Source organism: Alligator mississippiensis, chromosome 7, assembly GCF_030867095.1.
Source record: "Alligator mississippiensis isolate rAllMis1 chromosome 7, rAllMis1, whole genome shotgun sequence".
Classification (NCBI taxonomy): domain Eukaryota; kingdom Metazoa; phylum Chordata; order Crocodylia; family Alligatoridae; genus Alligator; species Alligator mississippiensis.
In genome coordinates this window covers 34,884,042-34,955,582 of record NC_081830.1, presented here as the reverse complement: position 1 = coordinate 34,955,582, position 71,541 = coordinate 34,884,042, and the positions used below count along the sequence as shown (strand labels likewise).

Below are 71,541 nucleotides of genomic sequence, written 5' to 3'. Positions count from 1 at the left end.
TTTAACCTACTTGGTCTCTCTTACTCTATCTTATGTCTACATCTTCTCCATGGTCTAAGAATGTGGACATAAGGTTACATTTATATCAATGTTTTTCATGTATACTAATGCACTGGTACCAAACATAAGTAAATAAGTAAAGTAACTACAGTCAGGTGGGGCAAACAAGTGAGGATGATACTAATTCCGTAATAGACATGAAGCCAAATCCAAATACACTATCCCATCAAGTATTGATAATAGCTGTGTTCTATTATGTCATGCCACTGTTAATAAATGTCTTCATCTACAGCTTAAGAAATGATATTATAAAAGTGACTTTAAGAAAAATGCTAGGTAAGTAGTCAGGGTACCCCCCCCCCCCCAAAAAAGTATCTCTTTTACTAAAGCGTTCATAAAAATAAAGTGCAATAAAGTAACATGATTATTCTTTCAGTGAGTTTTAAAAAAAATGTATATTATACTAAAAGCAAACTATGAAGAGCAGGAAAAGAAAAAGCATAATTGTATTCTAGAAATGTTCTTAATGCACAGTTAGTGGATGTTACAAGGATATTTAGGAAAGTTAGTGCACAGATCTGATTTACAATGGGCTTCCAGCAACTGGTGACAGACTTTCAAAGATATTTAGGTTCCTAACAGTTCATATAGGCTCTTATAGGGATTAATAAAAAACACTTGAGCATCTTAAATGCTTAAATCTGATTTGAATTTGAAGGGTGCTAGGTAAACTGGAAATCCTAGCATTCAAACCCCAGGCTTCAGGGAAGGACCAAAGACAAGACCCAGTCCTAGGATTGCCAACCCAAGAACTGGGGTTCCTGCCCTCCCTCCCCCCACTGATGATCTGCAAACGCTTTACTGAAAACTAAACTTTTTTCACTAACACATGTTTTTACTGTCAGTAAAAAATGTTGTTGGGTTGGCAACTCTACATGGTTTTATACTGTGCTGCCCCCCTGCCCAAGTGTCCCTTATTCACTCCCATACTTTGAAATTCCTAACTGCACCCTATACTGTTGCCCACATCCAAGACACGCCCCCCCCCCCCCCCAGTTTTACCTTCACTGGCCTTACCTTCCCATTACAGCATGGACTCCCACCCTCTGCTTCTCCCTCCACCATCCTCCCCTACCTCCTGCCCCAGTTCCATCCCTGTGTTGCTTGTCCTAGGCTGCAGGGCCCTGCATAGGTACTGCTGGCATTGGATTTATGACCCATATGCCTTGTTTCATGTGGACCCAAACCCTCAGACCAACCACTGCTTCTCCATTTGATAATAGGCAAGTTGTATTTATATACAGTGATAGAAAATAAAAACAATGCAAGCAAGGCAAACAAAAGTAACCCACCCAGTTCTATATCTACCAATCCTAGAGCTGTCATGTACTGGTCAAACTACATCTGACCAGTATGTAAGTTTAATCCTGAGGTTCTTTCTTGAATGTCAGATGTCAGCACCCTGGAGGTCGAGGGCTGAGACCCCCACCCCACTCCGGCGGGGTGGGTAAGATGGACTAGCGGTATGCCCTCTGTTCATGGTGGTCTTGGTTTCCCCTCTCAGGGCCCCTTGGCTGCTATGAAATCTCTCCTTTTGTATCCTTTTCCTCCTCTGATCACTCTTCATTCCTGGGCATTTTTGATTGGTTTCCCTGTGGTCGTTGTACTGTTCATGTTCTGTCCTGTCAGCATATTCCTTTGTTCCAGCAAACCCATCACATGCACACACTCTGATATTGAGCACTGTGGCCTAATAGTACCTTATCTCATGTTATGGAACAGTGTGTTACATGTATTCCTTTTCCCAGCCTGTGTATGCCTCCTTGTCTATTGGCCTCAGATTTGCTGTTTTCTGGTTCCAGACAGAGTAGGCCTTGAAGGTAACTTTGTCACAATCAAGCTTTTAGAAACGAATTAACCTATGCCATCCCCTAAACCATTGTTTGAAGGTGCATCTACTTTATCTACAAGCCAGCTCTCAAAAACAAACCTCTAAAAATCATTTTCTAGCCATTAGATACCTTCAGGATGAGCATTGAGAAGGCCCTGGGATATAACTAAAATGAATTATGGAGGCTCTAGCAGACCAGCAAACTCTGCAAGACAGTTTACTGCAGTACTCTAAGAAGAATTCCAATTTAGACACCAGGTAGTGCTGCTCTCCTCTCTCTGTCCAAAGATACTTGAATTCACATGGATCTTGAAATGAGTTGAGTCTTAAGGGTGGCTCATGGGTTTGTTTATGGACATCACAAGTAAGTGTTTTTAGGCCAGTTTTTATGGACCATCTATACATTTACAGTTGGCAACTCTGACCAATCCTTTCATGAATTAGAGCTGAGATTTTCATAGAATCCGATGGGAGTTAAATGCCCAAATCCTAATTAATTTTCATTCAGTAAGTCAGGAATATTTCCTGTTCTTGCCTATACCATCTGTGTAACTGTAAACAAGTCATTAGGGCCAAATTTTCAAAGCCATTTAGGAGAAATGGGTTCCTAATGTAGCAACTAAAGTAATACCCACAATGTTGATTGGACTCTATATCAGTTGGAAAGACAAACATTTTGAGGTATCCAGACCTTCAGAGAGATTGCAATCATCCCAAAGTTTAGTTTTTTAAAAAGGTAATGTTTTATCTAAAATAAACAAAATAAAATCTTCACAATGATTTGTTTATCATTTTCCTCAGAGCTTCTTTAACATCCTTGTTCCTCAAGCTGTATATGATGGGGTTAAACATTGGTGTCACTATAGTGTAGAGAAGACTTAGCCCTTTCTTAAAACCAGGAGACCAGTTGGATGATGGTGCAACATACATGATAATAAGTGTCCCATAGAATAGGGTGACAACAGTAAGGTGAGAGGAGCAAGTAGAAAAGGTCTTTTGCCTCCCACTGCTGGAGGGGATCCTCAGGACTGTAGAGAGGATGGATATATAAGATGCTGCTGTTAACAGAAATGGTATGAGAGTAACAATGAGGGCTATGAAGAATAAGACCTTGCCAATCCACTCAGTATCAGTGCAGGCCAGTTTCAACAGCAGTGCTGAGTCACAGAAAAAATGATCTACTACTTGGGAACCACAGAAAAGTACCTTGGAGACTAGGTATAAAACCACACCAATGCTTATAAAAGTGCCAAGCCATGTACCAATGGCAAGCTGGATACACACCAAGTGGTTCATGAGGATGGTGTAGTGAAGTGGGTAGCATATTGCTAAGTATCTATCATAAGCCATTTCTGCTAAAAGGAAACACTCTGTAGCTCCAAGGGACCCAAAAAAATAAGCCTGGAGTAAGCATCCATTGATGGAAAAGTGTTTCCCTTCCATCAAAAAGCCTGAGATCATAGCAGGGATGATGTTTGTTGTATAGCATGTCTCTAAGCAGGACAGGTTAGCCAAGAAGAAATACATGGGGGTGTGGAGCTGTGGCTCTGTCACAATTATTATTACAATGAGGATATTCCCAACCACTGTCAAAATGTAGATCATGGAAAATGCCATGGACAGAAGCAGGATCTGTGGTGGATGGAGGTTCCTGAATCCAAGCAGAGTGATCTCGAAGATTAGAGTCTTATTGGTTCTGCCTAAAGTTTCCATAAGCAGTGCCTACACAGAAGCAAATCATCCACACATTAAGTGATCAAAAGAATGTTAGAGAGGGGCACAACTCTAATGAGCAATTAGTGGATGGCATAGCATGTCTCTATGAATAGGTCTTTCCATGGTTTGAGACTGGAAATGTTTAAGGGGTCTGAGAGACTTAGGTGTTCAACACCCATTGAAAGTCAATGGTGCCTTAAGAGATGAATGTAAACTGATTTAGCTAAACTTTTGAAAGCTGTGTGTGCATATTTTTAAGAGTGGCTTCTTTGATCTTACTTTAAGTAAACTGGAAAGGACTTAAGATACAAAGAACATTCTCTTAATCAGAAATAAATGTATCTATACACATTTGTTAAGGTGGGATTTTTAAAAGGACCTAAGTAATTTAGAAGAATAATTTATCTTGACTTCCACTCAAAGTGTTTGTAAACCTAAGTAACCTGGAAAGCTCCACAGTAATAATTTCCCTCACCACCACTTTGCTTCTTTTTTTATACATGCTGAGGTCACCTTATAGAGAGACTTTGAAAACATCCTAAAGCAAATTAAATCACGATAAAAAACAACAATGAACAAACATTGAGGCTTTTAAAAAAAGTGAACAAAGGATGGTTTAAAAAAAAACAAACAAAAAAAAAAGGTTTTCATAAAAAATGCCTGTGCTTGTGGAATTTTTCTTAGATTTTTTTTTCAAGCTAAAATAACCCTTTTCAGTTTCTTGCAATGGGTAAATTAATCCCTCTTGTTTGTAAAAGGCAAACAATCAGTTTTGGTTCTTAATCCTCCATCCCGAGAAGTCATTTGTGGTGGTTTTTACCAAGTGGAATGGATATTTTAAGAAACCCAAAACTTTGTAGACAAACATGTCTAGATCCAATTTTATTTATTAAGCGTGTAAAAACAAACAACCCAGGTAATACAAAAAAAAGTAGCTAGTTCTTCATCTTACTCATTTTTTATGACTTAATCTAAATGCTAAGTTGATAGCATGTTAAAAAATTGGATGCATTAAGGCATTTTCAAGGGCTTGAACAGTGGGATGAAATCTGACTTGTGGTCTAAAACCCATTTAGGCACTATAGAGGTGGAATAAAATCTGGTCTATAAGGTCAGTGTCAGAAGAGATCATTAGACCACATAGTCTGCCCTACTGTATGTCATAAGCCATGCTTTTTCATGAAGCTGTCTCACTGTTGAGCTGAATGCTGATTTGCATTTGATTTAAGCATATATTCCAGTAAAACATTAGAAGAAACAGAAAACTTTTCTTTAAAGCAATGCAAAATCATCAAATGAAACTGCCATAAGATATGGCCTAAGCAAAGAATGTATTGGGGTCATTTCACTAGGAATAGACACTTATAAGAACAGTAAGAATACCCATAATGCTGGTGCTCACAATTAAACATTCATATGGAATATTAATCTTTCTGCTTCAGGATTACAGCTGTACAGAAAAAATCATTGACCAAAGTTGGAAAGAAACTTTGTAGGCATGATAATTCATAATATGAGGTTTCACGTGCTTTCCTGTTAAGCATCTGGGTAGAATATTCATAGGCACTCCTTGGAAATACTTGGAAGCTCAGTACCTACCTCCTTCAGACAGTATTACAAAAAATATATATTTTCTTTTTAACGAGATAGTTAGCCTGAAGGAAGGCAGAAGGCAGAGTAGAGTTGCACCGTATAGACTAGCTAAATCATAGATGCATACGTTTTTATGAGCCCAAGATCTCTTTATCAGGTACTGGTTAATGTTACACATAAGGATTTGTGCTTGCTTCTGTTTCATAGAACTTCCTTTTCTTGACACTAGATTCAGAAGACAGGTATAGACAGAAATAAACTGACAAACTGATTAAAATTAATGAAAATGTACATATTACCTTTATATTACACATATCCTGACTGGATAAAGGTGGACTTTCTTTCATGTACATCTCTTATCTAGTAATTAGTAACTTTCTTGAGCATAGGCAGGCATCCATTTCTTCAATTAACCTTCCTTCTCATTAATATTCTTACCATCTCTGAAAATATTAGTTAAAAATATTTCTCTACTCTAAGATTTTTTTAATGGTTTCTTTACAGAATAAAAAAGAACATTCATCTTCCTTTATAATTGCATTTTGGTTGTGTTAGCTCCATGCTATATATGAAAACACTAGGATATTGGTTGGGCATCAACAATGTTGATCTCACCTAATACCAACAAGACTCCCCTAGGCTAAGATTTTCAATGCCACCTGAGGACCCTGGACACCCTGAACATTAGAAATTAATAGGGTTTGGGGATCTAAATCCTCTAGGCAGCTTTCAAAATCTCTCTAGCAATACATCTCCACTGACAATTTGAAAATTATTCTAGTTTTGTAAAACATTATACAAGGGAGACTAAGAGTGAATGGAAACTTTGATATCATGATCAGTTAATTGGTGTGAAATTTCCAAAGGAAAATAGTTAAACTAGGCACCCTGCTCTCATTGGATTTCAGTGAAGCTGTGGGCCAGAATCCCTCAGGCACCTTCCATTATGGTCAGAAAAAGAGAAGGCTAGTCTAAAAAGCTCAGTAAGACCCATTCATTGAAATTGTTTTTACTGTTTCCTTTTATGGGTGGGTTTGGGTTTTTTGGGGGGTTTTGTAAATTACAGTCTTAGTTACCCGAAGTCAAGTTTTCAGTACAGCTGTGAACTGAAATAGAGCTGAAACCTCCCTAACACTCAGGTTGATGTTCAATCATTTGATAATCCCTACCACATCTCCCTGCAGCTCATCTGGAATACAGGAATGGTGTGAGACTACTGCTGCTGCCACCACCACCAGGAAGTGTTGTGATGGCTCCCCTCCCAATGCCCCCCACCTTCACTTCAAGAGATCTTCTCTCAAAAACTTATTCTAAGCTTGTTCTCCAAAGGCACTGCCATCCAGATCCCCCCACATCAGATCACCTCAGCAACACAACACTAGCTTCTCCAGCCATTGTATATCCAACTAAACCCTGGACACCTTCACCTAGCTCCGCACCCACTACCTAGCAAGTCTCCTACCTGGGATGTCCCAGGTACAGCATACCAGTTTCCCCTCAGCCACTCATAACATACTCACTCCTCCAAATACCTTCTTCCCTAGACACATAAGTCCCTTTAATCACCCCACCTCTTATCTCCCCTTTCTGGATGCCTTCAGCTAACTTCCTACCAACAGTACTCCACCTTAAGTTGCTCAAAGCCATCTCCATTTTAGATACCACAGCTCATGTCCCCTCCCCACCAAGAACACCTCTAGAGACATTTAGTCATACAGCAGCCAACTCCAGACAGTTTCTCATCAATCTTAATGTTGTGCCCAACTTCCCTTGATTTCCCTTTAGCCCTGTGTAACAGGTATCCGTTCTGGGCCGAGCAAAAATGTGACCCACCCACCTGTTCTTGAGGCAACCTCCCGCCTTCTCTCCTGCCACACCTTGCTGTTAATTAATTTATGTTAATTAGCAGGAGGCTGCCATTGTACTGCCCCGTTGCCAGGGGGCGCTATCTGCGGCTCCGTTTCTTCCCCTACACTGCAGTCCTCACCTCGCCAATGGAATAGCTGTTATGTCTCAGCCTTATCAGAATCAGGCCCCCTCTTTGGGCCTTCTCACGTGTTGCCCCCTCCTCTAGGGCTCACCACGCCCACTCTGGGCCTCCTCAACGGTGCCCCTCTCTGGGGCTCGCCACGCCCACTCTGGGGCTCCCTCTCTGGGGCCAGGGTCTATGTACCCTGTACACTGCACCCCTATGGGCACTGGGGTCCCCACACTACTGTGGGTCCCCTATGAGGCCTCCTCCAACCCCTAATAGCCTCACCCAAACCACTGGTGCTAACAACAACAAAGCAAAACATGAGCCCCTAGGCTATAACTTAAACATAAGCCCTCTGGCTATAACAACATTGCTCAACTCAGGTCAAACTGTACCTGCAGTTAGGCTTCTCCTCGCATCGTGGCATAGGGAACTCCTGGCTGCTGGCAAGGAACTCCCTCTGGCCTCCTGTCTGTATTTTATATAGGAGCCAGGCCCTGCCCCTTTCAGTCAGCTGACCTCCTGGTTGCCCTGGCAACCCCCAGCTGGGCTCCTTATTCCTTGCTAGGGCTCCTTCCCTGGCAGTTTTCCCCTCTCTAGGAACAGGGCACCTCCATGCTCTGTGACACCCTGGTACTTTGGAACAGGGTATGGCAATGAAACAGCAGTGAGCTATGTTATCTTGCTGAGGGAGCTGGGGCGGGGGAGAGGTGTCAAATGACCATATTCCTTTTAAACTATTTAAATTGGCCCAAACATGCTAAGGAGTGAAAAACATATAGTACTGTTGAATCAACAGTATGTGAGACCAGAACAAAAATATTGGTACCTTTTACTGGGATTTTCATCTTTCAAAAGTTTGAAGTACAGTAAGGTTGAGCATTTTCCCTCACAAACTATGATGCTATCATCTGTCTTAGATACCATGAGGGATAGGCCACTGACAGAACAGTCCTCTTGAATTCCTAAAATGAAAGACTCTCAGCTTTGTTAAAAACAGCACCTTCTGTATTCTACCCTTGACCTGAGGGCAGAGGGAGGTAGAAGGTGAATCCTGGGACAGCAGGTGAGACAGGGTGGATCCCCAAGATCTGGCTCTGAGATGGGAAGGAACCTCGGCCATGCTCTACTGAGCTGCGAGACTGCAGCTGAAAGGATGACACCGAGAGGCGTGGTGGGAGTGACGGGAGAGCTCCACCTGAGATAAGCATGCCACGGGAGAAGCGGGTGCTACTAGCAGGTTCCAGCAGATGCTGGGGATTTTTTCTTTCTTTCTCTTTAGTTAAATGGTAACTGAGATAAGTGGGACTATCAGTGGGTCTGCAGAGTGAGGGTGTCAGAGGGGCTACGATTCCACCCAAAACTCTTAAAGGGACAGTATTAAAGCTGCAGACTGCAGCTGGAGCCCAGCAAAAAGGGTGGTACAAATTGTCAGAGAAGCCACAGGTTGAAAGACTGAGAGAAGGGAATAAACCCCAGGATTAAAAACCCTAGAAAGGGCTCTTCTGTTTTTTTTAACTATTTAATTTACAATTCTGGGTGGGACACCTTGAGAGTAGGACACATCAGGCCCAACCATGACCACATGCAAAACTTACCTGATGCAGGTGGAAGTCAGAGGGTCTGTTTTCTTCTGGCTCAGAGAGACATGCACAGATAAAGCCTAGAATGAAAAAAAAATAAAGTTATCTCACTTAAAGTCTATGATTTCAGTTGGTGACGGAACATCTAGGACACGGGGTGTGGGGGAGGTTGGAGCCCTGGAAGAAATCCCAGCAGAAGTTGCCAGTGGCAAACTATGGTAGGACACAAAAAACACTTCATGACTAATAACGTCAAAGAAATTTAAAGATGTGGCAGGCGGGAGTCGGAACGTACCGTAGCGAAGCAGCACCGAGCAATAAGAGTAAGAAGTGATTAGACCAAGGAATATCCAAGATGGCTTAGATTTATGTTAGACCTGAGGTAACACCCTCACACAGCCCTTTTTTTAAAGAAAGGGCTTTCAAAAGCTCTGTCCCACCCAGAGATTTAAAAAGCTCCCTCAAGATGCCCTGAGTATGCTCTTAACAAGCCCACTAAATTTAGGCACCCAAAGGCACCACAATGTTATTTTGGTATATGGAAGGACCTTATTATGTTGATGAATTTAAATACTTCAATTTTGTAATCTGGTAGAGATTAGGATTCCACAAATCACACTGGCATTTTAGACTCCCAGGCCTCTGGTTCAGTGTTCCTCTCCATTTTCCACAGAGGATATCACAAATGACAGAAATTAGAAATGAAAAATCTTGCTGGGTCATTTGTTCATGTCCATCTGTACTTGTTAGCTGGTCCACTACAACTTGCTCTGGATTAGTAGCCAAATCCTGTTTATAGTGCAACACTCATTGGGAAAATACTTGGAAAGTACCCTCCGGAGCATAACGATACCGTGTGGGAACTCCTTAAAGCACAGCTGTCTCCTACAGCTGCCTTCTTCCAAGTCCTAACTAGGGAATGTTGTGACAGGGTATCAAGAAGTGGAAAAAACTTAGACCAGCCAGCATATTGCTCTCATCTGTTACTGAGTTTGAAGCAGGAACAGAGTAATTCAGAAGCTTGACAGACCATTATTTTGTGCCCTGAATACCATTGCACAAAAACTGGGAGCATTACATTTTCCTGTGTCTGGTGCACACTGGTCTTTAGGTTAAACTCTCAGTTGCTAACTAACCAGTGGTCCCCTTCACTGTATTTACCATTACCCTGTGCATAATCATTCTTTATACTGTATTTGCCTACCCCTCTTGTCAATAACACAGAAAGAGATTAAAAGCATAATTTATTCATAACCTTTCAAGAAAGATTTTCCTTTGAAGGGTTTTTCTTAGGGCAGATTTAACCTCTTGGTTTCTTAGGGTGTAGATTACAGGGTTCAGAACAGGAGTGATCACACTGTAGATAAGGATGATAGCCATGTCCCATTTAGGAGAATTTCCTGAAGAAGGAGGTACATAGGTCAAAATGGCTGCCCCATAGAAAAGAGACACCACTGTGAGGTGAGAAGCACAGGTGGAGAAGGCTTTTCTCCTGCTTTCCTGAGAATGTACCTTCACGAGGAGGAAGGAGATGATGTAGAGGTAAGAGAGGAATGTGAGGCAAAAGGGACCCACCACAATGCCTCCAGTGATAATGTTCAGAAGGCTCAGGTTGAGGTGGGTGCTACCACAAGCCAAGCTCAGCAGGGGCTTGATGTCACAGAAAAAATGGTGGATGTGATTGGGACCACAGAAGTCCAGTTGAGAGGTCATAACTGAGTGTATCAGGGCATGCAGGAAGCCAGTGGTCCAAGTAACTACTGCCAGCAGAAGGCAGGTTTTTTGGCTCATGACAAGCATGTAGCGTAGAGGGTTGCAGATAGCCACATAACGGTCATAAGCCATGACAGCCAACAGCACAGCCTCACTGCTGCCCAGGAAGTGGAAAAAATGGAGCTGAGCCAGGCAACCAGTGAAAGAAATGCCCCAGTCCCCTGAAATGAAGCCAGTCAGCATCTTGGGCACAGTGACTGAAGAATAGAAGATATCCAAGCAGGAGAGGTTGCCTAGGAAGAAGTACATGGGGGTGTGAAGTCGGGGTTCAGTTCTTGCCACTGTCACAATGACACCATTCCCCAGAAGACTGGCTATGTAGAGTAGTAGGAAGAGAGCAAAAAGAAAACACTGCAGTCCCTGGAGATCAGTTAGGCCCAAGAGGATAAACTCATTCACCACTGTCTGGTTTTGCATCACTGTGAAAGGAAGAAAAAAAAAGGAGAGTAATTTTTTCCAAATGAAAACTGGAGATCCAAACCATTTGGAAGTTCAGTAATTCACCCTAAATGGATATAATCTCATTGCATTATCTTTCCTACCTATCATATTAGCATCCACCCTACATACTCTTCTACCCTTCCATTGACTGCTGTGTGTTCACCTCTATCCAGCTATTTATTATCCAGCTCTTACCATGCATTTCCATCCGTCAATCTATAGAATCATATTTTCTTGCATATAATATGCCCCCAAATAAAATGCATAGCTTGTATTTGTGAGGTGGAATATAGAATAAAACTTTTTTTCAGAGCCATGTCTGATTATGTGACATACAATGAATCTTCCTGGAAACACAGAGTATCTAGGAAGCTCCCTGAAGACTGCCTCCTGAGATCCCACATTTCTTGGACACTATGTTCCCAGGAGATCTTATTCTGTCACCCAAGGTTAGGCCCCAGATTCTTGCAAGGTTAGCAGCAAGACTGTTAGTTCTTTACTGTAAGTAGCTCTTTATATTAGTTCATGTAAAGAAATCTTTCCATATTACAAGCCTGAGCAAGGTGTTACTAACAGATTACTTTCTGCCACAAGTACAAGCCTCAGGGTCACCCAATAACCATGGCTATGAGTGGATTAATGCAACACCCTAGTATTCTAACAACCATCTTCACACATGCCTGTCAGGTACAGTTACTCCAGGTGTTCTTCCTTTCCAGGTAAGAAAATATCTTCCCTGCTTAAAACACACACCACAATTTGGGGAGGAAGGGGACTGATTTTGGGGAGGAAAGATGCATGTTGCATATGAGAAATATAGTGTTGTAGAAGGATCCTAATCACCATGACTGCTTACTGGGAGCACAATGAAAGGCAAACATTTCAAAACAGCAAATACTTTTTCTAACCCAATGTCCGCAACACAGCAGGGAGTACCTGAGACTTCCGAAACAGTTAGGAATGTAAGTTAATTCAATTATTTGCCTCTCTCTACTAGGTCCTATAAAGGGTATAAAGGCAGGCCAGTATTGGTAGAATATTGCTCTAGATTCAGAAGTCTAAATTTAGGATTCTATCTTTATATGGACAGATGGCTGCCTTCAGGTGACCTAGGTAGCAACTGGTCATTTGAGTTAGGGATTCAAAGGTGGTCAAATGTGATCCTTACCATATTGCTCTCGTGTCCTCTTAGCTATAGAAGCTATAACATGTCTTTTAGCCCATTGTGTCCTCTAAGTTAATATATGTTAATGAAAGCCCCAATTTCTCAGTATGATTTCGTCTGTCTCTCTGGTGCATTTTTGAGGAAAATCTGAATGGCAAAGCTGCTCCTTACAAGTCCTCCACAGCTCTTAGAAAAACCTAGCCTGCATGAAGCCTGCTTTCAAGATTCTATCCAGACAAATAATTTTGGACAGGGAGTCTATGATACAGAGTAGATGTGTCTAAAAAGGGGCCGTATTCAATTAGATTCAGATTTTTCCTAAATCAGGGACAGTGATTCGATTTGTTGATTTGGATCTCTGTCCCAATTCAATTCAGCTGAATCTCAAACTGAAGATTCGATGCTGATTCAGTGAATCAATGATTTGGCCATAGACACAGCTTTAAATGTTTTTCCTATATACCTCAACATACCAGGCATGGCTCATGAATGCTGCAATGGTGGGGTGGATGGTGCATCCCACAGGAGTGTGGGGAGGCCCCCCGCGTGCTCAGCAGTGGACCCAGAAGTGGACCAGAAAAACTTCTGGTTCATTCCAGGTCTGCTTCCAAGCACAGGGGGACCCCCTTTTGCCCCCCCCCCCCCATCTTGGCAAACAGCTGTGGGGAGACCCTGGGTGCCCCCCCCAGATCCAGGAGGCACCAGTCGTGGAGTCGGGAAGCAGGGGCAGAGGGTCCCCCACACACTCCCCGGCAGACCTGGAAGTGGAATGGAAGTGCTTCTGATCCACTTCCGGGTCTGCTGCCGAGTGCACCGAGAACTACCTCCCCTCCCCCCACTCTCATAAAATGCTCCATTCGCCCCACTATCTCAGTGTTCATGAGCCACCTGGTACCTTGAGGTATATAGAAAAAACATTTAAAGCTGTGGCTATTTCCAAATCATCGAATCTCTCTGAATTTCTCTGAATCAATTCAGAGGGCTCCAATTCAATTCAGAAAGATTAAAGGGTCTCCTGATTCAATTCGGATTTGGAGCTTCAGCCTCCAAATCAGGTTGAATCAAATCAGCAACCGAAGCTTTGCACAGCCCTAATACAGAGCATGTTTTTGCTGCAGCACTGCAGGGATCCCACTGGAAATCAGAACTGAACTTCAGTTCCTTTCCAGCTTCTGACCTGCTGTGTGAATGTAGGCTTGATATTTTTTCTCCATAAGCTCTTCCATATGCTTCTGTATGCCCTCTCAAGCAGTCTTGTGTTTTTGTTATGGCAAGGGCTGTATTCCTGTATGTATAAGTAAATTGCCTACTGTCTTGAATTTCCAGCTGTGCTTGCGATCAGTAGGTGATTACATACTAGAAATACTCACCTGACTCTCTGTTGAGTGCCAAAGCCATTAAAACAGGAGGACCTTACAGAGAGAAAGAATGGAGTCTTTGATTCCTTTAGCCACATTGCATCACCTGAGGCAGCATTTTTTCCAGAAGCCACACACTAGGAACCTGCTATGGAGTGCCAAGAAAGCAGTCATTCTTGAGGAAATGAGTGATGCTTCAAAGTGCCCCACAGGTAAACCATTCCTACTACCTGCTTACAAAGGGAAAAATGTCCCTGGGCTGACTGAATTCTTGTTCCTAACTACTTGTTCCTAACAAGACAAGAGCTGTTGTGATGGTCACCAGCTTGATCACAACAAGAAGAGTGAACCAGAGACTTCAAAAGATAAGAGCCAAGATCAGAGCTAAAGCAAATGGTTTCTCTAGATTAGACACCAGTGGGAATCAAAAATACACGGGGACAACAAAATGTATCTGAAAGATTCTTTTGCCAGTATATGTTAACCTTTCTTTTCCAATATGTGCTGCAGTGGACTAACTGTGATTTATCAAACCATTCAAAATGTGAGCTCTTTAGCTACGGCTGTGTAGTTCAGTGGTTAATGGAATAGAAGGGCACTCAACAAAAATTATTGTTCTAGTTGTGGCTCTGATATTAGTTTGCGAATGTGATTTCTCAGGTAGCCTCAGTTTCCCTACCGGGGGGGGGGGGGGGTAGAGGGCAGGGAGGGGAATATTTACCAACTTCCCTGCTTTATAACTAGTTTTGAGATCAACTGAAGTGAAATGCTACATAAGACTTGAGTAGTACTGTAAACTCACAACATTTCTTAGGAGACCAGATGAATCCAGAGATAAATTAATTTTGAAAAAAAAGAAATACTTTTGCAGCAAAATGCCTCTTGGTAGCCATTACCAAGATTACTCACTAACCATACTGCTTAGTAAAAGCAAACCCTTGCAACTTTCTAGCCAGACACCTTCTTCTATATTAAAGCATAACCAACTGAAATATGTAGCCAGAGAAAGCATGGGGAAATTAATAAAATATAAAAATCTAAAGCAAAAATTAAGCCTATCTCAAAAAGCAGACTCACTCAGAACAAAGCACAGTGCAAAGGATTTGTGAAATCCACCATTTTTTTATGGAAGATACTAATTTATTGTGGTTGTTGGTAGCAAGAGAGAGATTAGATGGAAAGTATTATGCTACTTCTAATGCCATCGAGGCTAGAATAAGGTAATACAGGTTGGCAATATATATGCATATGCATTGCCATCCATGCATGGAGGATCACACGTCCAGGAATAGAATGCCAATCTTTGCCTAATTGGTATTTTTGGAACTTAGACAACCATGTAATTATCAGAAAACAACATCAATTGTGATGTGTTATTAATGTAATTATTAATGTAATATAATACTACATAATAATGATATATGTAATGTAATATATATGTACATAATCATATATGTAATGATATAATGATTAATGTAATAATACAGAATAATAATATATAATTTAATATAATAACACATAATAATACATAATAATAATTAATGTAATATTAATGCATTAATTATTAATATAATTATCAGAAAGCAACACTAATTGTAATGTGTAATTGTAATGCGAGAAATCAACACCAATTGTCCTACTTACATTTATAAATTCTGAAGACCATACTTCTAGCCCCTACCTGTTTCTGGCCAATCTTCCCTTGGGTAAAAAAAATTATAAATAAAAAGTAAAAATGATGGAAAGCAAAAGTCAAATGACTGGGAAAATGTCAGGGAGTTCTATCTTCTTAGACAGGAAGCAAGGGACAAATGTGGGTTGTTCTGAAATGCATGCAGGACCCTGCAACAAAGAATACTTTTTATCTGCTTCTCCCTATATTTAAATATTCAGGTTCTCATCTGAGAGGACCAATTTCCTTTGTTCTGAAAGCTCTTGAGAGCCAGAGCCCATGAACCCCTAGAGACTTCTTTGTATGTAAACAAAAAAGCCTTAGCTTCCTAAAAAAGCCTTAGCTCCCTAAAGAGATGATCATCATACAGACAGAGCTAGAAGATGAATAGAGTTATTACAGATCTCCAGTTTATTTTACTATTGTCTCATTGCTTCCTTTTGCTCATCCATCTCTTAGTATATCCCTTTGCAGTCTCCTGTGTGATATTTAAAATACAAGTTCTTTAGAGCAGGGACGATATTTTTGTTCTTGGTTTGTTCAGTGCCTAGCACTATGGGGTCCTGTTCAACAATTGGGGCCTTTAGATACTATTGCAATACAACAAATAAATAAACATATTAACACATATTAACTAGTAAGTAAAAACTTCTGTGATTTGTCTGTTCTTATTTATGTAATCAATTTAGTCCTGAACCAGAAGCCACTGAAGAAAATAGCAGAATTTTTTTACTGACTTCAGTGAATTTTTAATCAGGTCCCTTATCTGCTGGCCTAGAGCTTTCAGGAAGGAATATGGCTAGATATGTGTAACCCCTACCCCTGGGTTTTGAAGGGTTAAGCAGTAAGGGCCAGGTGTGCTCGAAACCCAGAAAAAACAGATCCAGGTAGCTGAGCTGAGCTATAGTTCCCAACCTGCGTTTGGAGCTGGCACAAAGTTGCTATCAGTCAATAGGAGAGGGAGTGGGCAGGGCTACCAAAAGCCCATGAAAAATTATAAAAGGGGATAATGGTTTGAACTACATCCTCCAATCTGCTTTGAGGGCTACAAGGAAGAGAGGTGGGAAAAAGCTGTTGCAATGTGGGGGCCTTTGTGCTCCAAGCCAGCTTGAAGGGACAAGGGGACATTTTGCTCCCCAATAGGCTCTAAGAACCATTGAAACAGGCCCCAGGCAGATTGTGGAGGAGCCTAGTCTGAATGCAGCTGGGAGAAGGATTGACTTCCCCACAGAGGAGAAGCAAAACAGAGAATAAAACTGACTGCTACTACAGAACTGGACCTGAGGGAGTTATATTTAAAAGGCTGCAGAAGTTAGTGTGGCCAACAGTACTGTAGCAAGGGAAGGGCGACAGCACAACCACCCTGGGCACTGAAGCGAAGGGGCGACAATAGGTGCTGCTCACCTGGGATGGAGCACGGGACAGAGCCATGAGCAGCTCATTTTGGGGGCTCAATGTTGCTTTGGAGACTGTGATTACAGTTCATTCTTCTTTCCTGATTATCATTAATTTTACTCTGTGGAGACTGAGACTGTCAAAAGGGACTTATTTGGAAACATAAATCTGGGATATTAATGGAGATTGGGATGCTAACTCTCATAGATCCCTTTGAAAACACTAGCCACAACTGCTTGAAACACCCCTTTTCTAGGTCTGATATTCAGTGTCATTTCCTACCCTGCTCCCAGCTGTCAAGAGGATGTGGACAGGTTCATAGGTTCATAGGTTTATTATATGTAAAACATGAAGAAATTTCTCTCACCTGTTCAGTTCTGGTAAAACTTATAAAACTACATCCAGTTTGGGGTGCCACCCTTCATGAGAAAAAGAACAAATTCTGGAGAAGCAAGGGAGAACAGCAAAAATAATTAGAGGATTAGAAAATGTGATCTAGGAGGAAAAGTTGAAAGAATTCAGTTTGCTTTCGTTTGGAGAAGACAGATTGAGGGGAGACATGATAACAGACTTCAGATAGGTAAAAGATTATCACAAAAAAGATAGAAACAGTCTTTCATATTCAAAAGAGATAGGACATGAAGTAAATCTGGTTTCAGGATAGATTATTTTAGTATTGAACTAGCTCTTTTGACAACTTCCAGTAGCGTGAAGATGGGTGGGCACTGCTTGAGTAGGGGTGACAGAAGAAACCAGGAGCCCTTCACCCTCCCCAACTCTACCTGAGCTTTCTGGCTTTAGCAAGCAGCAGGTTCAGGGCTGCCAACTGTCTGTAAATGTAAGAAAACTCCACAAAAACCAAGCCTAAAAATTCTTGCCTGTAGAGTCCATAAGAAAATTTTGCTTTCTGTAAAAACAGAAGTCACTGGAGATTCAATCAAGTTTGGTGGTCAGCAAGAATCTGGAGGTTCTATTGATGAGCAGATGAAGCACAACATTGCCACCTGGTGTCCTTTCAGGGATTTCTGGCTCTTGGGACTCGTGGTAGCTCCTGCCCCTCCTCCCCACACACCCCCCTGCCCACCCCTCAAGCAATATCCTCTTGCTGCTGCTATGTCTCCTTGGCCTTTATCCAGAAATAGATGCAGGATTTTGCAGAGGGGTGCAGGCTTCACCCCCCTGCTCCAAATGTCTTACCCCCCCACCCCACTAATGGGCAAACCATGCTACAGGAGCCTTTGAAAACTTTTTAAGTCTCAAAAGTAGGTAAGAACCTGCCCCTTCCCCTTCATCCTCATGCCCCCTCCACTCCCCTTCATATCCCTATACCACCTGCCACTGCTGCACTCTCTCCAATGATCAAGGGGCAGAGGAAGATTCAGAGCTGCTGCTGTCCACTGCAGACAGGCTGTGTGGGGTATGGATCATCTGGGGATAGCAACAGCAGCAATGACAGATGGGCGTGTTCCCCTTCCCAGCACCTGCTCCTTAGGGGACTAGGAAGAGAGGAGGAACCAGTGGGAATAAAGCTGGGGCTAAACTGGGGGGGCAGCATGGTGTGGAGTGTGTTTAGGGGTATCTGGGTTTGGGGGTAAGTAGGGAACCCCTGTGGGGAGGGGGGGGGCATTGTATAACCAGCTGCTGCAGTCAAGCAGGGTTGCCAACCCAGGAATTTTGTTTTATTGACCATTTACAAACTTTTTACTAATAAACAAATATTTTCATTATGTTTGGTGTTAAACTCCTACATTTGAATCTGAACCTTGTCCAGTGTTGACAGAAGGGTTTCATTTACATCATGTGAAATATAAGTCAGTTTAAAAAAATGGTTGTCAGGAAAAAGTTTGGAGATTTTTAGTAAAAAAACAAAATGTTTTGGGTTGGTAACCCTGGCAATAGTGGTGAAGCAGTGTGTGTTTCAGTGTAGGGCACTCTAGGAATTGTAGTTCTGTAGAGCAGCAGAGTTCATTGCTGATGTCAGAGATTTTACTTCATTTATCCATGGCAAAAAAATGAAGTGATATCTCTACCCAGCAGCACTGAACTTCTGCTGCCAAGTCTGCATACTGCCCACTGCCAAAGACTCTGGAGCCATAAGGTAATAGGGAAGAAGGAGGTAAGACTACCTTGAGTCTATTCCTGGCCAGTTGAGTCTCTGCCAACTTTTGTTATGTTAGTGCTAGTCTTATGGTACTTGGTGATTCTTTTAAAGCCTCAAAATCATATCCTATTCCACCTAATAGACACCAAAGTAGATTTAGTCACCCAAGTTTGATTTTATTCTACTTTGCTTGAGCCCAGGGGGAAACAAAAAACAAAAAACCTAATTCAAAAGGTAAGGAGGTCCTCCTCTTCCTGCTCATTGTTTTTATGACTTAGTCTTAAAGCTAATATGATGTTCCATTACAAAAGTAAACATCGGGTTTTTTTTCTCCCTCAGGAGCTCAAACATGGTAGACTGGATAATTTTTATGCACTTAAGCTCACTTAGATGACTAATAGATAGAACAGGTCCTTAAGTCCTGGACAAAAGCACATGCAAGTGATTCAGGATTAACCATAAACTGCTTTTCCATGGGGTTTAGGTAATGAAGCTATTTAAATACTTTAGAAAAGTAATATTTACAAATAAAATAATAATAAACTTAGGTTGCTTGCATATCATCTGCACAATATATTCTGAATTTATTTAATGAAGAAGTTGCAATATTGACTACATTTAGAAAAGCAGTCTAGTTTTTCTTGGTAAATTCAGGACAAAAAAGTTAAAATGATTACATGCATCATTTGAACAAATTAAATTATTCATCCAAGTTGGCATTTGCTGCCCTTGTATGTCCTTGATATGAATTTTACAGCTGTAGAATAATCAATGTTCTACTGTCACATACCATGACAATTCAGAACCCAGTGGAATATACTTGGGATATTTCTAGCCCTGTAGCAGGCTGTATTGAGAGACTGTATTAACAGTCTTCAAGATGACCTCATGCTGTCCCTTCCAGACCTACTTTACTATGATCCTACACAAAGTCAAAATTCTGAAGTATTATATCTTATTTATTGAATATTCACCACACAAAAGAAAATAGGGTTGAGAAGTGCAGGCATCACATGCCTCAGGAAAAAAAACCCACGCTGGATATTAAGAAGCAATATACATTACCAAAAAAATGCCAAAAAAAAAAAAAGAGAGAAAAAGTCCAAGTCTAAAATTGCTCCACTTTTGCTAGTGGTATAAGGATGATAAGATAATAGCCCTACATGTCTTGCTTACAGATGGACACACACATTTCTTTTCCTAGTAACCTTCCCTTTACAAAATGGAAAAACCCTCAGAGTAATATTGCAAACAAATTTCTTCTCTTCAAGGTAGCTATAAAATCTTGATTCTGTGCCATAAATTTCCATTTGACAGCTTTACTATATGAGCATTTATAAGCCAACACATCTGTCCATCTAGCTATGTATGTATATGCATATTGAAATGTGTGAATATGTATTCATTATACAAAATCTATCAACTCCAATTATTGATTCTATCCTTATCAGTAGTTATGTTTGTATGTATATATGTATCTATGACTTTGAGTTCTTCCTTACTTGTTACATTTAAATTTTAAAACTCCATAACACAGACACATAAAACTGGAAGAGGGGTTTAGGCCATTAAGTCTTGAATATACAGTATAGTAGCAAATGAGCTATTCATGGATGTGGGAAGATTTGCTGCCCTACATTAAACACAGGTGTTTTTGTTACGGGTTGGTAGATGAAGCCACAAGCTGCTTGATTTCCTCCAAAATCTTCTGTGCATTGTTAGTCACATTCATTTTTGCTACTTTGAGGAGCTCTTGGATGTCTTCCTTTGGGTAGGATGAAGTAAAGGTAGAATATTTCTTTCTGTAGTCAGCAATTTTACCTACAAATAAATAAAAAAATATGTGTGGATAAGTACAAGAGCAAGAAAAATATTATTTTAGCATTCAAGAAAGTGTTGGCCATTTTGGTGGATAAAGAAAGTGTCCTGATTATATTGGACTAATTTTCCAAAAGCAAATTAAAAAAAAAATCAAACAAACAAAATGATATGAAGGACTAAAATTTACATGCCCAAGTAGCCTGTACATATCTGCAAGCTGCCACTTTTAGCACTTACACAACTGGTTTGTATTTCCACTTGTGTTGGAATAGGAGTGTTCTGATATACAAATTAATGCTGGAAGTAAAAAGTGGGGCTGGTAATGGGCCCTCTCATCTTTTATCCCAAAGATAAGAACATTTGTCCACCGAGTGGAAAACAGAGTGTCAACCTATATCTCAGCAATCCACTTTGCCTACCACAACATGGGTTAGACATTAGAAAAAAGCACTCTCCAGTCCTCCTCATGAAGCTGGCCTACTGGACCATCAGAAGGAGATGTTGCATGGAGCTAAAGGTAGTAGGCAGAAGGTGGGGGCTTAGTGAAATAAATACCATTCTGATGACCAGGGACCTTCTGTTCTGGCCTAGCCCTAATGGATTTTCCGAACATGGTACTGGATAAACAGCAGTAGAATAGTTTATACCCCTACAGGGGACAGGCATCTAGAAGCTGGGCCTCCTGCTCTGTGGGCAGATGTTTAACTACTAGGCAAAAAGGTGGTATCAAGCTCCAACTAAACATGGATTTTTTGGTGCATACTGTTACACAGGTGCCTGGGAAGCCACGTGCCTGCACAGCCCATGCACAGCCCGTGCTGGGAGAGAAGACAAAGGGTAAATATTGCTACATAGAATCCAAGCTGTGCATAAATGTCAAAAACTGTGGTAATGTGACTATGAAGGTGTCTCATAGGTCCTCAAGTCTCCTGCTTTAGGCAAAGAAACTGCTCACTTCCTCTTAGACTATTTTTTTTTTTTTTTATATTTTTCTCATGGTAAGTCTCTTCCCCCTTTCTGAAAGTTCTGGTACAGGCAAGGCCGTCCCTGGGGAGGGACGATTCGGGGTGACCACTCCAGGCCCCACCTTTTGAGAGGCCCCATGGAGCTGGGCAGAGCGGCCGTGGAAACTCCACGCTGCCACTGCTTGGTTCATGTCCAGCCACTCACTACCCCCCTTCTTCTGCTGCTGCCACTGCTGATGGCGGTGGCAACTTCTTTGGGTCCAGGGCGTGTGGGATCAGAGTCGAAGCAGGGCCCTGCATGGGTTGATTTGCCCTGGGCCCCACACCCTGATCAGGTCAGCTTTGTGTACAGGCCTGTGCCTAAGATAGGGCATAGCCTGGATGAAAACTGCTTTGGTTGTTCATATCCATCTTGTGTTCCCATGTTCATCCCCACCAGTACTGCTCAGGATATAGCCTGTTAAAGTTAAAAGTGTTGAGGAGATGCTTTAAGAGATATAAAGTAAGTTACCAGAACAGTTGATGTTGTTGAAGAGTGGGAAGTGCATAACAGTAGGCACATTAACACCTGTGAAGATGTAGCAGTCAGATGGGTTATCAGTATCCTTCAGTTTTTCTTCATCGACTTTGGGAAAGGGGATCTTGTTTGCCTGGCAATATTTAACTGTTTTCTTGATGGTCTGTAAAAGAAGGAAAGGGCAACATTTTCCCTTAGGTTAGGTCTGAAAGAAAAGGCAATTTATCCCACACCTTCCTCTAAACACAGCCATAATCATTCTTACTAGATGTATTTGTTTAAAACTCTTTTTAATCATAACCTAATGTAGAAAAATGACAGTTTTCAATCAGGGGACCTCTAAAGGACCTGACTAAGTAGAGAAACCTCTGTAGAAGCCACAAACTCTCATACTGAAGTATTTTATTGTAAACATCTTTGTGTAACAACTAGGGGTGTGAGAAACAGGCCGTATTAAATTCAGAATTGGATTCATTCCAAATTGGGGACAGTGATTTGATTAGTTGATTCAGATCACTGTCCCTGATTCGGAGATTTGGCCACCGATTTGGGCTGAATCTCTGCCGAATTGAATCAGGGACCGAAGCTTCGCAGAGCCTTAGTAGGAACCCAGGCTCACATGCATAAAGAAACTCCGCCTGAGATTTTCTAAACTAACTGAAGGATTTAGAACCCCAACAAAATGAATAGGAAGCTATAATCAAAATGCTCTGGAGAAGTTTGAAGTTCTCAGACTGCTCCAAAGCAGGGGCTGGTTCTAGTCTCAGCACCAAAGTCTAGTTCCCCCTCATTTGAATCTTAGGGGGTGAAGTCACAGATATTAACAATCAGTTTGTTGTTGTGATAGTTGAAGTCATTAAGAGGATAAAATATCATGTGCACTTTATTACTGGGGACAGAATAGCCTGCTGTTTGCTTTGGTCTCTGGGTAACAGTGTTTATCAGAGTTAGGCTAATATTGCAGTTTATTGAGATTTTATTATTCAAACTGGTAGATGTCTGAGTAGGAGCTGCTCAAGGGACATCTCCATTAACTTGAGCCAATCCCTTATGAAAATAGCTCTTGGGTGGAGTTTTAGACAGTGTGTCCATGTTCAAAAATGCGATCCTTGCAGATTTGTCTTTGATGGGTTTGAGAATCTGGCACCCAGAATATGAGTCTGCTGATACTGACAAGTGAGGAAAAGAAGTTAGCTTCCCCTGTGTGGCAGGCCTAACATATAACATTTTTTTCTTTAATTTTGTCATTAAAATCAGGAAGTAACTCCTGCATACCCATGTAACATGCTTGTGAAATCAGAACTTGCTAGTTTTATACAAAGCAAACCTGAACATTATGGGATTTCCTCTGGATCTATGAATTCCCAAAGTAAATGCAGGGATGGGTTATCTTTGTTGGACTTGCTCATACCTTCTTACTCCAAACCCAAATGAACTCATAGCTCCTGTAAATTGTACTTATTACTTATTTTCAATGGATTATATATTATAGCATTTCTCAAACTCTGATTTGTAGAATACCTCCTGTGAATCCACTGAGATGCATCTCAATAACCATAAAACAAAACAAATCTTCAGGCCATGGGCCATGCCTCCTTTGTGTTTGTACAGTGCCCAGTATGATGACCCTGAAAGAAGCATCTAGGAGCCAGTAAGAGAAAAAGAATAGTTACCTCAAAAGGATCTCCAGAGCTGAAATCAAAGGAGAGGATCAATTTTACTTTCCTCTCTGGCCGAAGAGCCAGAGGATAGGCAGAGTTTATGGCAAGGCCGGCATCAATAAAGGAGGTGACTTTGTCTTTGACCATGTCAGTGGACTTAATATTAGCTGATAAAGTAAGAAGAATCTTAATTTTAATATTGAAAAGTTAGTCTCCACCTACACAATAGCAAATAAGCTTTATAAATGGGTTTCAAGAAGAATGTGTGCGTCCATTTCAAGTCCATTTCAGACTGCTGCTCAAAGTCCATTTCTAAGTCTCAGAGTCCCCAATTTAGGGAAGAAAAACATCACATAAAAATATGTGGCCAATCATATCATGACCAAAATAAAAAATGGAAGAATTGCTCAGAGCTATAGAATGACTAAATAGCTTTTGAATGAGCTAAAGGATAATCATGTGGTTCAACTGCTAAATTGAAAATCCAGGTTCAATAACTAGGCTTGGCACAAACTCATAATGAGACTCTGGGCAAGTCAATCTATTATTTTTTTCTGTCCTTCACTTCAAAAGGGTAACTGAATGAAATTCTTCACTGTGTTGTGAAGGGAAATTAGACTAGATAACCTCAAGGTCCCTTACTGTCTTAGAATCTATGGATGTGTCTACACGTAACTGTACGGTGATATTGCTGCGGCACCATGCTTTAGTACTTCCAAAGGGAAGTGTTTTGTGTGCCCTAATACGGGCACATGTGTAGATACTGAGACACTTACTGTGCAGTTAGTCAGCTGTGCAGTAAATGTCTCATGTAGACATGCCTGATGTCAAGTTAAACAATAAAGAGATAACAAATGTGACACATGTTTTAAATATATTTCCCCTTTTCCCATCCTTCACCCCATGCTGCCCTTCAGTGGCCATCACATAGTATAACTGTCCCTTTTCATTCTTGTCTGCCAGATTTATCAGTGGTAATCACTGTCAAAACACGCACCTGAAAAGGGAAGGTTCTAGTCTCAATGCACAATTTTCTATGATGACAAGTCAAGGCAAATAAACTGTTTTCCTTACGGCATTTGTAAAGGAAGTTGCTGGTGGTTCCCCATGTCCAGCTGAGTAGACACGCTGCTGTTTTTGTTGTCACCCGATGGGCATCCAAAACTGGAGCTAGGATTGGGCATTAGTAAAGAACACAATAAAAATCAGTAGAAAATTAATTACATACTGTCTCTTTGGCTTCTCCAGGAAATGGAGGAGTTCTTTGTCTTGGCTAGTAAGACATGCAGGTTGTATAGATGCAGGCTAGGTGATGGCTCTGTGTCTGCAGACACAGCCTTGTGCTGGGCTGATTGAACAGAGTTGAATTCATTCATGGAGTGCAGTTGGATTGGAACTGGTTTAGTAATCTAATTGTGAATTCCAGTGTAGACACTTAAATTGTGATGTAAATGAGGCTTTTTAGTATATGTCTATACTCCAGCAATTCAATCAAAACCCAAATATTATTTAAACAATATCAAAAGACCTGGGAACTGAATATCCAAATTCTTTAAGAGAGTTTAAAAATCTCAGTCCTTCCTTGTAATGAGGGACTGAGGTCAGAAACGTAGCATCAAGACACAAGACTTCCTCTTTTTCAGGAGAAAAAATAATGATTCTTTGACATAGATAATTTGTATAACATCCCCATTACAACAAAGTGTTGTTTGAAAGCATTTTAAAAAGTCAGCAATTTAGAAATGAAATGTTTGATTTTTCATTTTGCAGTGATGCTTCATTAATTTTAACTGCAATATTTTATTGTATTTAGTATTTATGGAAAGTATTGGTTTTTTAAGTTAGAAGCGGAACAGAATAGATTAATTTTACAGTAAACAAAGCATTCTATACAACCCAAATCCTTTTGTTTCATTTTGCAGAAAAATATTGATTTTTGTTTTTTATTCAGAGAAAGAAAAAAATCTAAATTTTGAGCAGCAACGCTATGAAATTATGTGAAACAAAATCATATGAGCAAATAGATATGAGCTTCCAACATAGCTTTGTCTCTTCCAAATTCGGTAGTGGATTTTATCTTGGTCCATATATGAAGTTTGGAATCCTTACCAGACTGGAAACAACTGAGGGCATACTCCAAATTATTTGTTGCTGTATCACATACTTCTTCCTCTCCCAGATAGGTTTCCTATACCACATATGCAGGCTGGGAAAAATCATACTTCACTTGTGTTGAGGACATGCTTGGAATGCACTGAGTGGCCCTTAGAACATGTCACTTCAACCCCAAACTGTGCCTTTTTGCACAGAGTGAGTTGACCATTACCATCTGGCATTAGATAGACTTTTTATTAGCTAAGGCATTTAGGCCATTTGTAGACAACACTTTAAAGAGGGGTTAAAGCAGGTTAAATGCCTTTTGCACCACGTTAATGGCGTTACTGTTTGCATGATTTTGCAAATTTGGTTGGCATATTGTTTATTAATTTCATCCACTGCAGCACGTTCAGCAGCATAATGCACCTTAAAAGACTTTGGGACGCAGCAAATGACTTTGGGGCGCTGCAAAGTAAACACCTCCAAGGAGTTTTAGTTTCCTACCCTACAGTCATGGAGGGAAGCAACGGGCTCTGTGCACCTCAGGGGGTCTGGAGGCAGACTGTGCAGGCAGCTGGCAGCAGTCCAGGAAGGCAGGCTCCACAGAAGGGAAAAAAAAAAGTGGCGAGCCTGATCTCCCCCTGCCGAGCCTGCCTGTCTGCCTGAGGTACGTGGGGTCCCGGTGCTTCCCTCCACGGCTGCAATGCCTCCTGGGACTGCCCGAGCTGGGTGCCACCTGAGAGGGCCACCGCTGCTACAAGGGGAAGCCCCCCCCCCCCCTGCAGCTCAGTTTGCTTTCCCATTCCCACCACCAGAGAGGCAGGTAAGGATAAGGCTCTGACATGGGTGTACACAACACAGGGGTTTACTTTGCCCTCAGTTGAAGCAGTGTTTTTAAAAACTGCATCATCTACAAATGTCCTTAAAGGCTCCCCTTGGTGGTGGAATGGCTGCAAAAGCCAATACGCATCAGGTTAATTTTGTGAAATGCTTGTCTTCCCACAGAATGCCATTTATTTTATTAACTCATAGATTTCATAGACATTAGGACTGGAAGAGACGTCGGAAGATCATTGAGTCCAGCCCCCTGCCCAAAGGGCAGGAAGTCAGCTGGGGTCATAGGATCCCAGCAAGATAAGCATCCAATTTACTCTTGTGAACTCAGTGAACTAGATTTACTTCTCAAGAAAAACCAGACATCAGTCAACTGACATAAACAGTGACATCAAAGTGAATATGGGGCAAGACAAAGGGGAATGTACCCGAAACTACATAGAACCTACATAACAGCCTACCGAAAAACAGTGAAATGGCGCTTCTTTCTTTCTCCTCAACTGCTGTAAAGTGTACATTTGGACTCTCTAGGGGGGGAGATAACAATACAGTTATAATCAGTAATAGATGTAAACAGCATAATTAAGGATAACCACTTTTGGGGAAGGGATATTAAGCTGCTTTCTTCAGGTTTTAAACCAAATTTTAGTCACTGGAAATAAGGATAAGAGATCATAACTTTACACCTTTTTCTTCTGGGAGGTTCTTGCAGCTGTCTCTAAGAGAGAGATAGTTCTGGGCATTACCAGAGACAGGACACTGGGACAAGTGGACCTAGGCTCTGGTTCAACAAGGCTATTCTTGTGTTTCCAGGTTCTTTGTGGAATCTGTTGAAAGCTAAACTAAACCCAGAAGATTCAGGGTAGTCTTCTTTGGGTTACAGGGTTCAAGACCATACTGACTATTCTGCACAGAACAAGTACTGTAAGAAACACAAGAACTGCCAGAAATGCTGCCTTTTAATTTCATTTGCTTCATCTATGTTCTGCACAACCTTGGCAACTTTCCTGTTCCAGTGCTTTATTACCCTCCTCATGAGATTTTTATTTTTCCTAATATCTAACCTAAATTTTCCTTGCTGCAACTTGAGACCATTTCTTCTTTTTCTGTCATCTACCATCACTGAGCACAATCTAGCTCCATCCTCTTTTGAACCACCCTTCAGGTACTTGAGGGCTGCTATTAAATCCTCTTTCAGTCTTCTCCACACTAAATACACCCAATTCCCACAGCCTTTCCTCATAACTCATGTGCTCCAGTTCCCTAACCATTTTCACTGCCCTCTGTTGGACTCTCTCCAATTAGTGTCTATCCTTTCTGTAGTTGGGGGCCCAAAATTGGACACAGTACTCCAGATGTAGCCTCACCACTGCCTCACTTTCCTCAATCTGCTGGCAATGCTCCTACTAATGCAGCCCAGTATGCTTTAGCCTTCATCTCAACAGGGGCACAGTGTTAGCTCATGTTCAGCTTGTGGTACGCTGTAACCCTGAAGTCCTTTTCTGGAGAGCTGCTGCTTACCCAGTTGGTCCCCAGCCTGTACCAGAACATGGGATTGTTCTGTTGTAAGTGTAGGACTTTGCACTTGCCCTTATTGAACCTCAAGGACTTCTTTTGAGACAGAGGTGAGCAGCTAATCCTCCAACTTGTTGAGGTATCTCTGGATCGTAGCCCTACCCTCCAGTGTATCTACTATTCCCCCCAATTTGTAATCTGCAACCTTACTGAGGGTGCACTCCACCCCATCATCCAAGTTGTTGATGAAGATATTAAGCAAAACTGGTCCTAGGACCAACTGGTCCTTGGACCAACGCCTGGGCGCCTCGACTTGATACAGGCTGAAAACTAGACATCAAGGCATTAACTACTACCCTTTCAACTTGATGGTTCAACCAGGTTTCCATCCAACTTATAGTCCATTCATTCAACCTGTACTTCCTCAACTTGTTTGCAAGAATGCTGTAGGAGATGGTATCAAAAGCCTCACAGAAGTCAAGGTATACCATATCCACTGTTCTCCCTTCCTCCACAGAGCCAGTCATCTCATCATAGAAGGCAATCAAGTTGGTCAGACAGGACTTGCCCTTGGTGAATCTATGCTGACTGTTCCTAATCACCTTTGTCTTCTCCAAGTGCTTAGACATGGATTCCTTGAGGACCTGCTCCATTATTTTTTCCAGGGACTGAGGTGAAGCTGACTGGTCTATAGTTTCCCAGATCCTCCTTTTGCCCTTTCTTAAAGGTGGGTATTATATTTGCCCTTTTGCAATCATCTGGGACCTCTCCTGACCACCATTTTTCAGAGATAATGGCCAGCGGCTCCACGATCACATCTGCCAACTCTCTCAGTACCCCCAGGTGCATTGTATCTGGCCCCAAAAACTTATACATATCAAGCTTTTCTAAACAGTCTGTAAAATTTTCTTTCAACACTGTTGACTGCTCACCTCTTCCCCAAAGTGCTGCCAGGTGCAGTAATTTGGGAGCTGACCAAGTTAGACCTGCAAACTCCAACTGCTTGTCTCAGTTTATGTGCACCCTTCCCTCCTCCTCTCTCCCATGCTGCAGCTGCCTTGAGCCCGTGCCTGGGATGCCTATATTTGTGGGGGGCTAAACCCCCTTAGCCTTGGACTTCCACTGCCTATGAGGACACTAGAGTAAAAATAAAGCATGACAAAAAAGTCTGTAGTCTACACTGTGTAACAATATAGCAACTTACCAGGATTTGGTGAAACATGATCTTTTTCTTTCTCCCCTGATCCTTTAAAGAATTCAGTCAGACTTTCTATGCGGATATAACAATAGTTATTTTCATTACTAGTAATAGCCAATCTAATTAATGATATCAACATTTTGGAGAGGGATATTAAGCCTCTCTCTTCAGGTATTAAGCAAAACTCTAGTCATCTCAGAAAAGGATGGGAGGTAAGGCACATTGTTTCATCCCTCTACAGTGTAGCATGACCATACATCCTATTTTCACTGGAACAGTCCCTTTTAAATATCTGTCCTGAGCATTTTATCAGTCTGGCCAAATGAGCACATTTGTCCCATTTTCAGTGGAACATCCAGGATAAATGTTGAAAGCCCTTCCCATCCTATTCCCTGTTCCTCCCCCACTCCTGTTGTCCAGTGCCTCACATTCTCTCCTCTACTCTACAACATGCTCAGTTGAAACTAGAACTGGGAGGCAGATGTGTGTGCCAGAGAGCAGGGGGTGAAACTGTTCCATTCTAAAACCAGGGAAATATGGTCCCTGTACTATTGTGGAACTCTTATACATGTCTAAGAAGCATATTGTCCTGGACATTACCAGAGACAGGATACTAGAATAAATGTACCTTGGGCACTGGTCCAATGAGACTATTCTTATGTTCCTAAGATATTTATTGAAAGCCACAAGTTTTAAAGAAGCTTCATTTGGATTACAAAGTAAGAAAACATGTCCCTTGTTCTGCAGGGCACAACTATTGTAAGAGAAAACAGCACTGACTGAAGTGCAACTTTCTAGTCTCCTTCTCCTCATCTATGTCTTTGGCAACTTTCCCTTACACAGTGTTGGAAATCTGTGCCTTTGTCAAGATGGCTAAAAAGTTCCTGTAAACCAGTTCTTTCTCTTCCTCTCCTATATTACCATGGCTTCCTTCTTTCAGGCCTCAAGTTCATGATCCTCTCCTTGCAGCCTGCCAGACTTGAGCCCTTCATCTTCTCCTTCACACATATCAATTTGAATTTAACAGATGCTTCTCTGTATGCTTTCCCTTGCAGATCACAAGCAGATCAAACGTCTCTTCGTGAACAATGTCCTCCACAGCTGCACCCTGATCTACAAGGTGGGTCATGTCTCTCTCCTGCCTATCATCCTCCAGCCAAGCTAATTGCCAGATACATAGGCACCAAGCATGTGAGGGTCTGTTTTCCTTTGGCCCCATAATTATTGTATTTCTGGCTTCCCACTGGCCCAATTTGTACAGGAATGGATGCATTATGCCCATATCTTATTTGTACATTGGTGGTTAGGGAAGTCCACAAATCTCCTCAGTGGGAATGTCTACACGTGAAATTAAGTACGCCTTAATCTAATGTGTATTAGTTTAATGCATATTAAGTGGGTTTGGAAGGCATCTACACATGCAGGCATTAAAATGCATTAACGCTGTTTGTGTGGACTGACTGGGAACTAAAGTTAGTCCCCAGTCAGTCCCTATATACAGTGTTAATGTGGTTTAATACATCTACATCTTTGTGAATGCATTTTAACTAATCGTGCCTAAATTTGATACCTGCGTTTGCTGGTATTGAATATAGGTGCAAATTTAGGCCATTTTAAATGTACATTAAGGGTGCACACATGTAGACAGGCAGCCTTAATGCACATTAACTTAGGCTACTGTTAATTAAAGCATCACATGTAGAAATGCCCAGTGGGGGAGGTAGACTTGAAATCTAGGTCTCCTACTATGCTGAGAAAATCCTCTAAGCAGAAGGATTTTGAGTGGGAGGTGAATGTTCCACCTGTCAGTTCAGGTACTTTGATGTAAATTCAACTGGGGGCTGGAATGATTTCTATGGGGTATTGCTATACCTTTATTCTAAGGATCATGTTAAAATTGAGGGATTAGATACCTTCAGTCCAATAGAATACAAATTTTGAATACCTTGTAATAGTTTTTTAATTTCCTTTATGTTTCCAAGTGCACTTCCCCATAAGCCTGAAATTAGGAAGAACATGTAATTATAGTACCCATTTTACAGAGGTTTCAATGAAAATCAGTAACATTTCCCTTAATCAGCTAACTACATTGAACCGAACCTGGAGACTGAGTTGAGAGGATAAATGTCTAATGTCTAAACTTTACAACGTAGACTGTCAGTCCAGGGTCACTAGGGTGCTCCTAAAGCTTTAGTTTATTCAGCCATCAGAGGGAAATGAAGAGCTAGAGTTTTTTTATTGTCGTTTTTATACATATTTTATTACCTAAGGATTCACCATTTATGTATCTAACTAGTCTCTTAGTGAAATTGGTACTTAAGTTTCTAATGTAATTTATACACAGAAAGAATCCTAAAAATTATAAAAAGCATTAGTAAGCTTTCTAAGTCAAGAAAACTCTCTCTGTGTAACAAGAAACCCCTTCTCCTGTTACTAGTAAGGCCACAGAGATGAGACAATCAAAGGCAGCAGTGCAGGTGGAGTGAGCCTGGCACTGATAAAAGCAGTAACAAGCAACTGACCACACCTTGTTGCAGGATGCAGCAGGCCTGGTCAGGTGAACAGAAGTAGGTGGGGTTAAGGGGATTTAAACCCAGCCAAGGATAAATCAAGGCAGGTAGGGGAGAGAGAAAAGAGGGGTGTGGGTGTGGGTGTGGGTGTGGGTGTGGGTGTGGGTGTGGGTGTGGGTGTGGGTGTGGGTGTGGGTGTTTGTGTTTGTGTTCGTGTTCTAAGGGAATAGGAGAGGAAGCACCAGGCAGGTACAGGCTGCTTTGATTAAGTGGAAGACTTTGTATTCTGTTTTCAGGGCAGACAGTTTGTACCTTTTTGGTTTATTGTTTGATTTAATTTGGACTTGTAAACCAGAGGAATGGGTTGTGACTACAGGGGAGGAAGAGGTTGAATATTGGGGGCCAAGGGGCTCCTGTTTGTTTTGACATAGGGGCTAAAGAATACACCCTGAGCTAAAGCAGACCTTAGCTCTTAGAGCTGGAATTATAAAGAAGTGTGAGTTGAAGCCCAAAAGCTGAGGTTGTTGATAATGGGCAGAGGTTGGTGTGGCCAGGGAGAAAAAGGGGCCTGGACTTTAACAGCTGATCCCTGACAAGATCTCAGAAAACCCACAAGGACAACCCCATGAAGGCAGGAACCCATGCATGGGTGTGCAGGGGCAGGGCACGAATAAGGCGGCATGCCTGCTGGTGATGGCCAGGCAGCTTGTGGAGCTACTGCCAGTCCTAGAACTTTCTTCTGTCTCCCAATATCTACTGACATCAAAGTCGTGGCAGGTGAGTAACAGAGGCATAGAGGGCTGGGAGAGAGTAGTAGCAAAGCAGCATGGCTTCTACAGATAGTTACAATTTGCACATTATGGTGCTTTAGGCATTCACCTTCCAAGTAGCAGATGGTTTTCTCCTTTTTCTTTACTTTTAACTCTCCATTCTCAAAGTCACTTCCAAATAGACTGGTGTTTATAAATGCTCCTACAGCAGGATAGCCAGCTTCATGAGGGGTAAATTCAAACCAGGTCTCTGTGGGGGGTGTGGAAAGTATTTGAAAAAGAAACTGCTGGAAAATAAATAATTTCCCAGTCATGAGAGATTGGCAAGAGGTGTCCAGCTTGAAGGGGAATAGGAAATGACTCCAGAAATTACCACATTGATAAAGCAACTCTCCACCTCCATTTTCAAACCCTCCCCTTGAACCACAGTGTGAAGTTGTAACCTTTTCTCCCCTCACAGGCTCATCACAGTTCTATCCCTGCCTACATCAGATCTCAAACCTCGCTGCTCCCTCCTCACATTCAGAGCTTCACACTTAAGTGACAGTTTCTTTCTCCCATGCCAGATACAATGCCTGCTTCCATAATGGCTATTCTACCTGGAACCCTAGTCCTAAATCAGAAAGGGGTAGAATTAAAAATCTCATTGATGCACTTCTGTCCATGATTCAGGCCTTACATCTGCAGAAACGATACTAAAAGCTAGTTCTAATTACTAGTGGTTTAGGAGATTATAATGAACAGGGACTCTACTTAAATCCTCTGTACTTGCAGAAAGAGACAGACCCTTTTGACGGCCAAAGGGATTGTGGGTGGATGATGTATAGGCATGCACTGATTTCATTGCTTGTAATTGGATGTTACCTGGGAGGCTTTCATGTCCTTTGTTCAATCTTTTATTATCTGCAGCAGCATAGATAGGATAAGGGTTTTTCCCACTTTCTAAGGAAGTCTTTTGTTCAGATAACCCACTTTCATCAAACTGGTAAGAGAACAGATTTATTTGTACAGGTAAATAAAGACTTTGTTTCAGTAATATACGTTTCAGTTGACCTGGATGGAAAATAAGCTGTTTTTCTCCCAAGAAAAGAGAAAAAATATTTTCATCTAATGTTTTTCCTTAAAATCATTCATAGTTTGATTGCAAAACTGAAAACATATGAATTGATTTTGTTTTTAATTTTGTAATTATTTTTCAGCAATAAAGAATTGAATTAATCAGCTATGACATTTTTAAAACACTTCAGTTGCTGAATATGAACAAAATGTTTATTTCAGATTTTAAAGACATGTCTGTCTTTTAAGCAAACCTCAAAACATGTTGACAAAAATGGGTGTTTTCCACATTTAGAGAAAAAAAAACAAAATTTTTTCCATTGCAAATATTTAATAAATTTGAGTAAGGTTCTAATTGGTAGCTTTGTATTAAAGTCCTCTACATCTCAGTCCTCTGCTTATGCTATTTCCTTTTAGACACTTGAGGCAACGTTCTATTTCACCTATATGGCATCTAGGTGGATTTAGTGTGATTCGAGTCTACTCTGCTCAAGTCCCTGAAACTCTATTAATGCATTTTTGTAATAAACTGATATATTGTCCTTAAGAGTCATTCACAAAAAAACAATAAAAATAAATAAACAAAACCAGCAAGAGGGAGGAAAACCCATCTTTTGCCTTAACTGTTTTTGTTTGTTCTGTTTTCCAGGGACACTACCAGTGTAGAATAGGATCATCATTAAGTCCGTAAGTCAACTTAGATGTGTAATAGGTGAAATAGGATTTGGCCCTTGGTCTTCAGCCTTGCATCCAATGGAGTCCATAGTGCCAATGCAGAAGCTAAACAACTAAATGGGAAACATGCACCTCTTTACATGAGGTCTGTATCTGGCACTTTGAAGACAGGGATTACAACCGGGAATGTATTTGACTTAGTGCCTCACTTATTTTTGGATTTTACTACTTTCTGTTACCTTGGGTGCAATCATTTAATACCCTTATATAGACTTCTGAACACTTTCATTTATCTATATATTTATTTATAGATGTAGAGTAAGATAGATAGATATCTCTATCTAGAGAGAGAGAGAGATATAGAATAATATATATAGATATATAAGAAGTTGTAGATATAGACTAATATATATGAGAGAGAGAGTTGTTGTTCTATTCCCTTCCAGGTTGTCTGAATGTACAATTTGTTATCTACATGGCATTTAGGTTGTCTAAGTGCCAAAATGGCACTTATTTTTGGATCTCTATTCCTGAGTCCATAGCCCTGTGTGCAAGAATGACCACACATGAGTACATGGCCTTACAGATGGGACATATGCAGTAGTAGCTGGGACATTAGGTACACCCCTTGTGGACATGCAACAGCCTTAAGTACCTGGAAATGGAGTCATCCATTATCTATGAGTTCTGGATTCCATAGTGTCTACCCCTGCTACCCCCCCATTACACAATGGCTGATGCACTCACCTGAGAAGCCAGAGGGGCTGGGTTCTAGCCCTCCTCACACAAGCCACAGGGGGCTTTGACCTTGATCTATCTGACTTCTGAGCACAGCATGCTAACCACCATAACACAGGTCAACTATTAGTCATTGATTTTTCTGCTTCTCACTTAAAAGCTGGCCACCTGGGCAGCCACAAGAGGGGAGTCTGTGGAAGAAGCACTGGGAAGTGAGTGAGCCAGTGGGTGTGTGGTCTCATGATGTGGGTGCCCTTCTGGAAGGAGTCTGAGTCTAGAGCTATGCTGTGAGTGAGACAGAAGCTTCCTTTTGTCCTCCACCCATTTTAACTAATTACTATATTATTGGCTCATCTTCAAAAAGAGCTTCACAGAAAAGCAGTTAATGGTTAACTTATGGTATAATGTTTAGAGAGCTGTGCTGGGAAGGCAAAGAGACTTGAGGGCAAACTTCTTCTGGGTGAGCTGACCCAGTCCCATGACCAACTTCCTAGATGAGCATCCTATAGCCACAGAACTCCTGGGGAGAAAATGCAGTCTCACTCATATTCTGTTGCCAGTGAAAATGCCCAGTCTGTGAACTTCTATAGTCATCCATCTGCACAGGGCTACATAGCCAGGAATAGAATTCCAACCTGTTCATAAATGGCATTTCTGGTACGTATATGACTAAGAATGCCATGTGGATGACCAAAAAGATGGTCACCTAGATGACCAGGAACAAATAGATTGTAGGCTAAAAATGGACCCTTTGCATTTACATCACTATCATTTGTATAGAAACAGAAGGGAGAGGGTAATTTTTCCCCTGGTCTAAAATTAACTTTAATTATACTGGGGTTTTGAAACCCAAAGGCAGTTTTTAAACTCTTAGTCATAGAATGTACCACCTACCTTATGCAATATTTTATAGATCATAAAGGAAACCCAGAAATCAGTCAGGGAGTAATGTTCTTCCTTTGATGCCTCCACAACTGTGCTTATTGCTTTATTTTTGTCCCAGGAGGATTCGACTAATGTTTGACACAGTTTTTTTTCCAAGTCCTGCAAATGTTCTGTCCACTCCCTATCCTTGTACAGGTAGGACATGCACCTTTTGATGAGAGCATAGACATGGATGAATTAGGGAGGTGGGGGGATGGGAAGATTCCCGTTTCCTCTTGCACACACAGGCTGGGGATTGAGCACTCCTGATCTAGTCAGTGTAAGTTCATTTCTTTATATTTTCCATGTGAAACCAGGATCATTTCTATTCTAGTATTCATGGGCAGAGATATTGGCAAGGAAGATTTGAACTGAATCTATGAATAGTATATAGCTTATAAACCACCTGTTAAGAAGAATAATACCTAAAGGCCATTGATTCTGCCAAGGAACACACACACTTATTCTTAATACAGTTGATGTGGACCTACCAGGTGGAACCGGACACACCATACAGGTACAGGATGGCATCCAGTAGACCCTGTTGCTTCATCTCCACTAATGTACCCTGTAAGGATACCATGGCCCGCAGAGCTCCACCTGATGCCAACAAGGTAATATTTGGTATGTTATCCTGAAAGTAGGGAGATAAATTTAGTGAGCAACAAATTCTGTACAATCTCAGTTATTCATAACTTTGTATTATTTCTTCCATCATATTCACAGCAAGGTCATACACAGGGTGCCATTTTTTATCTAGGATGATTCCTATAACTTGTATCATTACACTTTTATATCAGGGAATATTCTATGTGCATATATAAGTAGTTACAGCTGGGCTGGACCCAGACCCTCAGCCATAAACATTCAAAAGATCTTGCACTGTAATTTCAACATGGAGTCCTGTTCTGTGTCTGGCTTTGTACCTTTGAGAGTTTATTTAAAAAAAAATATTCCAGTAGTTTTCATGTCATTGCTGTAGTATTCAGATACTTGCCATCCCTCCCCCCTGCTTTTTTCCCTTCCACTCTCTTCCTTTAGCCTTTTCCCTAAATAAAAATAAGTAAAAACAGAAAACAAACTCCCTTCACCCCCCTTCACCCCCCCAAATAGAAGTGTGTTTAATCAATCTCTGGGCTTAACTACAGAATTTACTTGGGGTACATGGTTTGAGAAAAAAGCTTCCCCACTCATTCATAAAGGAGGCACAAGCCCCAAAGTACACGCTATGGTGTGTGTGTTCATGATTTGGTTTGGGGTTTGTTTTGGGGGGGAGGAGGGGTCTGGGGGGCGGGGATTTTTTAAATGAAGTGGCTGCAGCTATATTCTATCTGGGTCCCTGGTCCAGTGCATGTTTGATGTTCTCTGATATACTTATCCCTTTGTACTCTTTGAGGATTTACTCAGAGGAGTGTCTAATCTCTTGTTTCTGATCATACTTAGGCACTGAGCCGAAGTCAGTTCTGGGCACGTGAAGAAATGGAAGTCTGAATGCTCAGGGAGATTTTACAGTTCAACATGACAGTGTCTCATGAGTTTCAGTGCCTGCAGAGTCAGATTGCAGATGAGCAGGTTGTTGTTTTTTTTAGATCACATTTTAGGATTTAGTTCCTTTATTCTGCCTAAATGCTGTTCCAGGTGTATAAGACCTTCAGGTTCTTATTCTTTTAACTACTGATGAAAGAACTTGTGCTTTGGCCAATAAAGATATACTTAGCCCATGATGTTCCTGCCTATGTCACTGTAATTTGCTTTCCTGGCACTGGGAGAACACCTTTATGGCATAGTCTCATAAAGGAATTTACCCCAGTGTACCAGCCATCCAGGTTTTTTTCATACACATGGCTAACAAGCTCCATTGTTCCCCTTAATGTTATAGGGGACAGAGATATACAGCCATACCTGGTCACAGTGCATCCCAAGGCTTTCCAAACACTTCATCACTTTTGCCTTTCTGAGCCCAATGGCTACTTTCTCACCCTCGGAGAGATCATGGGAAAGACGGACTTTTTCATCACTCTGTAGAAAGAAAAAAAAGGTCGGGGGGAAGAAATTCATCTTCTCACCAAAGGCTTCCAGGGCACGCAAGACCAGGGGATGTACACACAGGGCATAGTCTCCTAAAGGTTATCCAGGATTTACTATTATTATTTCTATTAGCAAATTGCCTGTCAAGAGTGATGGCAGGGGGAGGGGGCAGTTCAGCTCCCTCCATGTCCCCCCCACCCCCCTGCCACTCCCTGCCACTTGTGGTCTGACCCTGCTCCCATCTCCTCCCCTCCCTCCTGCTGCTTCAGGTCTTGACCCACACCGCTTCGTGTCTGGCCTTGCTCCCCCTGCCCCCGCCACTTTGAGTCTCACCCCGCTCCCCCTCCCCCTCCGCCGCTTTGGGTCCAACCCCATTCCTCCTCCCCCTGCTGCTTTGTGTCTGATTCCACTCCCCCCACACTGCTTTGGGTCCAGTCCCACTCCCCCCAAGTGCTTCAGGTCTGACTCCACTCCCCGCACCTACCTGCTGCTTCAGGTCTGACCCCACTCCTCCACCCCCAACACTTTGATTCCAACCCCGCTCCACCCCTCTGCCACTTCAGGTCCATCCCTGATGCTTCAGGTCTGGCCCTGCTCCCCCCTTCCCACACCCTGCCGCTTTGGGTCTGACCCCTGCTCCCTCCCCTCCTCCCCTGCCACTTTGGCTACACCTGGCCTGCATCTCCCTGCCTTCCTGCTGCTCTTCTTCCCTCCCTCCCTGCCTGTCACCTTCCTCCCTGCCAGCTGTTCACTGGAGCAGTGGGGGGGACTCCCCCATTGTGATCTCCCCGTCTTCACACTCAGGCAGGGAGGTGGGGTTGAAGCCCCACTGCTCAGGCATCTGGGGCATGTTTCCTGCCCCCAGACTTCCCCAGCAGTAGCACAAACTTGGGCCCACACAGCCTGAGGCCCCTAGCCGGGGTATGCACAGTTGGCCCGAAGTGTTACGGACGGACGGACGGACAGACACACACACACACACACACACACACACACACATATAGACAGGCTAAGCCTTTTATTATATTAGAACTATAACAGTTGCTTGCAAGTCTCCACCAAGATTAGAGACCCAGATTATCCAAGACACTGTACAATCAAAGTTTAAAAGAAATCAAAGAGGCAAGTGGGAAGAGGGAGGGAAGAAAAGACTGTGCCTATACCTGATAATCTGCCTCTGCTGCCAGTTCTAGTAGTAGATAGCAGGACTACCAAATGGACAGAGCATGTGTATGCCCACCCCCTTCTCATGGTCCAGCAGCTTCAATACAGTGGCTGTTCCATTGAGTACGAAGTGCACTGAATGCATCAGCTGCTGAACAGATCATCTATATATGTCTTCCACTGGCTGCCAGTTGGCCCTAGAAGCCTTGATCCACTCTGCAGAGGGAGAGTAATTCTGCTAGTAGGCTGGAAGCTCTTGGTGCCATAGAAGGGTTGAGCATACACACACTCAAAATTATGACAGCAAAATGTAGTGTAGATGAGGCCAAAGAGATTTGCTTATTCTCCCTAAGTTTTAGAACATTAGGAAATCTGATTCATGTCCTTTCCAACAACTCCATTAGTCTTTTCCCTAATGTTGAGAGAACATGATTGAAGCTCCACTTTAGAGTTTGACTCTCATCTCTGAAGCATGCAAAAGTCTTACTTGGGCGCATCCACACATGCAGGCATGTGCGCTTCCAGCAGCTCAAATAGAAGTGGTGCAAATTTGAGCCAGGGCTTTTTTGCCTCAGCACACATGCCTGGCAAATTGTGCCACTTGGGTCAAAATAACGCTGCCTGACTCTTCCCGGATCTGCAGCCTGGGGGAGCAAGAGCCCAGGGCCAGCATCTGTGCTGTCCCCAGCAGTATAAAAAGCTGCCCTGTCCTGCCCCATCAGTACAAAAAGCTGCCCTGGCAAGTAGCTGAGGGCTACTCACTCTCAGGAGCTTCTGGGGCCCCACTAATTGGTACCTGGGGACACTACCCTTTGTGCCAGCTGGACTGCTGTAACAGCCCTGAGAGTTCCCTGCACCCTTTACCCACTGCATCAATCTGGCAGTGGGGGCTGCTGCCTGACTGTGACCTGCTGTGCACCTGCCAGACCTGGATGGGGACTGCACAGACAGCAGAGGCATCTGCCCCTCTGGGCCAGCTGCCAGTGGCTGCAGAGTTGGCCTTTGTGCGGCACAACTGTTACGTGTGCCCCTGCCCGACCATCTGGGCAGCTATCTCCCAGAAGATGTTCCTAGCGTGGTGGCCTGCTTTGAACTGTCAAAGCATGTCATCCTGGCCCCAATTGGCCAGGAGATCAGCCACCTCCAGCTGGGTCCAAGGTGCCAGCTCTGAGCAGGCAAGGCCCTACCACTGGCCTGCCTAGCATGAATTCTGGTGTTCCCTATTTGAAAACTGAAAAATCCTGAAGTCATTCTGTAAAATACTCCAAAATCTATGATCATCCCCAATTAAAACAAAAGACCACTCTCTCTCTCTCTCTCTCTCTATATATATGTGTGTATATATATATATATGTGTGTATATATATATATATATATATATATATATATAGACAGAGAAAGAGAGAGAGGAGACAGCGATCAGTTGGGCAATGTTTTATTGATATATCTACAGTGTTAAAGGAATTTGGAAGCCTACCAGTGTCTCTATCATCATGATAAAATGAATTCTAAATACCTATATGTTTTACTGCCCTGCCCCCCACAGGAATTATAGCCCTCCAACAGGTGTTACAGCCCTACCCCACAGGGGCCACCCCTCACTGCAGGGCCCACATGCTGCACTCCCGCTTGAGCCCCCAGCCCCCTGGATTGCTGCCCCACCTGGTCCCATCCCCCACCCCTCCCCCAGACCACCCAATCACTGGATTGCAGCACCCCATGGACTGTAGCCCCCCCATGGCTGCCCCACCCAGCCCCAGAACCCCCTCCCCCAGACCCCCCAATGGCTGCCCCACCTGGCCCCCTCCCCCACTTGTACCCACAGCCCCCAATGGATGCTCCCTACCTGACCGCAGCCTCTGGCACTAAAAAAGTAAAAAAGCCTGTACTCACCCCAAAGGGGCTGGGTGGGCTCCAGGGCCTCCTGTACAGGAGGAGAGCTCCAGTGCCCCCTGACGGCAGCTGGAACTGACGGTGAGTGTCGTTTGGGGGGGGGCAGGCATGGGGGGGTCTCGGAGGGCAGGTGAGGGTTGGGGCTGGGATCGGGGGGGCTCAGGGGTCAAATTTGCAGCTTGGGGAACATTTTCTCATTACTGCACATGCCCCTTGGAGCGTCTCAAAGGAGTTTGAAATGCTATAAGAGGTATGTGTGGGCTTGTCTGGATGCACCCCTTATGTCTGAGACTTCACTTAAATCTGGAATCAGACTTCAGAGAGAGTGAGGCATTAACAAAAATTCCTTCCAGATGAAAATTGATCCCATGCCTTGTTCAGGAAAACATTGACAAAAAAAAGGAAGCTAAGTAATCTAAATGAGAGGGAGTAAAAGAGAGACCACAAACTGTTTTTCATTTCTGCAACTTCCTATATTAGTACTGTGCAAAACATATAGCTGCTGACTTCTTACAACAATTCATAGAAATGCCAGAAAAAAAAGCAGAAGTCATGAGAGTTTTCCAGCTGCTCAAAGACCACCCTTCATATGCTAGATAATATGGTTGTATGGTTACAGAGATCCGTAGCATAAGCTATTCTGGGAACTAAATAGCAGCCAGGAGTCTCTTACAGTTTAGAATGGAGTGTATGATTAATGCTTAGGAAGAATATCATGAAGGCCTGAGTATAGAAGAAATAAAACTATGCATATGGGTGATTTTTATGCTTTCCGCCCAAAACCAATTAGCAAGCTAAAAAAAAAAAATCGCTTACCTGAAATTATTTTTTTATGATTAAAAAAAATGCCAACAAGCCACCACAGACTGATTTCCCCCCCTCCCCCCCTCCCAATCTGAAAGGGATCACTTGAATAAAACACTCTCCTTTTTTTTTTTTTTGCTTAAACTTAAAACCATTTAGTAGGTAATACAATTCAAACAAACAAATCAAAACAAAAGCAAAAAACATTTCATTCAGGAAGTTGAAGATTTTTTTTCCTCTACCTGAAACAATTTAAGACAATTAGCATTTGTTTACCAAGTATTTGATAGACATAAATATACAGTTTTCATCCCCAATGTTCTCCCAGATGTAGTCATAAATGTCTACCATAAAGTAAAGTTTCCTTTTCTGAAAAATATTTACGGAAAGAACGGCAGAGATGAGAAGTATTCCCAGCTCACACAGGGCAATCAGGTTAGAATCAACGAAAAGAAGAGCCTACCACTGTGCTCATAGTTCAGCTTGTCTCTGCTTTGTGGAGTTCTTAATGACAACACACCACGTCTCCTGGGTTTATTCTTCTCACCTTTTATATGAAAATAGAAAAATGAATACTGAGCATAGGAACTAAAAAATGTCCATGCAACTGATCAGCCTGCACTATTATGTTCTGGCTTACACATCGGACTCTGCTTGATAATTACAATGTTCACACATGTAATACATATTAATCTGCATGTTTAGGCGAGGCAAGGTTCTTTGGGCAGATGTGCTATCTTTTATTAGACCAACTGAGTAGTTGGAAAAAAGTTCATTGCAAGGTTTTGGGTGCAATCACCCTTTTTCAGGCATAGGAAGTCTCTGCTCTTTTCCTTGGAGTCTCAGAACACCATAAACGTCCTATGCCTGACAAAAGGTGATTGCACCCAAAAGCTTGCAAAGAGCTTTTTCCCAACTACTCAGTTGGTCTAATAAAATATAACACGCCTACCTAAAGAACCTTACCTGCCTATGTCCTTAGACCAACACATCTATGACCAAAACCCCCACATTTTTAGACCATCAACTGTTATAATCCTATATGTCCATATTAATAATGCTGATGTTTTATAAGCTGATTAAAAAGCTGAAAACCCTGCCCAATGTAGATGTTGGGATGCTCTGAATTTTGAAAAAACAATCTAGGCCATTGTTCTGGGTTTGACTCCAGTATACCTGGACCATGCCTGACAGATTTTTTTTTCTAAATTCTTCTTTAAAAAACTCATTGAGAGGGATTCTACAATATCTCTAGGTGACCTTTTTACTCTGGGTTAGTTTCTGCTAATATATGAACTAAATCAGCTCTGTTGTAAGTTTAGCTGATTTCTTTTTGTCCTTTCCCCAGTGTCTATGGAGAAGCAGTGATAGTCTTCTTTATGAGAACCTTTTATGCGTGGGAAAACTTGAATAATTTTTCTCCTCAGATTTTTTTTCACCCTAGGATAAACAAACTCAGTTCCTTCACCTTTTCCTTCTAGGTCATGTTTTCTAAAGATCTTATCATTCTTATACCTGTCCTCTGGACACTGTCAAATTTGTAGCACCTATTTTTCAAATATAACTGGAGATATATTTATGAAACCCGTTTGGTAACTTTAAAGCCATAGTCTTATTCTGTTGTATTTTACCTTACCTGTGAGCTTCCCAACTGGAATGCCAGCTGACTTTATTGAGAGCAATCACAATGAAGCTCTGCCTTCTAAAGCCACACATGGAGTGAGATACAGAATAGAAAGGTAATATTAAGTAACTCGGTAGTGGAAATAAATTTCTGGTTTGAAGTCTGATTCAAAGACCACTGAAGGCCATAAAAAGAAATCCATTCATCTAAACAGTTTTTGACTATATCATATGGGAAGTAATGGTAATTAACAAAATATATAATCTCAGTGTATCTGCTGGACCATCTTCATGATTTTATAAAGAATATATGAAAGTACAAGCAATGTTTCTCACCTAGTTGTCTTCCCACTTTCCTTCTGAAGTCACAAAGCACAGAGGTGACAAACTCAAAGTATGATTTCCAAGGTCTGTTCCCAAAGTAAGTGTTTGAGGGTTCAACTTTTCTAGAGCAAGTGGTGCTAAGCAAAGGATTGAAAATGTTAGGCACCTTTTTCTGTTCTCTGAATTGTGGAGAGCTGGTTCAAACTAGTTCTTTGGTGGTTTGTAGGATGTGTCAGTGAAGCAAGTTGCATCACCCTGGACAAGATATTTTAGTGACAAAGAAAGGAGTTTCTCTTTAAAGAATGCATTGCCTGGGGATTGCTGGCATGATTGGTATTCATGGGTCCATAACATACTTTTCTCCTTGCTTCATAAACTGAACATATTTACGTATAACAGTTGCTCAATTAGGCACTTTATCATTTTAGCAAACAGACGTTCTGAAAAATGTTGTTCAAAGGAGCTTGACATAAATGTGGTGTTACAATATGGCAAAACACACATTATAAGATTTTACATGATTCATTAAAGATATCAATGGTTCGCTCTCCTATGTAAGAAGTGTCTTTTTCCATTGATGCACCAAACAGCTAGATAGCATTTAGATACTATCATCTTCATCTGAGCCTGATGAAGAGTGCATGAGCCCCAAAGCTTGCAGAAAAAGATTTTTTTGTTGTTGCAATTTTTCAGTTGGTCTAACAAAAGGTATCATTTTGGAATCAAGAGTTCTAGATTTTTGCACTCCTACTTTCCAAAAAATACCATTAATTTACTCCTTTCTATATTTATACTCCTAGTTTGTGATAAATTCTTTGGTAGTCCCATTGCTCTGTGCATCATGATTTCAAAAGCAATGTGTTTTGCTACACTGGGGTAAGCTGAAAGCCATAGGGAGGGGAGGGAAGGGAGAGTTACTGTCTCCTGAGCTTTCCCTCTTGGCTAATCAGTAGACCAGATCTAAGAAGATGATACTCTGGGCACCATGACCTTGGTGTTACAGCACTTTATTAGAAAGTGTGAAATGTGGATTCCAACTTCTTCTCAATGAGAGCAAGGAAATGAAACTGTGGTTCCTATTCCCTAGCCAAGTGCCCTAACTGCTGTGCTATTGGCAAAAATGTAGAAAGGTCTTCCTCTCCTACTTTATTTTAGGAAATGAAATGTGTACCTGAATGATTCTATTTCACCACAGGATCTATTTCAAATCACAGGATTTATATATCTAAAAGGTATATAAATGCCTTGTCACAGGCTCTCTTGCAATAGTTGCAGATTATTGGACTGTAGAGCCTAGTTATATGTTAAACTGTGCGCATGTTACACAAATTATTTTAGAAAGTTTTCTGAGCAATCACATATCCATGCATACTGCCATCTAAACATAGATCATAGTAATATGCTGGATAGGGCTATGCAAAGCTTTGGATCATGATTTGGATTTGGAGATAATTCAGAAGATTTGGAGGCCGAATCTATGAATCCAAATAGAATTTCTGGAAGCTTCAGGCTTTCCAAATCGATTTGGAGCTTCTGAATCGATTCAGAAAACATTCGGAGATTCGGCCATAGAATATAATAGGGAATCAATGAAATATCTATAACTTTGTTGTCTTTTGGCTGATTCAAATTAAACTTGCTTGATTTATAGCCTGGTCTAAAAGGATGACACATGCCAAATTTCAAGATGATAGGTGCAGGGGGTTCGGGGAAACTGCACCTCAAATTCCGAAAAGCAAAACTCATGTCACGTGTGTGTGTTAAGCCACAGGGGAGTGAAAACTGTAGACATGGTAGCTCTTGCAGAGGCCACAAAGCCTGCCAAGTTTCAAGAAGATCGGTGCAGGGGTTTGGGGGAAACTGTACCTCAAGCTGCGGACAAGCAAAACTCGTGACATGGGTGGCACTGTGTGTGTTACAGCACAGCAGGGTGACAGCTGCAGGGATGGTGGCCCCTGCTGAGGCCACAAAGACTGCCAGCTGTTGAGGAGATTGGTGCAGGGGTTCTGGGTTCTGGGGCCCTGCACCTCTGGCTGCTGACAGGCAACACTCATGTCATTTCCAAGGCGAGACTATAAAATGCAAGGCACAGTTGCTCAGCTTTAGTATGAGGGCTGGAGATGGGACTAATTAACACCTAATCTCTGGCCTGATGGTTAAAGCACTGTGGTAGAAAACAGATTCATGTCACAGTAGTGGGGGGAGGGAAAATGCCTCATCTTGGATTTGAGTAGTTACTCAGGGCAAGTAGCAATGGTGATTGTAGCTGCAGCCCCTATGTAGACTCAGACTCAAGCCAATGCCAAGGCCAAAGCTGTCATTGTAAGGTTTGACCTAGAAACTACTATGCAAAGCCTAAGCAAAAGTGAATGTTATGTGTCGAATGCCCATCTGCAATGATAAGGAGCAGACAGTCTTAGATAGAGGAAGCTTGAAAACAAAAAACAGAATCAGAGGTACTGGAACAAAGAGCTCATTATAATACTAAAAATCACACCCCGAGGCGGGGAAGATATATGCTAATGGAACATATATATACGTTAATGAGATACATAGCTAAAACACAGGTATAGAGACATGCTTAGTAAAGAACTCCTTGCGTCACTCCTTTATAACCAATTAGCAAACAAGGATGCTTATGAAGATTCAACCTCTGGTATATAAGGGGCTCAGTATTGAATATGTGTGTGCTTGTCTTGTGAAATTATTCCGCTTGCACCTTTTATTGCTAGCAATAAATCTTTTTTATATTTTCACCCCTGGTATCTTTATTGGCCTTTGTATACCGGGCACGAACCCAGACTTGAGCTGGGGCCTAACATCATCACCACTACTTGCTGGCCAAGGCAGCTTGAGGTGGATCATATGGTGAGGGGAGGGCATGTGGCAGGGGGAACACTTAGGATATCCAGTTCTGGGGTCCCCATGTACTAGGACCACTAAAAACCACATCTGTAGTCTAGCTGGGCTATTCTCATGGCTTTTTATTAATCAGAGCACATGGAGACTGCATAATCAGTGGGCCCCCATGTACCAGGACCTGTAAAAATCCTGTGGGGCTTAACATCCCCAGCAAGCAATGCCCTTCAGCTACCTGCACCCAGAGCCTCTAACCCTGCATACTTGGCAGCCCAGCTGGAGCTGCCATATGTGTGGTTTTGACAAGCAGCTGATTGTCCATGTGGGCATGATCCCAGGTTCCTCATGCACTGGAAAATAGGACGTAATTAGGATCTAATCCCTGATCCCCAAATTGTGCAGCTTGCCATGCATGTGTGGTGTGGCAGGAAGCAGAATTGTTGGGATTGCAGATCAGATCCCATTATACCTTTAAATTAACGTCCCCTTTACACACAAACCTATTTAACAATATATTTCAGCACCTTTCCCCATTGCATTACAGTTTTCTTGCCATTCTCATTTTATGAAGTGTAAATATACATACCTCCTGGATTATGCAAATTCATACTTTTTTTACCTTTCTTTTCTTAGATGTAAGCTCTGTGCAGAGAGAGAAATGCGTGTGTGCCATTTCCAGTGGCTCTCCTTTCCCAGCTAGTGCAAGGCTATCAACTCCAAACCCAGCTCATGGCTTATGCTTGAGGTAACATGGAGCATCCAGAAAACAGTGATACCCTTTAGGCTCAACTCCAGGTACTCTCATTGTTCTTCACAGGTAAAGGGTTCAATTTCTTGCTGAAGCTTGCATCTAAACAAACCTGAGAGCATCCCTTTGTAGAACATTGCATCTACATGATCAAGTGTTAGAAGGATCAAGGTTATATTCATTGAATGTAGTAGTAGGATCCAAGAGAGGCATTGGCTATTTAAGCATATTAGCATGGCTGGAATGTCCATGGAACCGCAGATTGACAGGTGTGTAACAAAAGTTGACTTAATTCAACATGGAAACTCAGCCCATAGCCAGCACACCAAAAACCCTCACACCAAGAACACTTAACTTTCATAGAAAACATAAGCTGGGAAGCATGTGATATTCCACATGCCTGACTTTGGTTAGTTCTTCACCTTCTTTGGCTGGTAGTTTAATACTAGTAATTCAAAACCTAACCAATTCCAGAACCTCCTTCAATATTAATGCTATATGTATTATTTGCATCCCATCCTAAGCAATATCTTCGGCTAGGTTTGGTTCAACCTTTATCTTACTGGGGAAGGGTATAGACTCAATAGGGCTTATATTCACTTTTCTTTCTGATTTTATTTATTACATCCATAATCAGCAAATCAGAGGAGCAACCTAACTCATGGATATTTGCTCAGCCTGCTGGTTCCTTCTGTCTCTGTATTTTAAATACCTTATTTATTAACATACTGCATTCACCTCAAAAATTAGCCATTGGAAATGAGGCTGCTTGTCTTATACTAGGAAATTGATTCTGAACGGTTTAGTAAAAAGGATTTTTTTTTTTAATTTCATTCTGCCATTGCAGAATTCAATGCATATCTTATTTTGGGGAATGTGGTATGTGAAGAAATGCAGCAATAAACTCTTTGTGTTTCATTACAACTGAAAAAAAAACCTAATCGCTTAGATCTTGGCTCAAAACTCCTGAAAAACTAGACCATTCCCCTTCCCTTCCCTATCTTATTCTTTCAAGTTAAATCTCAAAGAAGGAAGTAAAAATGATATTAAAAGGAAGATAATACCAGTTCTGGATTTGATCACAGTTGTGTAACAAGCTGGTTTATTGCAGACAAGAGAAAAAATATTTTTACTATCCGTCAGGGGCCGTAACAGGCAGCCCAGATGGAGCTAATTAGCTAGTTGTCCCACCTACTTCACACTGTCAGGCAGCCCTACCCATGATGATGATGATGCAGCTAGCCACTGTTAGGTTTTCCTGACTGGCTGCTGAAGAGAGCAGCCTTGCCATATAGTTTCACCTATGGCAGTGGTCTGCAAACCATGCAACACTTCTTTTGAAAGTCTGTTGTGGTAAGCTTCTCTGAATTCTGTACTCCTGGGTCTTTGACTCTGTTCAATGGCTAGTCTTCTTGGATCTGGTAACTTGATCTCTGACTCTTTGTTCATCCTAACTTCAGCCCTGATCTCCTGACATGCCCTGACTCAGGCTCTGACTCCCAGCTCATCCTGACTTCAACACTGGCTTCCGTTTCCTGGACCTTGTCTCAGCCCCTGTCTCAGGATTTCCCTTTGGATCTGGTAACTTAGTCTCTCATTCCTGATCCTTGATTTGGCCTGAGGCTTGGCTCCTCCTCTCCCCCAGTGTCCTCAACACTAGGCAAGACTGTTCACAATCTAGTCCTTAATGATTTATAGTGTTCATATAGGGTAGCACTCTATGAAAGTACTTCTATGCACCACCTTCTGTGGTACTCATGGGTTTTGGGGGGGGGGGGGAGTGGAGGGGGATGGAGGGGCATGCAGTGTGTAATATGAATTAGAATTATTTAACCTAACATTTGTTCCTAGGCAGCTACAGAAAATATCAGTAAACAGCACTGTTGAGACATGCATGGGACAGATCGATATAGTATAACTTATGCTAAGAAAGATGCTTAATAAAAACATTTATTCATTGACATATGCATCACATTAACATTGGCTGGTTGCCATGGAATATGTAATTAAATGTGGTTGGAACTGAGCAATTTAGTGCTTTTGCTTTCCTCAAAGTTTCCCAAACATAAGGAAACAGGAAATCTGTGCAATCTATTGCGCCATTGTAACCACTTGTTTATCATTCTGTGACTAATCTTATGAGTTAAATACTAATCACCCAGTCCTGCACAGCTAGCCCAAGCCTGTGAATTGCTTCATTCTGGGCTCTTCACTTAAAGGTTTATATAAACATAAAAACACCCAAGCAGGTTTCCACCCCTCTACCTTCCCATATCTTAACATATTACAACAGTACTCCCACATTTCCTATTTCTTTTCTTGCATCATAGTGCTTTAGAATCTTCTCCTGTTTTGTCTTGAAGATGCTTAAATGAGAGATTTAGGTGGATTATGAGCATTCAAGTTGGCCCTTCTCCATGTTTGGAGATGCCATACAATTTGGTAGACATCTGACTACAGGTGACACCTCTGTTTGGACTGCAAGTATCTCAAAACACCTGAACTTGAGGGACTTTTCCAAAGCAAAAAGTACTCACTGGGAACAAGCAACTGGAACATGCCTTTTCAGTCCAGTGAGTGAGGCAGGTCTTCATTTGGGAAGGAGGCATCTTGTGTTCTGATTTTTTGCTTCTAGGTTCAGATCTGGGTTTGTTTGTTTATTAGTCATTGATAGTCTAATGTAAAATGCATAAATATGTAGCAAACTCCCCAGTTTTTCTTTTTAAATTTATTTTAAAATGCATTCCCTCCCCTTCTCCAACTGTTTCTGACTTTTTCTCTACCTTTCTATTCTCTATAGATAAGTATAAGTAAGCTAAGATGTAGGATAAGCTTTAACATTTTATTTCAGGTAGCAAGTTTTATTTTTCTCTCCCTTCTTTGCAAATAAGTTCCCTGCTATTTTGATATCAATACCCACTGTTTTATAAGTGATAATTATTATGTTTGTACTGCTTTTATATTGTGTGATTACTGTTTTAGGCCTATATATGTGAGTTAGAGTAAGTCATGTCAAGTTTCCATTTTGTATGTCAAGCCTCCATCTTGTGTCCTCTGCCTGGACATCCCCTGTGTTGCAACTGTATGAGTCACATACCCCTCCCATGTACATTGGTTCCCGGATGAATAAGAGTGATTGGGAATGATTGAAATACAATGGTAGCAGCCCTCTGCTGAATGGCCTGTAACAACCAGGTCATCACCTCGCCTTGATTCATCCAGGAACCATGGACCTCACCCACAAACAGAGACAAGAACCCAGCATTTGAAAGACAAAAGACCCTACAGAACCAGCAACTCTACCATTGTACCCCACCATTACAGACACCCAAAACTGCACATCCCTGCATGGAGCACACATGCTCAGTATGCCAGGGGCTGACCCTTACCTGGGCATGTCTCCTGTCACTAGAGTCACACAAGGTCTGCCTCTATAAAAAGGGGCAGTGAAGACAGACCCAGTGGGACGCCCTCTCCATCTGGTCCAGCACCATGCCACGCCACCTATCCACCCAGACGCCCTGGCAGCAGCCCCCCCGGACAACACCTACTGGACAAGGACCCCTTTCCAGCCTGGATAGGTAGCAATCACCCCTACCCCCTCTTCAACCAAGGACTTGGACTCTGCTTCTTTTCCCTATCTGGACTCCAGCCCTTCCACTGAGTCTCTTTCTCCTGCTGCCATTGTGAGTTCTTGACTGTGTGTGATTCCATAATTTGATGGGGCTGTGTAGTGTGTTGTCTGTTTAATAAAACTGTTATTTGGACCCCTAAGTTGGGTTTTGCTTTACTATGGTTTGGCCCTGCTCCAATCTCTGCTCCTCGCCCCTCTAACTTCTGTCTCATTTCTCCCTCTCCTGCTTCTGGCTCACTGCCACCTCCAACACCTGTCCTGAGCTCCTCTCTTCTTCCAAACCCCCTGTTTCTTTGCCACTGTCTTATCCCCACTGCCTTTTCCTTTTCCCCTGAGCAACCAAGCAAACTTTCCCCTTTCCTTTTCCCCTGAGCAAACTGAGGTTTCTGCCTCAGTTTCTTTCCTGGCTGTCTCCTCCTTGCCACCACTTATCTGCCTCCCCCAATATCTTAGCTATTTGCTTCAGTTTCCAGCCCCAGTCTACCTTAAGTAAAACCAAGCCTCAGTTCCTCAGCCACCTTCTCTGTAGTCCACCGGTTCTAATCCTGGTTGTGGCAACTTTCACTCCCTACACTTTAACTTTCTCTCTCTCACATGAACCTTTCCCCAAGTATGCCAGGTATGCCAAGCACACATACACACTGTACCATCCAAGTTAAGAGCTTACCTGTGTGTATGTGTAGGTGGTTGTATGTGTGTGAACTGGTGAGTGTGTGTGTGTATATAGATGTATGGCAATTGTGTGCATGATATATGAATTAGTGATCCTTGTCTAACTTTTGGGGTGTATAGTGTATGTGCTTGAATTGGTGATAGGTATGCATGTGCCTAGGCTGGTTTGGATGTGTATGTGCCTGAGCTGGTAGTGTGTGTGTGTGTGAATGCACCTAACTGATTTGTGTGTTTGTATATGTGCAATTGTGTCACACCCTCCTGTCTAACAGTGCAATATTGAGATCCTGAGAGTTGGCCTGACCACACAGGGCAAGAAATAGTGCTGGCAACACATCCAGAAACCAGAACTCTCCCTTCACCCATCAACGTGTAATTACTACTTTGTTTAAAAAGTCATTTTTTCTTCCTTGCTCTTAGGATTCTTGAAACATTTTGCATTACCGAGTCACTGGTGTGGGTGACATCAACACATAAAAAGCCTTCTGAAACAGGCAGGACTTTGCAGAAAGCAGAAGGGGGCAGGACCTATTCTTCTGCTGTTTATCAATTTTATCTCATTAATATTAAATACAAGGCTTAAGAAAAAAGAACTTCTGAGACCAGGTGCTGGAGAACATCTCTCTTTCAAGGGAGTTTCTTTCTTACTGGCAATAACCCCTTTTCTCTTGCTTTCTTCCTCCAGACCTCTCATGTTTTCCCCACTTGGCTGCCTAAAGGGCAGCACTGAAAAGGAAGTCTGGAGAGTGCTCCAGGCAGTGCCCAGCCAATGACTTGATCATTTTTGCACTTTGCATGGAAGTGGGATATACAGGTTTAAACTCCCTTTGCATGAGAGAGGTCTGGAATTCATGTCTCACTTTCCTGGGAAATGCTGTGTATACTAGGCTAGTGGTCAGCAACCTTTAGGAATCCAGAACATCCCAGCTCTGGTCTGATGCAGGTCAGGTAGCTTTAGTAGCATGTCAGTGCAAGAGTGCCTTTCCCTGAGCCTGTACCAAAACCAGATAGTTGGGAGCCCACTCCATGGATACACTTGAATGAAGCTTCCAGCCAGTAGGGGACTGCAGCAGAGTTGGAGAACTGCAAACTGCATCTATGCTTCCACTGCTGTTCTCAACTTTCCCTTTCTCTACTCTCTCTCCCCCCATCCCAGCTGCAATGTGAGCATAGTTGGAAGCTGCCAAGCCCCAGCACAGCTGTGTCTGTACTGCAGCCAGGTTGAAGGGGGAGCAGGAAAAGGCATTAGGTGTGTGGGCACAGCTGGAAGCCACATGGTTATGACACAGCTCCCAGACAGCAAGGAGCCATCAGGGCTCAAGTTGGGGGGGGTGTTCAGAAATAAGTGGCAGTTGCACAGGTGCACGCAGAGAAGCTGTTTCAGGGCTATGCCATCCAGCTGTGCCTGTGAATATTTTGTTAGGTTGGGATCTTTAATATTATCAATAGAGTGCCTAACTCCCATAGATTATCAGCTTTGTTTAGTTCTTCAGATGCTCTGATCTGTTCAATATTGTTTGACTTTGAGCTCTATAGCCTGCTTGCATAGTTTGGAAATTCCAGTGTGAGTTAAGTGAGTCAGTCTCAGTGGATTTAGACTCATTAAGGGAATAGAAATTATGGTTCTCCAGCAGTTTAGTGTGTGAATATGATTTAAAGGCTCCTTTGCTCCATGGGTAGAGCACAGTCACCTGGATTTCAAGAACTGCAGGACTTCCTGTCTGGCTTCTCATCTGAACAGGTAGAAATTTCCTCCAGCAGTTTTCACTTATTTTTTGTTTCTAGGTAGTTGAATAGAAGAAAGTCTGAAACCAGACAAATTTGAGCTGGAAGGGACCAGGACTGAGATGCTTTCTAGCTCCTTTGAAATCCCCATACTTCAGCCCTTGTGTCCACTGATGTAAGTAGCTGAGAATTCCTCACGTGATCTTTTCAAAACGATGCGATGCCTAGTGCGTGGGTTTCTGGAGTAGAATGAGGAACCCCTGAGTTGGTTTCCATCTGCATCAAGGAGAAGATCCATGCACTAGGGCCTCATTCTAAAGAATCCATTTGGATTCATAGATCCTGTTTTCCAGCATAATGCTCTAACCATCAGACCAGAGCTTAGGTGTTAATCTATGAATAAGGGGCCAAGCTAAATAACAGGGACTTTTCTCATCCAGAACAGCATTTATCTCAAAACTACACATCCTCTGACTTGCTTGCTTATTTCTGGCCCTTCCTGGCTGCCTAAGCTCCCCCTCCTACCCATGCGTGCAGGCATCCAGATAAATTGTTTTGGAAAAGAAAGAAATAGAATCTCAAGCTGTGTGTAACTTTGGAAAAGGTTCTTACATGTCTGGATAACAGCAATTTAGGCACATCAGGTAAAACAGGTTCTTCTACTTCTTATCATTTCTACGTGTTCTGCTGAGACAACTACAGTCAATAAATAATGAGGCTATTGCTTGGCTTCATGGATTTGCATTTGCTAAATAAATAGCTAAAATAATTATGGGAATGATATTAGAAATGCAAACACTGAAAGTGGCAAATTGGATAAAATATTATATTAATTATTCACAAACAAAAGAAAAATTCCATATCAGGATAAAGCATAAATAAGAAAGAGAGCAAAGTAAGAAATGTTGACACCCACTGTAATCAGTGGTACTTACACTATCCTAAGGGGTCCTAAGGGAAAAGGCTAGTTTCTTAGATGCCACCTTGCCCTACCTTGCTCCTAAGGAAAAACTGAAAGTTGGTTGACACAAGGTCAGACAATGATGTGTTTGTCTCCCCTACCTATGGTTCTGAGGTGCCTTCCTTCCTAATCTAGTCTCACATATTCATGTTCATAAGCTTTTTGACCAGATATTGATGCCTGCAAGTGAATTTAAGTCTTGCCAAAAACTTCAGAGGACACCTCTAATTATTTGGTCACTGTTATTAGAAGCAGCACTGATGGTTACCAGGGCAATCTGCAGTTTTATTTCAGCAGTGATCAGTCAACTATTTCTCTAAATTGGGGTCTCTTGCCTAATCGGCTTGCATTTTGTTCTACTTTTCCTAACTAAAAATGATATACTGGTACCATATTTACTTAAAATCCAAGATGAGTCTTTTCCTCCCCTGTTCAATGGCAGGGAGGAGACTCATCTTGGATTGGGGGGTGGGGGCAGACAGCTGCTGTGACTAACTGTAGCTCCAGCCCCTATCCAGGCATGGGGTCAGAGCTGCAGCTGTCACCTGCCCTACTGGCTCTGCCTTGTGCTGCCTCTGTTTTCCCCCACTCCCCCATCACTTACCCTCAGTTCCGGTTCTGTCCCTACACCCACCCAGCAGCAGTGGTGGCAGCAGCTCTGGCACCAGCTTTAAGTCTAACCTGGAGCCAGGGCCACAGCTGATGTCCAATGAGGGTTAATCACAGGGACCCACAGATGAAAGTCCTTTTGAAATGCTTCATTTTATTCTCTTTCTCTCTCTGTAGGGATGGCAAACTACACAGAGGTGAATGAATTCATCCTTTTGGGCCTGACCAATCTGTGGGGGCTTCAAGGCTTCCTGTTTGTTCTTTTCTTGATACTCTACATGATCAGTCTTCTGGGAAATGGCACCATTGTGGCTGTTGTGGTGAATGAACCCCAACTTCAGACTCCTATGTACTTCTTCCTAGGAAACCTCTCCTGCTTGGATATCTTCTACTCTACAGTTACTGTGCCTAAGATGCTGGCTGGCTTCCTCTCAGGGAACCAGGCCATATCCTTTGCAGGCTGCCTGGCCCAGCTTCACTTCTTCCACTTCCTGGGCAGCAGTGAGGTCATGCTGCTGGCTGTCATGGCCTATGACTGCTATGTGGCCATCTGCAACCCACTGCGGTACACAGTGGTTATGAACCAATGGTTCTGCCTGTTGCTGGTAGTCATCACCTGGGCCACTGGTTTCCTGCATGCCCTGATACATTTGGTCATGACCTCCCAGCTGCACTTCTGTGGCCCCAACAATGTCCATCACTTCTTCTGTGACATAAAGCCTCTACTGCGGCTGGCCTGCAGTAGCACTAGCCTCAACTTGATCCTTCTTAATACTATGACTGGGAGCCTTGTCTTGGCTCTTTGTCTTCTCATGCTCCTCTCCTACCTCTACATCATCTCTTTCCTCCTAATGAAAGTGAAATTCCAGGAAAACAGAAAAAAGGCCTTTTCCACATGCGCCTCCCATGTCATGGTAGTGACTTTGTATTATGGGACTGCAGCCATCACTTACCTGTGTCCTTCACTGGATTCCATGGCAGAAGAGATGATTGTTACTCTTTAGTACAGTGTGGTTACTCCAGCTCTCAACCCCCTTATTTACACCCTGAGGAACAATGTGGTGAAATCTGCCATGAGAAAAGTCATAGGCAGAATTCTATTCCCTGAAAGAACATGAAAAATGGGGCTTGCTTGTTCTCTTGTGCTCTCTTTTCTTGATCTATATAAATTAGCAATTAGATTTATATAGTATGGAAAGAGTGTCTAGTATCTACTAGAAAGTAGAATAAAGCAGGCTCTTTTTCAGTAAGCAAGATATGCAACTGGAGATGGAGAAATTTATCAAAAAGGATAGTTTTCTTTATGCTTTTCTGGGGAAGAATATTTGGAGGTAAATTTAAATTAGTATTCCCAAAGAAAAAATATGTTAAAACAGAGTTGAGTTTGATAGCACAAAAGAACAACTCAAAGTATACAAGAATGTGTGTGTGCGTGTGTGTGCGTGCGCATGTGTGTATTCCAAAAACAAGAATGGGGTGTGCCTGTGTGTATTTCCCCCATCCTTCTCTACCTTTTTTTGTTTTCCTAATTTCCAGCTACTTTACTTTTTTCACAGACTGCCTCTTTTCTACCATGGAGAACTTGTTAATAAAGCAGAGTCTCCCTTGCTTACCTTTAGCATTCCTTCACCCATTTTTCCCCCTGCCCCACCACTCCCTTCTCTACTCATTGTCTTCCTAATTTCCACCTATTTACATTCTCACTGACCTCCTGTCACACTTTTAGCTTTTTCATTCCTTGAAGATCTCAGAACAACTATGGAGTCTTCTTATGCCTGAAGAAGGGTGCTTGTACCTGAAAGCTTGCAAAAAACTTTGTTCCAACTACTCAGTTGGTCTCGTAAAAGATATCACATCTGCCCAAAGAACCTGACCTTCCAAAAAAAAATGTTGCAAAAATTAGAAATTGAAATCTTCATTGTGGATAGATCATGCCTGATCAGCCACATTTCCTTCTATGACTAGGTGATGCATCACCTGGACAAAGGAGAAGAGGTTGGTATCAGATTTAGATTTCAGAACAGCCTTTAACTTGATCTCCCATGATGTCCTCATTGTAAAATTGGGGAGCTGTGGCCTCCATGACCTTACAGTCCAATGGCTGGGGATCTGGCTCTGTGGTCAGACTCAGAAAGTGATAGTCGATGGAACTAAGTCAACATTGCACATGGCGACCAGTAGCATCCCCCAGGGCTCAGTACTTGGACCAGTATTCTTTAACATATTCATAAATGATCTGGATTCAGCTGTCAGAAGTGGACTGGCTAAGTTCATAGACAACACCAAATAAGGGGTAAGTGCAGTCACAATAGAGGATAGGCTGGAAATTCAGGCCAACCTGGATAGGCTCACAAGGTGCAGTGCTACGCTCACTAGCACCACAGTCGAAAGAGACTTGGGGTCATGATTGACCACAGGATGAACATGAGCCACCAATGCAATGCCACAGCTGGCAAAGCAAATAAAACTCTGGCTTGCATCTACCGATGCATCTCAAGCAAGACCCACAAAGTCATCCTCCTGCTTTACTCAGCCTTGGTGAGGCAACAGCCAGAGTACTGCATCCAATTCTGGGCTCCATACTTTAGAAAGGATGTGGAGAAGCTTGAGAGAGTCCTGAGGATAGCCAAGCACATGATTAGAGGTCAAGAGAGCAGGTCTTATGAGAAGAGGCTGGGAGGCATGGGACTTTTCAGCCTGGAGATGCAAAGGCTCAGGGGTGACTTGGTGGCTGCCTATAAGTATATGAGGGGTGTGTGTGCACCAGGAACTGGGAGAACATCGGTTCACAAGGGCACCCCAAGAGAAGACAAGGTCACAAACTGCTGGAAGACCATTTAAGACTGGACATAAGGAAAAACTTCTTTACTGTCCGAGCCTGCAGAGTCTGGAATAGACACCCCCCAGAAGTGATGCAAGCACCTACTCTGGATACCTTTAAGAAACACTTGGATGCTTATTTTGCTGGGGTGATCTGACCCCAGCTGACTTCCTGCCCCATGGTCAGGGGTAGGGCTGTATGAGGCTACGGACAGAGCTTCGGATCCGGAGAAGCTTTGGACACTTCAGGGTCCAAAGCAGCATATCCAGGTCAAAGCGCTGGCCTTGTTAGGTGTCCCGAAGCGCTTTGGAGCTGCCTCGGAGCCACCTTGGAGATCCGGCCATAGGGTATAAGGGGGAAACAATAAAATATCTATAACTTTGTTTTTTTATGTCCAATTTGGATGAAATTTTCAGGGGTGGTAGAATATGCAGAGAGGATGAAGCTTTACAAGTTACAAGAAGATCGGTGAAGGGGTTTGGGGGGAACAGCACCCCAAATTCTTGAAAGCAAAACTCATGTCACATCTAGGCGTTACAACATAGCAGGGTGAAATCTGCAGGGTAACTCTTACTGAGGCCACAAAGGCTGCCAAGTTTCAAGAAGATTGGTGTATCGGTTTGGGGGGGACTTCACCTCAAGCTGCGGAGAAGCAAAACTGGTGCAATGGGTGCTTGTGGGACTGACTGTCTGTCTTGGGGTGGGGAGGGGAGACACTACTGCAGGCCTGGCTGCTAAGTTGCTGTGTTCCCAGTTACCAATCAATCAATCATGATTCACTCAGAGACCAGCTCAATACACAGGACCTAGCTACTACATAATGACTTAACGAGCATCAATTAGCACCTACAAAACCAGGCTAAGGAGAGGAAAGAATCAATACAGACAATCAACTGCCCCAAGACAGACACAGTCTTGGCATGAGTTTTGCCTGTCAGCAGCTCGGAGTGCAGGGCCCCAGAACCCCCCTGCACCGATCTCCTCCACAGCTGGCAGACATCACAGCAGGGGCCACCATCCTTGCAGCTGTCACCCAGCTGCGCCTTAACACACGCAGTGTCACCCATGGCACGAGTTTTGCTTGTCCACAGCTTGAGGTACAGTTCCCCCCAAACCTCTGCACTTTTCTTCTTGAAATCTGGCAGGCTTTGTGGCCTCAGTAAGAGCTACCAGCCCTGCAGTTTTGACCCCACTGTGTTGTTGCATATAGACGTGACAGGAGCTTTGCTTTCAAGCATTTGGGGCACAGTTTCCCCCAAACCACTGTACCAATATCATTGAAACCTGGCAGGCTTTGTGGCCTCAGTAAGGGCTACCACTCCTGCAGTTTTTACCCCCCTGCAGTGTGACACACAGCTGGGACATGAGTTTGGCTTTCAAGAATTTGGGATACAGTTGCCCCCAAGCCCCTAAACTGATCTTCTTGAAACTTGGCAGGTTTCAGGCCCTTAGCAGAGGCTACCATCTCCATACGTTTTATCCAAATCAGACAAGAAACAGCAAAGTTATAGATATTTCATTGATTCCCCATTGTACCCTATGGCCGGAACACCGAGGCGGCTCTGAAGCTTCAGCCGAATTGAGGCGGAAATCCAGTCCAGAGCTCTGGATCGGATCACAGCCATCTGAAGCGGCTGGATCTGAAGCCAGATTGGATCGCTGCCGACTTGCACAGGCCTGGGCAGGGGGCCAAACCTAATGATCTCGCAAGGTCCCTTCCAGCCCTAATGTTTATGAAATCTAAGAAAAGTCAAGATAATAATAGCAAATATAGTGGTCAGGCACCCAAGCAATCATAACTCTATCCTGTAACAGAAGCTTTCAACTTCCCATACAGTTAAAATGCATTGAAATACTTTAAAAGTGAATAGGTATTTATTTATTTATTGGATGTACTGATCATTTTAACCAATTATTCTTAATTGATTTTTCTCTGTAGAAATTGCATGTCTCATTTGTAATGACAGATGGAAAATAAAATAAATTGGCAAAAGGATTTTTAGTATTTGCAAACACTGCATAATGTGACATACTTTTATACCTATGCTGTTTCCTTTTTTTCCATCCAGTTTGTCTGTCACTGGAAGACTGGCTTAAGACAAGTTGAGACTGTTTTGAGCCTTTCATAAAGCTTGTTTTCTCCTGATTGGTTGCTCCTTTCCCAGTACCCTCCAACAGAATGATTTCAAACATCTAAGCAACTTCAAAGTGCTTTTCCAGCATTTTATTCAATATAGCTGAGATTCCCAAAGGGAAACAAAGAGAGTTAGATATCCAGTGTCTTATGAGTATTATAAATGAGTATTATAAATCCCCATTCCTGTAATGGGATAAATGTAGGCAGACACCTGAATTCCTCCACAAAACTTTTTTTAATAGATGGGACAATTTTCAGGCACAGGATCTGAATTTTACTCTTATCGCTCATGCTTACTGGTTGCTTTTTTGTTCCTTTTTTTTTTAAATTCCACAATTGTCAGTGTAGCAGTCAAACACTTGACAAAAGAAACTGGGCGTTCCATTCCTACTTCCATTACTTGGGAATTGCTTTTTCTATCAAATCTGAAGCAAGACTTAACTGTGGAGATATGGAGCACGGGCTTCTAAGGCAGTCAACAGGAATCACTGAATGGGATATGTATATCAGAAATTCTGCTTCACTCTGAGGGTCATGGTCATGTATGAGACTGGGTTTTGAAGTCTAAAATCCTACCTCAGTTCAGGTGCCTTTACATTACTACCTAAAGTCCTATACAGATTGTGTTTTTGCATAGAGCCATTGACCAACCATGGTAAAAAAAAACCCTTAGGTTGCCTCTTGGCAGAAGTCCCATCACGCCCCCAGAAGCTCCCTATGTATCAGGACTGAGGCCAAGCCTATGCCTATGCCCTTCAGTACATTCAGAACACTGTTAGGTTAAAAGTCACAAATATATAAAATCTACCACTATCTAAACTCGTGCTTTTGAAGCACTCAACAAGTGTTCTGATTTGAGTAACTCTTGCATACATTTAAATTGGTGCTGCTTTCTCATCCTGAGAAACTTTCAAACTAGGCCTCCCACTTCCCAGGAGTTTTTACTACAGGACAAGAGCAGACTTGATATGATAATCCTCCATCCCCTTGTCTGAAGCTGGACCACTGTGCAGCTAAAAATGCAAGAGTTGTTGGGAACAAGCAACTGTAACATGCCTCTGCAGTCCAGTGAATGGGGCAGGTGTTCATTTGGGAAGGAGGCATGCTGGGTTCTAATTTCTGCTTTTAGGTTCAGGTCTGAACCCAGTCCAAAGCTCACAACTCTCCCTCTACCCATGAAAGTATTATTATTCCTTTATTAAAAAGTTGTTCTCTTTCTCCCTTGCTTATACAATTCTTTAAGCATTTTGCATATGAGACACCTATTGAAAGAGGCAGGACATGGAAGTATGCAAAAGAGGACAGAGCCTATCCTTCTGTTGTTTATCAATTGTATCCAGTGTATATATAACGTTAAAAAAGAAAAAATACTGAGAGAAGAGGCTAAGAAACTCTCCCTTTCAAAGGAGTGTCCCTCTTGTTGGACATTAGTTTTTTTTTTACCCTCTGAGCCTCAAGACAGGCACAGTTGCACAAGCACCCATGTCACGAGTTTTGCCTGTCAGCAGCTAGAGGTGCAGGGCCCCAGAACCCCCTGCACCTATCTCCTTGACATCTGGCAGACTTTATGGCTGCAGCAGGGCCTAACAGCTAGGTCTGCAGTAGTTTTCCCCGCTCTGTGCCCCAAGACAGACACAGCTGTACAAACATCCATGACATGAATTTTGCCTGTCAGCAGCCAGAGGTGCAGGGCCCCAGAACCCAGACTCCCCCTGCACTGATCTCCTTGACAGCTGGCAGGCTTTGTGGCCTCAGCAGGGGCCACCATCCCTGCAACTGTCACCCTGCTGCACATTAACACACACAGTGTCACCCATGCCATGAGTTTTGCTTGTCCGCAGCTTGAGGTACAGTTTCCCCCAAACCCCTGCACCTATCTCCTTGAAACTTAGGAGACTTTGTGGCCTCAGCAGGCACTAGCAGGCCTGCAGTTTTGACCATGCTGTGGCTTAACACATACACATGACATGCTTTTTAATTTCAAGACTTTGAGGTGAAGTTTCCCCGAACCCCCTGCACCTATCACCTTGAAACTTGGCAGACTTCATGCCTTCAGAAGAGGCTACCATTCTTGCATGTTTCATCCAAATCAGGCCAGAAATGACAAAGTTTTGAGCTTCCCTGTTATAGCCTATGGGTGAAACATTGAAACAGCATTGGAACAGCGAAACTGTTGCGACAAAATGGAACAGAACAGCGGTTTTGAATCGAAACGAAATTTGAAATGAAATTCTGTTCTGTCGAAATGTTGAAATGCAAGTAAAAACGGAACGGTGCTATTTCACATAGCCCTATGGCTATCAACATCGCTGAGTAAGAGACCACCCTTTAAGTAGATGAATGGTGTTATAGTTGAAAAAAAATAAATGATATGATTCAATCTAGTTAGAAGATTAAAATCTTTCTTTCATAGTTCTCACCAGAATGTAAAGAGCAGGAAGCTCTTGTACGCTCCCATCCCTAAGATCATTCCTGAGAGAAAACATCTAATAAAAATAAGCATCTTACTCTGAAAGAGTTGGATATGCTCTGCTTCTGGATTGCAATAACTGGAATAGAATAATTCCCAAAATATATGATTATAGCCTAATTTGTGTAGAACAATTCCTGAAGTATCTGATTTCCTCTTACTTAATGCCTGGGTGAAGTTATTTTCAACTTGTTCACCTGGAAGACCTTGCATTCAGTGTGTAAAACACTTGCAACCATCTTCAGTTTAGAATGAAAGTAAAATAATACAATTTTAAAGTAAAAATAACAACTATAAAATATTGGTTCATGTTTTCTGAGATGGAGTTAGTTAAAACTAGATTTTCAGGTGTAACTGCAGAGAGGGATTAGAGGACTGGAGTTTTAATTTCCTTTGGACAGTAATACAATTGTCAGTGTTTAAAGTACCCCAAAATATTATATACCTGTGAAGAATCGGAGGATACTTACCTAGGGTGGACCCCTGCCCATGAGCATGGGTCCAGCAGGAGCAACACAGCCATGCTACAGCTGGAGGTGAGTGAACTGGCAAGACGACGGGCAGGTAGGGTGGTTGCCATACCCAGCCCAGAGACTGAAGTCCCTGGGACCAGGGCAAGAGACCAAGAGGACTTGTGGGCTTGGAGGAGTCCTCAAAAAAATAAAATAAATAAAAGGAAAAGGAGAGAGAGAGAGAGAGGAAAGGGATACACTCTCTCTCTGCTTGTTTGTTGTTGTTGTTGTGTGCTGATTAATCGATGTGGGCAGCCAATTAAGCTGGACCAGTGGCAGCTAGGAGCGGAAGCAGGAAAAAAAAACCCTCGCATTTTGCTTCCAACCCCGGGCAGCCTGGTTCCGAGGGCAGCTGAGTCCAGGAGAAGAACTCCCCCAAGCCTCTGTTTTGAAGGGAGGAGCTCAACGTGGCAAGGGAAGAGGGAATGTTTCCCCTGCCTAATCCGTGATCCTGATCAATCACTGCAGGCGGTCCATTGATTCGGTGTGGTGGCAATTAGAAAAAAAAACAAAAACATTTGCTTACAGTGCTGACAGTCAAGCACCTAGGAGAAGGTGGGCAGAGCAGAAGGGGGTTGCCTCAAGCCCTGACAACCAGGAAGGGAACTGGGCATAGCCAATGAAGTTTTCTTTTCATTTTTTTTTTCTTTCTGTCTTTCACCAGCATGGAACCCAGTGGTGTGAACCAGCTGTCAGTCATTGTTGGGGCAGGGAAGTCATTGCCCCTCCCTTTTTGTTTATACCCGTAACTATCAAAGTCATGGCAGGAAAGAATAGGAAAAGAGAGAGCCACCTCAACTAGACCAACGGAGGGCCAATATGCACGGGAGGGAACTGGTGAATGCCAACTGGGAGCAAAGGCGCACGCCTGTATCCAGAGACTACCTGACAATACTGTCCTTGGCCCACTTGAGGGTCATAACACACAAGCTGAAAAGTGCTGGCATTTAAGGCAAGAGCATGTCATGATACTTTCTAGTCAACATTTAGCCTGTTTGTTTCCTTTCCCCACTTGGGGAATGAAGAACAAAACAGAAGTGAATGAGTTTCTCCTCTTGGGTCTGACCAATATCCAGAGGCTGCAGCATTTCCTTTTCATTCCCTTCCTGATAATCTACATGATCACCATGCTGGGGAACAGTGCCATCATAGCCATTGTGCTTACTGAGTCCCAATTTCACATTCCAATGTACTTCTTCCTTGCCAACCTCTGCTGTCTGGATACGCTCGTCTCCATAGAATCATACATTCACAGATGCTAGGGTCAGAAGGGACCTCAAAGGATCATCAAGTCTGACCCCCTACCAGTGGCAGAAAGAAGTGCTGGGGTCATGTGACCACAGCCAGGTGCTTGTCCAGTCTCCTCTTGAAGACCCCCCAGTGTAGGGGAGAACATCACCTCCCTCGGAAGCCTGTTCCAGATTCTGCCAACCTTTATTGTGAAGAAGTTCTGATTGATGTCCAAGGTAACCCTACTCTCTATCAGGTTGTGGCCATTGTTGCTGGTTATTCCAAGGGGTGCTCTAGTGAACAGAGCATCTCTTGTTCCCTGCTGCCCCCCACCCCCCACCACAGTGAAGTTGTATACTGCCACAAGACCCCCTCTCAGCCTTCTCTTGCAGAGCCTGAAAAGTTCCAGGTCTCTCAGCCTTTCCTCATAAGCCCTTCCCTGCAGGCCTCTAACTATATGAGTGGCCCTCCTCTGGACCCTCTCAAGGTTGTCCACAAATCCTTCTTGAATTACGGTGCCCAGAATTGGACACAGTACTCTAGCTGTGGCCTGGCCAGTGCTGCATAGAGGGGGAGCATCACCTCCCTGGACCTGTTCATGATGCGCGTACTAATGCATGACAAAGTGCGGTTAGCTCTGCTAATTGCTTTGTCACATTGACGACTCATATTCATCTTGGAGTCAACAATGACTCTGAGATCTCTTTCTGCCACTGTGCTGCTGAGAAAGTCATTCCCCAGCCTATAGGTATGCTGGTGATTCCCTCTCCCTAGGTGCCTCACCTTGCACTTGTCCTTCTTGAACTGCATCCTATTGTTCTCTGCCTACTTCACTAACCTGTCTGCCTGGATCTGGTTTCTTCCCATCAGCGTGTTTGCTTCACCCCATAGTTTGGTGTTATCTGTGTCTTGAATAGAGTGCTTTCCATGCCCTCATCCAGGTCACTGATGAAGACATTGAAAAGTACCAGCCCAAGGACTGAGCCTTGGGGGACCTCACTGCCCACATCTTTCAAGGTTGATACCTACCCATCCACCACCACTCTCTGGGTGTGACCCCTAAGCCAATTTGCCACCCACATTATTGTGTAATCATTTATGACACAGCCATTCAAATTGCTTATAAGAATAGGACTGGAAATTGTGTCGAAGGCCTTCTTAAGGTCCAAGTAAATGAGATCTACCTTGACACCTGCATCTAAGCTTTTAGTGACCTGATCAAAGAAAGAAACAAGGTTAGTCAGGCAGGATCTACCTGCAATGAACCCGTGCTGGTTGCCTTTCAGCATTGTATGACCCTTTGCATCCCTACAAATGTGATACTTGATAATTTTTTCAAGGGTTTTCCCCAGGATAGAGGTGAGACTAACTGGTCTATAGTTACTTGGATCTTCCTTCCTCCCCTTCTTGAAAATAGGAAACACATTGGCCCTTTTCCAGTCCTCAGAGATCTCACCTGAGCACCACAAGTGCTCAAACAGTCATGCCAGTGGCTCTGCTATGATACTGGCTAATTTTTTCAGCACCCTTGGGTGGAGCTCATCCGATCCCACTGATTTAAACACATCCAGCCCCTCCAAGTGTCTCTTTACTAGGCCTGTGCTGACAGTTGGTAGGCAGGTGTTTCTCCTGCTTCTGCCAGTAATGCATTTGGGAGATTTGTCTAGATCCAAGTTCAAGAATACAGAGGCACTGATTGAAGAGCTCAGACACTGTGCCAAAGATGCTGGCTGGCTTCTTCATCGAGCTCCAGAGCATCTCTTTCATTGGCTGCTTGGCCCAGTTCCAGTTCTTCCATTTCTTCCGCAGCAGTGGAGGCATCCTTCTGGCTGTCATGGCCTATGACTGTTATGTCATAGGCCATTTAGAAGTTGGATGGCCCTGTTTTAGCCCAATACCAGAATGCTTATGCCACTTGCCTGGAAAAACAAAGAGGTTTTAGAATCATCTCACTGCAAGGAGACGTGAACCTTCAAGCCTTTGACTTTCTAAGTATATCATTCTCACCTCTATACCACTGAATGGAAGTCTTCTATCCCACAAATTAAGAGATGGGGAACTTACTTTGTTGGAGAGGATCCTGGAATATAGTTGGAACACACCTGTCTCTTTTCATGAAAATCACTTTATCAGAAATCTAAACACGAGTTTAACTAGCATTCAGTTTAGGCAAAGGAAGTAAAAAAATGACAGAATGGGTATAGGCCAGACCCCAGGACCTCTGAGTTCTTACTTGTTGTTCAGTTTCCCACAACTCAGGTCCTTTATTCTCAAAATTCCCCAGGTTAACAATCAGATTTCTAGTCATTAATGTTGTGCATCTATCCACACTTTAATTGGGCATATTCACACTTCTTTTTTTCCACTGAAACTTCTTTGTAACACTCCTTTGTTCCACTCTGTATTTTGCAGCCTATAAAACCTAGTAGAAATACATCTATTACAATGACAGATGGACATGTTTATTGATTTCTTTCCTTTACTGAGCAAGCTAATTGTCTGCAAAGGTTCACATTGTGGTCATCCAGAAATAGGCTTTTAGGACTTCCTGTTTTCATCCACAAGTTTGAACCTTAACTCAGAAATTCTATTATTTAATAAGTAGTGTAAGAGTGATGTCATAGCCTTGATAGTGCAGAAATTATGCAAAAATCTAAAAATTCCTTGCCTATTGCATATTATTTTATAAAAGAGTTACAGCAAAAATGTGCAGTTCTGATCTTGATATATTATTGGATGTATACAAAATGGGGGCACCTATGCCAAAGGCTTCTAATGTGTTTCTAACAAGTTAATGCCAGGCATTACCTTCTGCCTTCTAGGACACTACTTTGGAAACTGAGCCACTGACCCTTTTTGCTTAATATATATAGTCATTGGGAAAAGTGGAGAAAAGTGCAGATATAAGTTTCTGTCTCACTATGAGCAACAGGATTCAGGCTAGTACCTGGTTCTTTTTTCAGGGAACAAGAAAGAAGGACTAGAACTACATTTAGGAGCTTAACTCTATTTGTGTGCCAAATAGAATAGATTTTGACCTGAAAAATTCAGTCCATCACATGTTGGGTGTTCTTTATGGAAATTGATGAACTAATACCTGTAAGATTTGCTGAAATAACCATATTGTTCCCACCTGTGCAAATGGAATGGTGATGATGATTTTGATAATAAGAATGATAAAAATAAAAACCTTCAATAATCAAGGTTTAATTACTGACCAGAAGTAGTAGCAGAACCTGTATCTTACAAATAAGTTTCCCTCTATCATTTCCCCTGTGAAAGTTGGAATAATCTGTGTCCGTGATTTTTGTGTCCATGAAGTTAAATTTGGGTCCATGATTTTTTCTCTCCCATTCTCCATTAACCATCTATAGCTAGCCTATCCCAGCCTCATTGGAAACCACACACACATTTTACTTCTGCAAAAGTTTGGTCTATTGTGGCTATGGAATGCAACTACAGTGAGAGAAACCTTTCTTGAGTGGCTGATTTCACTCAAATCTATTACTCAGGGGAAAAGTGCTCACTGTTTCCAAGATGCTGTCTGATTTTCTTTCAGGGCACCAAGCTATCTCCTTCCCTGGTTGCCTGGCCAGGCTGTATTTCTTCCATTTCCTAGGAAGCAGTGAACCAATACTGTCGGCTGCCTTAGCCCACGATTGTTATGTGGCCATCTGTAACCTACACACAAGTGATGAGCCATTGGGCCCACCTGCTGTGAGCAGCTACTACACCCTGATGCATTCAGTCATGGCTTTCTGCCTACATTTCTGTGGGCCCAACTCTGTCCTCTACTTCCTCTGTAGCATCAAGTCCTGGCTCAACCTGGACTGAGTCAGCACCCACCTGAACCAGATCCTTTTCAACTTTGTTCTGGTAATATTGCACTTCTCCCCTTCACCACCATACTCTTCTCCTATGTCTCCATGCTCTCCTTCCTCCTCCCAAAGTTTTAGTGCGGGTAAGGCAGAAGGAATTCCTTCTCTAGGTGCACTTTTAATGGTAATTTAAAATTCCAAATGTCAGTGCTTAGTAACTGCAACCGCATGAGGTGTACATACACATTATTGTTGCTACTGTTTCATAGTTTCATAGTTGGTAGGGCCAGAAGGGACCTGAGCAGATCATCAAGTCCAACCTCCTGCCATGGCAGGAAAAAGTACTGGGGTCAAATGACCCCAACGAGGTGTTTGTCTAACCTCCTCTTAAAGACCCCCAAGGTAGGAGCCAGCACCACTTCACTTGGAAGTTGATTCCAGATCCTAGCCGCCCTGACAGTGAAGTAGCACCTCCTGATGTCTAGTCTGTGCATCCCCAGGCTCCAGGACTATATAGTCATCCATGTGTTCATGGTAGAAGACTTAGAAATGATATTCCTTAGGTTGCATTAATGTCCCAAATACATGAAAGATGATCTAAAAATGACAACTTAGACAACCAAGACAAAATAAAGTGTTACCACAGATACCCACAGAACTTTAAAGAGTGAAGTGCTTTTGCAGTTTAAATTAGGGAGCATCTGAGTATGTTTTTTTCATGGTTGTTGTTTTGGACTTGGACACCTGCATTCAGCCCAAATCATATTTTAGGCACAAAAGGCCTCATTTTGATCTGGCTGAATGTACCAATATGGACTTTTACAGCCCTAAATTAATGTCCAAATCTGATGACAGTACTCAAAGCCCCAAGCTATGCAGTTGTCAGTAGCAATGGCAGACTTTCAATATAAGGACAACAGTCTTCCAATAAATAGGGAAGTAATCAGTCAGTCTACAGATGACTGAGGACACCTCCATGTTCATTTGCAGATATAGAAAATAGTTCTGGGATGAAAGAGAAAATCCTGGTGTTGTCACATCACAGCTATTTCTCTTTCTCTCTTTTATCTATCCACCTTCATAGCAAAGCAAGTACATCACGGTGCCATTGGGAATGATTCATTGGTTAAGTCTTCCAGATACCGATGCTAACACTGCATTTCTTCAGTCTAGCTTTCAAGGTATCTGTGAATCTCTTCCTTTCCCCATGTCTGCAGCAGTGACCATTAGTGAGCTGGGAATATAAGACCTATTTTGGGAACTGGTTGGTAGGCATCCTTTCCCATGAAGCTGATGGTATATAGACCCAGCCTCAGTGCTGGTAGTGTTTGCTTGAGCCAGAACCTTGTTCATTCTTCTGTCCTTTTCATTGTTATGAGGACTTTCAGAAGATATCACTGATGGTAATGTTCCAAAGCTTTGAGGTGTTTCTGATATGTCATCCAAGCACAGGGGAACAGCATAGGGGCAGGCAGAGGGACAGGGGCAGCGGCATCTCTTCCCCCACAACCCCATGCTGCTTTCCCTGCCATAGGAGGGGGAAGGGAATGGATTTATAATGACCCTCCAATAATAATAATATTATATACAGGTTTCCCTCTCTTTATGCTGTATATATGGTTCCTGAAAAATGGCGCATAACTCAAATTTGCATAAAGGGAACCCACTTTATAATGTAACAAATAGGGATATGTTCCAAGACCTCAACTGTACTGATCCCAAGACCCATTTCTACCAGTTTTACAAGACAATTTTGGTACTTACCAAAAGCAGACTGTGCACAGAAGCACAGGGTGATGGTGAATGTTACCATAACGGGGGTGGCAACTGTAGAAACACGTGTCGCAGACAATGAGCAAAAAGCCCAGATCCATACAGGAGACTACATTTGGGTACATGTCACTCCCACAATGCACCAGACAAAGCAGCTGACTGTGGGCTTCCACCACACCAATCGCATCAAAGTGAATTTACCTCACGTATAATGAACTTTTGGTATAAAAAGGGTCATCTAATAAAAGTGAATTTGCACATACAGAACTTGCATAAAGCGTGGGAAACGTGTACATGGAAAATTATACCAAAATTGTAGTTTTCCATGTATAGAATTTAATTATTGGGGGGTTATCTTAAATTCAAAGTCATCTTGGATTCAGGTAAATATGGTAGTTCTCATAAGGTGCTTCTGCCTCCCTTTTTTACTATACAAACTGACCTTCATACATTTGTCTGGTGTTTCCAAAGAGGCCTGTGGGGTTTCTGCACTCAGCTAACTTTCATTAACATTAGGTATGAAGATCTCCAAGAATATCAATGCTTCTATAAATCTCAACTGCTCTCTCGTGGAGTGTTTCCCAATCTCTCACCAAAAAATAAAAACAAACACCCCCCAAAAAACCGCCCTGTACAATAAATGAAACACACAACAAGAACTGAGTGGTTCTTGCAAGTGAAAACATGTTTGCAAAATCATTCTTAACTTTTCTCTGTTTTAGCCAGTTCTCTTTCTGTAATGTTGTTGAGTTTCCTTTCAACATTGGAGCCATAGAATTATTTTCTACACTAATTCTTTGGTGGTTTAAGGATTCTTCCCCAGAGGGATCATTAGCTAAGTGGAAAATTTCCTTTGCTGTTGGTAGGGGGGTGTTTCAAAAGAGGGCTGAGATAAAAAGGCTCTCTCCATTTGAATGGAACAGAGTGGAAAGTTTCCTCACAATAGACTTCCTCCACCAGAATCATCTTTTTTTCCTATACAGGAAAGATCTGGCTGACTCAGGTATGCTTTGAATCTGAAAGGTTTAGAACACCTTGTTCTTCTGAATGTGCACATGCAAAAACCTAGAAGGTACAATATTTGTTCACTTAAGTTCAGGAATTATTCTGCTACCCCCTCTGGTGTTAGCTATGTTAGGAATAAGAGGGGGATCCAGAGGGGGATCCTAGGCCTACAGTGAGATCACTTGTGCAGCCATCAGGGGTAAGAGAACTGTTTCTATTACTGTAGTTTGCTATTCAGAGCTAGTCATGAGTTGCACTGTGGTCACCCAGTCAGTGAAAAATAATCCTTCTCAGGGTATTCCTGTTCTCTGAAGCTAATATTCAGTCTGACTCTTTATTTCTATTGTTTGCAAATCTCTGTATTCACCTTCATTGTCTGTCTTCCTTTAGATCATAGAATCATCAAATATTAGGGTTGGAAGGGATATCAGGAGGTCCTCTCATCCAACCCTTTTCTCAGAGCAGTACCATCCCCAACTATATCACTGCAGCCAAGTTTTTCCTTATAGTTATACCTAAACTTCCTTTGCTGAAACTTGAGACCATTGCTTTTTGTTCTGCCTTCTGCCACCACTGAGAACAGTCCAGCTCCATCCTCTTCGGAACCAACTTTTAAGTATTTGAGGGCTGCTATTAAATTCCGCTTCAGTCTTCTTTGCTCCAGATTGGAAAAAAAACAGTTTCCTCAGCCTCTCTTCATAAATCATGTGCTCCAGCCACATAACCATTTTTGTTGCCCTCTGCTGGGTTCTCAACAGTTTGTCTACATACTTTCTGTACTGGGAGG

The 71,541-nt window shown here is 42.5% G+C and overlaps 4 protein-coding genes and 1 long non-coding RNA gene across 7 annotated transcripts; 2 read left to right on the top strand and 3 right to left on the bottom strand.

Annotated features, from left to right (window-relative positions):
• Positions 1–1,183: 1,183 nt before the first annotated feature.
• LOC102569575 (olfactory receptor 11A1-like) lies at positions 1,184–3,596 on the bottom strand. Its single transcript, XM_059731650.1, has one exon. The coding sequence runs from the start codon at positions 3,506–3,508 to the stop codon at positions 2,663–2,665; it is 846 nt and encodes a 281-aa protein (XP_059587633.1). The 5' UTR covers positions 3,509–3,596; the 3' UTR covers positions 1,184–2,662.
• A 6,410-nt stretch (positions 3,597–10,006) lies between these two features.
• LOC102569804 (olfactory receptor 12D1-like) lies at positions 10,007–10,948 on the bottom strand. The gene has a single exon (XM_006270899.1). The coding sequence runs from the start codon at positions 10,946–10,948 to the stop codon at positions 10,007–10,009; it is 942 nt and encodes a 313-aa protein (XP_006270961.1).
• Positions 10,949–19,212: 8,264 nt separating this feature from the next.
• Positions 19,213–43,989, bottom strand: LOC102570036 (cytosolic phospholipase A2 gamma). 2 transcript variants are annotated; one of them, XM_019500415.2, is made up of 14 exons: positions 43,793–43,989; positions 42,297–42,380; positions 37,847–37,963; positions 36,436–36,578; positions 35,915–36,113; positions 33,416–33,533; positions 32,661–32,801; positions 31,217–31,270; positions 29,278–29,343; positions 27,020–27,085; positions 24,702–24,797; positions 23,640–23,794; positions 21,961–22,129; positions 19,213–20,484 (listed from the first exon to the last, which is right to left on the bottom strand). In XM_019500415.2, the coding sequence occupies exons 2-14, from the start codon at positions 42,306–42,308 to the stop codon at positions 20,321–20,323; spliced, it is 1,500 nt and encodes a 499-aa protein (XP_019355960.1). In that variant the 5' UTR covers positions 42,309–42,380; positions 43,793–43,989; the 3' UTR covers positions 19,213–20,320. The 2 variants fall into 2 exon arrangements, with proteins under 2 accessions (XP_019355960.1, XP_019355963.1); XM_019500418.2 differs by lacking the exon at positions 32,661–32,801.
• LOC109286374 (uncharacterized) lies at positions 29,354–37,668 on the top strand. 2 transcript variants are annotated; one of them, XR_002094378.2, is made up of 3 exons: positions 29,354–30,391; positions 36,421–36,558; positions 37,388–37,668. It is a non-coding gene; the product is annotated as an uncharacterized LOC109286374 (long non-coding RNA). The 2 variants fall into 2 exon arrangements; XR_009463422.1 differs by lacking the exon at positions 29,354–30,391 and adding an exon at positions 36,024–36,100.
• An 11,178-nt stretch (positions 43,990–55,167) lies between the features above and the next one.
• On the top strand, positions 55,168–56,398 carry LOC102570266 (olfactory receptor 12D1). Its single transcript, XM_014601281.3, has one exon. The coding sequence runs from the start codon at positions 55,168–55,170 to the stop codon at positions 55,990–55,992; it is 825 nt and encodes a 274-aa protein (XP_014456767.1). The 3' UTR covers positions 55,993–56,398.
• The last annotated feature ends 15,143 nt before the right edge of the window (positions 56,399–71,541 follow it).

Coding starts and splice junctions, on each gene's coding strand:
- LOC102569575 (XM_059731650.1), bottom strand. CDS start 3,508: ATGGCATTTTCCATGATCTACATTTTGACAGTGGTTGGGAATATCCTC.
- LOC102569804 (XM_006270899.1), bottom strand. CDS start 10,948: ATGCAAAACCAGACAGTGGTGAATGAGTTTATCCTCTTGGGCCTAACT.
- LOC102570036 (XM_019500415.2), bottom strand. Junction 36,579..37,846: donor TTGGGATGCACTGTGACCAG/GTATGGCTGTAT, acceptor CCCTACTTTCAG/GATAACATACCAAATATTAC. Junction 24,798..27,019: donor CGCCATTTCACTGTTTTTCG/GTAGGCTGTTAT, acceptor GCCCAATCCTAG/CTCCAGTTTTGGATGCCCAT.
- LOC102570266 (XM_014601281.3), top strand. CDS start 55,168: ATGGCAAACTACACAGAGGTGAATGAATTCATCCTTTTGGGCCTGACC.